This window comes from Artibeus jamaicensis, unplaced genomic scaffold (assembly GCF_021234435.1).
Source record: "Artibeus jamaicensis isolate MK-2021 breed Jamaican fruit bat unplaced genomic scaffold, CSHL_Jam_final scaffold_369, whole genome shotgun sequence".
NCBI lineage: Eukaryota > Metazoa > Chordata > Mammalia > Chiroptera > Phyllostomidae > Artibeus > Artibeus jamaicensis.
In genome coordinates, this window is record NW_026522042.1 from 6,512,785 (window position 1) to 6,583,035 (window position 70,251).

A 70,251-nucleotide genomic window follows, 5' to 3' on the forward strand; every position below is an offset into this window, starting at 1 on the left:
TCTCCCTCAATTTCTCATCCCATCAACCCATTTCATTGGGGCTAAACCCAAGGGATGACCCCATCAGAGAAGTCTGGAGCCATTTGAGGCATACGCTGGAGTAGATGAAAACTCTGGGATGTCCTAGAAACATCGCAGGCTCCCCCAGACTGGGAAACATCAGAACAAGCCTCGGGAACAGTGGGAGATCCCTGGAATGAGCTGCTCACCCTTTCTCACTCCACACGCTCTAGCCAGGGGCTGTCACCCCTGGTCTTGCTTACCATGCAGTCCAGGCCTGTGTCTGCAGCCTGGACCTCGCTGGTCAGCTCCACACTGGTGGCTGCTGGCAGGCCCTGGGGACGCCTCCCGGCTCCCTCTTCTGCACATCACGTCTGCTCCTCTCACTGAGATTGTCTTCTCCGTCACCAACACCCACATCTACTCAATCACCTGTCAGGAAAGAGGCACGTGTACCTGCTTTGGATCCTGCAGTGCCCTATGAACCAGCTCAAGCCCTCCTGGCTGTGGTCTTGCAGCCCCTGAAAAACCACCGTCTTAAGACCATCACCAAAGGACAAGAAACACCTTTGGGAAAATCTAGGTTTGCATTGGATTAAAAAGAGAGAGAGTGTGTCTTTGGATGCATTGAGGAAAGAAAGAAACAGCTTGAATTTCCGTGCATGATGCCTGCTCCGAAGGCAGCACAGCTGAGAGTCAGGAGAGACCTTTCCTGCCTGTGGTTTCTCACGGGGGTGGAGGTGGGGTGCGGCAGGCGGGAGGCACGGGAGTATGTGCGTGAGCACCGCTCCCCCAGCTGTGCAGACGCTGACGATGAGGCACTTCCAGGCTCCTCCTTATACTGAGCACATCTGAAAGCTGGCTGGGATCTGCCAGCTAGAGGAAAACCGCGAACTTGAGCTTGAGCGCCACCTTTGGGAAAACTAAAGAGGCTGTCAGCACTAGGCCTGGTTGGTTCATTGCAAGAGGAGAGAAGGCAGGCAAGCTCCCGAGTTCCGCCACAAGAGGGCGCAGGAAGCCGGGAGCAGGTGTACACCCAGGTCTGAGAGAAATGACCTGAGTGCTCTTGCCTTTCTCTGCCCGAGTCAGCGGGCGCTGCAGGAGGTGACTGCTGTTTCCAACGCAAAGACAGAAATGTAAACCTTCAAGGAACATGAGAAATCCAGGGCACATGACACTACCGATGGGTCCCCATAATCTTCCAGTATTCAAGGAGATCAGGACAATATCGGGTCAAAGGATACCTAAAGGGCAACAACGACTTCTTCAAACAAACAAGAAAGGAAACAGCAAGCCAGACCTGGGATGTAGCTGAAGCGGTTTCCAGTCTTCCTCCTTTCAGCAAGTTGGCCCACTGGGCAAACCACTCCCGCTGCCTGGAAACACGATATGGTATTTATACAATGTATATGTTCTTAAGACCTTCAGGTCACTCACCTTTCAAAAAACTCAGGATCAAGTACACTTCTATCAGCTCTGCCCAGTCAGCAGGTTTCTCCTCACCACTGTCCTTGTTCCGTCCTGTCCTGACCCATAAACTGGTAACAGTTGAGTACTGGAGCAGCTCATCCCTGAACAGGTCCAAATGCAGGCCTCCTTCATCACCTGTCCCCAGCAAACAGGCACAGCTGTGACCTGAATTCCTGCAACACAGGAGGATGGCATTGGGCTCTGGGTGTCCTGCTTGGTGTCCTGATGAGTCCTGGACACTCCTGGGCTCCTTTCTGACTGCACCATGCCTCGGAAGCTGCAGCGCCCGCCCGAGTGTGTGGCTCAGTGAGTGTGACCAGCTGGATAGTCAGGGGCATTTCCAGCTCCATGGTCAGGTTCCCAGGCCGTGTGTTGGTGACATTGGGTCGTGTGGCCCGAAGTGCACGTTAGCTTCTTCAGCAGCTTTGTCCTGCTGTGGACAAGGTCCCTTTCCCCCTCTGGGCCCCACTGAACACCCAGGGCGTCCCTGACTAAATGGTGGAGTGCTGTTGTCAACAGCATCCACACTGTCTTCAGATCTGAAATTGGCCCTGGTCCATGTGGCTCAGTGGGTCAGACATTGATCTCAAACAGAAGGTTCGCTGGTTCCATTCCCTGGCAGGGCACATGCCTGGCTCTGGGTTCGGACCCCTGTCAGGAACTGGGCAGCAGACAACTGAGCCGTGTTTCTCTCTCACGTAGACGTTTCTCTCCTTCTCTTCCTCCCTCTATCCCCCTTTCTCCAGAATCAATGAAAAAAATTAGGAATAAAAACTGAAAGAGGCCCCAAGTTTTATGCTTATCTGTGGTAAGGAGTTCAAGACACAATGAAATTTCCTTCAGTTGGTGTGCCCTGGGCCACTGGTACCCTAAAAATGGTAGCAAAGTGGTGTGCCCCAAATTTCTGTAGGATTTACAGTATCTACTGGAATCCAGACCAGTGGCTCTGTGGAAAATCATCATTTTCAAGGAATATGCCTTTTATCTAAACCTTCAAATTTGTTGATATAAAGTTACTTATACTATCACGATTATCTCTTTATTGTTTACAGATTGTGGGGTGATGTTCTTTTTTATTCCCAGTCTTATGATACTATTAATTTGTATCATTATTTCTATTTCTCCTCTTCATTTCTATCTCTTAGTAGTTTAGCTTATTAGGGGCTATCTGTTTTGGTCTTGTTAGTCATATGTAATCTCTGTTTAATATCTACATCATTAATGTTTATCCTTATAATTATTTTCTTGTAATTTCCTTGGACTTAATTTCCATTAGTTTTCTAATTTCTTGAAGTAGATCCTTAATTAATAGTATTGGTATTCATTTTCTAAATATAGTTGAGTTTTTTTAATAATTAAAAAAAATTTTAAAGATTTTATTTATTTATCCCTAGACGGGAAAGGAAGAAGAGAGAGAGAGAAATATCAATGTATGGTTGCTTCTTATGTGTCCCCTGCTGAGAACTGGCCTACAACCCAGGTATGTGCCCTGACTGGGAATGCAACCGCAATAGTTTGGTTTGCAGGCCCGCACTCAATCTTCTGAGCTACACCAGCCAGGGCTCTAAATATAGTTTTTTAAAGGTGAATATTTATCTCTCCACATGATTTTAGGGGTATCCTTCAAGGTTGATATTGAATATTCATTAAAAATCAATTAAAATATTTAGTACTTTCCACTCTGATTTTTTCTGTGACTCATGGGTATTTAGATGTTTATTGCTGTTTTGTTTCCAAATATGTGGCATACTGTGGTTACTTTGTGTTAATGATTCTAAATTAAATTTAATGTGACATCTGTTGAAATCACTTTAAGAGCACATTGGAATTTAGTAGACAATAGTGATAATTCTTCTCTAAATATGTCCAACACCAACTGGCTACCACTAGAGATGAACAGGGGTGACTCCCTCCCCCCTCTTTATTCCAAAGTCAAGTTCCAGTGAACTGAATGTTTAATGTGCTTATTAATGGAAGATTTGAAAGAAAATATTTAATTTTATGTGAATAAGTGATTTAAAGATTTATATGGAAGAATAAACACATTAGAAGTAGTTATTGGATGATATTTTGAAAACTCACCTTTTTATTATTGTTTACATGACAGATGCCAAATTCTTAGCAATTATCATACTTCATTCTTGGAAAAACATGCAGTTTTATTGATTTCATTCCATTCTGTTATATTCACTTATCTCCAACCACTTCTTCTCTGGCCTCATTCTAATTTTTCAATACTTTAAAAATTACATATGCATCCATGTAAATGAGTAGGATTTTAATGTGACTGTGATTTTGATGGATATAAATGGTATTCCCAGATGCCTACTTCTGTTTTCATTCTTCACGCGTCACTGTGACTTTAGAGTCAGCGTTTCTACACTGCGCGTGTCTGCCTCCTGCGGCTGCTGCACATGCTTCGTAGTGAGAACCCACCGCGTCTCACGTCCACACTCACCTGCTGGTGGACATCGCGGGGGCTCCCAGCCCCTGTGTGTCGCGCTGTGGCCCGATGTACGTCATCACATGTCCACTCCCTGGGCCTGAAAGGGGTGTTTGTTCTGTGACACAGTCCCGGGGTGCGGGGTGGGGGGCCAGGGGGAGGGGGACAAAGCCCCCCTGCATACGCCCCCACTGCTGTTCTGCATTCACGCCAACCCCAGGCCGACAGAAGGTCTGTTCCCAAGTCCTCGCCGAGTCTTTGAATCATTGGCCTTTCTCACCTTCCCCTTTTGACAGCTTCGTGGTTTCAACACTTACTCACCTGGGATGCTTTTGGGCCGCTCTTCACACGGTCTTCAGCCCGCAGGTGTTCCATACAGGTTTCCTAGCTGCCTGCAAGCACAGTGCTCCTGTGCGGCTCTCTTCAACTGAAGCGGCAGAGAGCAAAGGAATTAACCTGAATGTACAGGAAGAAATTCTGAAGATATTATTTCGTCTTAGAGAGGGGGAAGGGAGAAAGAGTAACATCAGTGTGTGGCAGCCTCCTGTGCGCCCCCTGCTGGGGAAGCTTGCTCACAACTCCAGCCTCGGCTCTGACTGGGAATCCAGCCTGAGACCCTTTGGTTCACAGGCTGGCACTCAACCCACTGAGCCACACCAGCCAGGACTGGATGAAAAATTATGAGCAGTCCCAGACTCCAAATACCCTACCTAATGATACCAAAGAATACATGAAACCTAAAATGACACTGTTACGTAGTAAAAGCAGCATGACATCATTTGCCAAAGAACTTCCACAGACAAAAGTACCATAAAAGAAAGGGCTCAGGGAAGCCAGATGCGAGTCTGAAAAGGCCCAGGTCCTGGGGATGACCCAGGTCTACCTGCAAAATGCAAGTCCGCGTCCTGGAGTCCATGGGCTCTTCTGTGGAAACAGTTTGGGGAGGAAAGACATAAGTTGTGTTGAAAGAATTGGCATTGGCTGTAGATGAGGGGGTGGGTGAAGGTGCAACGGGGCTGGTTTTGGCAGAGACTGAGTCCTTCAGAAGAAGGGTTTGGTGCTCTGGCTTGGTGGCAGCAGGCACCTGAAAAGCGCCTGGGTGAGCCCGGAGCAGAGGCTCCCTACGACCCAGGGCACCTGGCTTTCCCCTTAGATGATCAGAGAGACGGGCACCTGGAAGGTGATCTGTGTTTACGAAACTCAGGGATGGAAGCCGTGTCTTTCTGGTTTTCTCCCTGCAGCTGGTCAGCTCTCCTGCCCCTCCTGTGATGCCCAGAGATGCTGCTGTGTGGTCCCTGGGGAAGGAGCCAGCCCGGCCACTCTCGCTGCTGCGGGTGCCTGCCGCCTCCCTAACAGCTGGACAAAGAGACGCCGAATTCTGCTTGTCCTTCTCACCTGTTTTCATTACAGCAAAAATCCTTTTCAGGTTTCTCTCCAATAGTGAAAACAGGTACCTATGCAGAGCTTTCAGAAAAGCTAGGGGTGTAAAGTGAATTTTTGAAAAGCAGAGTTCACCTGTGGGGTGCTATTCTTCTGTGAATTACCTCCTCAGGTCCCTTGAAAGTTTCCTTCGGATTTGCTGCCTCATCACCACTTTGATTACACAGCTGCATGTGCTGTGTCCACAGCTGTGACTTACTGTGAGTCTGAGACTCTGGACTTATCTTCCCTCCATTGTCATCTAACAGTTTTCCCACCTATGATACCTTCAAGATGTGGAAATATTTCTTTCTAGACACTATCTTTCTAACCCTATTTTCAATAGTGTATTATGTTATTATTTCCAGGGCATATAACTTACACAGTACCTTTGGCAAGTGAGGTTCTATTGTTTAACTTTAGTTCTGCATCATTGTTCTCATATCTGAGATTTCGTTGGTTGTTTTCAGGATAAGTTCACACATATTTAAATTGTACTAAAATCTCAATATATGGACCCAAATCCTCAAAACTCAGGTAGTTGTGGTTCTTTTGTAAACACTCATTCCAGTGACCTTCCAGGTTAAAATTCGGAGGTGAATTTCCCCTAAGAGAACATCGAGCACCAAGTCCTCACACCCAGGCTCATTCCGAAGGGCGGTTCTTACCTGAAGCTCTGGGATCATGTCCTTGTTGTCTGTCTCCTGAGTCCTTCTGTGCTCAAAACTCTCTGTTACAGGGACATTGGGAGGTTGTTAAAATTCCTGACTCAGGGTTTTTTCTCAAAAATGTTTGTCTTAGCTCAGTCTGCTTCAGAGGACCGGGTGCAATTGTCAACGAAATCCTTTTGAGCACATCAACGAAAAAATCATGTGGTTTCTACAACCCTTCCCCAATTAATGGAACTAAATCTCCTGGGAAAAGGGACTAATTGCAGGTCAGGGGCCAGAAAAGTGGAAGCTGCCCCTGGGCAGTCGGTTATTGTATCAGAAATCCAGGAAACTGTGCAAGACCAGGACCACCCCGAAAATAGGGGACAAGTGAGGTTGATGGGCCCTCACCCACCTAAGTTAACAAAAGCTGACTATCAAATTAAACAGCAAGTACAATGCACGTACACACTGCCTGGTTCCGGGGGAGGCGGGGATGGAATCAGGCCCACCATTGTTTCTACCAGTGAAGCTCAATACCTATGGAGGAAACAGGAAAGGAGACTGGGATGAGAACCCCTGGCAGACCGCAGTGCAGACCCAACACCTTCCCTGCCAGGCCCAGGGGCGGAGGCTGAAGCAAAGGTTACTCACTAGAGGCAATGGTTCCAGGCCTGGCTGGGTCACCTGCTGGTGGCTGCCTGGGAACACCAGTGTCCCAGAACCAGCAGCTGAGGCAGGCTCTCCAGGGACTGGGAGCTGGAGGTTGTCAGAGAGTTAATTCTCCGAGGAGGGGTGGGGGAGACTGGGTTCCTGAAGGGGCGGGGCAGGGCGGGGCAGGGCGGGGCAGGGGATCTGAGCTGATAAGAGTCAAACTACTCAAATGCACTAAAACCCAGTGTTCCCTTTGTCACCACCCTGAAACGATCCACCCTCGTTAGCTACCGTTGGATGTGGCTGGGGCTTATCTTTTCTTCTGCAGATTGACAAAGCGAAATTGAAATTATTATTTATGCAGCCATTGCTGTATGAATTGCATTGTATTCTAAAAAAAAATTATTGAAATTCGAAAAGATTTCAGCACTCTGGAGTTCATTGCAGCCCATTTGGGATAGCTGAGGTATGGAAGCTACTCACGTGCCTATCACTAGATGATTAGATAAGGAAGTTGTGGTACTGATGTATAAAGGAATATTACTTGACCATAGAGCAGAATAAAATCTTACCATTTGTGAGAACATGGACGGGCCGAGACTGAAATAAATGAAATAAGTGAGCAAAAGACAAATACCATATGATGTCACTTAGATGTGGAAAATAAACAACAAAATAAACAAACAAAACACAAAGAGACTCACAGATACAGAGAACAAACCAGTGGGAGCCAGAGGGGAGGGGCTTTGAGGGGAGGGTGAAACAGGTGAAAATATCCAGAAGTACAAATTCGTGGTTACGAAACAGTCACCGGATGAAAAGTCCACACAGGGAATGCAGCCAATCATATTGTACAAACTGTGGAAGGTGCCAGGGGCTACTTCACTTTGGGGTTACTCTCGCTTCGTAAACTGTAGAGAAGTCCAAGCGCTGTGCTGTGCACCTACACCACAGTCACATAAAAATGTTGAATGTCCACTGGGATGGACAGAAACCCACATCCTGTTGCACACCTTACACATGTACAATTTCAAAATGAAAATGAATATATTTTGAAATGAAAAATAAAAAGCAATCAATTAGTGAGATAAAGAACATTTTTTTTATATTTTATTTATTTGTCTTTAGAGGGGAAGGGAAGAGGGAGAGAAACATCAATGTATGGTTGCCTTTCGTGCATCCCCTGCTGGGAACTAGCCTGCAGGAAACTGGTCTGCAACCTAGGCATGTGCCCTGACTGGGAATCGAACCGTGATTGTCTGGTTCGCAGAGAAAGAACATTTTTATAGCAGACACGCAAGTAATAAATGAAGATGAATGATAGGGTGAAATACTCCTCATTTCCACCCTTAACTAATATAAGGGTGGAATTAATTAATATAATTAATCTAGGGAATGATCACTAACAGATGTTAAGCCATCGACGGGGACATTATCTGGGACGCTTGTACCAGAGGGATCCAGCCCACGTCACCAAAATCCAGTTACAGTTCTAACCTCACTGTCAAGTAAGCTGTGCCTCCTGATGAATAGGAAGACACAACATCACTCGTGAAGTGTGTTTGCCCATAAACTTCAAACTAAATGGAATAAATGTGAGGATCTTCGGTTCCCGAGGACTATGTGGAATAAAAGAACATTAAACATACCTCGGGTGCAGTCGGCCAAATTCAGGAAGTGGACAATTCTTCGGGACAAATTTCCTACATTTTTAAACAATAAAAGGCAAGGAGAAGAGGGGATGATCGATGTGGACCCCGGCTCGTGGGGTCCACCACATTATGGATGAGGCAGGGGAAATTCACATGGACGACCACTGAGTCCTGTTCAGTAAGAGGGGCAACATGGCTTTTCTCTCAAGGGGGGAAAAAGCCGCAGCCTGTGCCATGACAGGCCTTTATTTCTTTTTCTGAGCACATAACATGAAGGTCCTCATTTACTATGCACAGGTTTGCTTTAAGTGATTACCTCTAACAGAAAACACAGAAACCATTGCTGCCTAATCACATGTCAGAAGAAGGATATTTGCAAAGGAAAAGGGAAAAGTGGTTCAACTGGTTACACTCATCCTTGGAAGGTTTAGCGTGGACTGTAGGAAGTCACTTTGCAGTAAATGTTTGCTGCCTCAATTCAGGGTGAGGGAGTTTTAGCCAAAGCAAGTCTCAAAGCAGTCTAGATACAGTGCAGGCCTGATTCCCCACGGGAGAACCTATCCGTGGGCGTGGGTCCTGTGCACTTCCCAGTGGGAGCTGCGCCCACACCACGCAGAATGGTCTCCTACATTTCCCCCCTTGTTTTCAGTGAGGACCGCTATAGATCCCACAAAGCTTGCTGCTTGCTGGTCTCTCACACGACCCTGGCAAAATAATTGCAAATGTGTCAAAGCCCACAGAACCTCAGAACATTATTTCGATCAGTCAGCAACCAGTGGTTCCAAAGACCCACATTCTCAGATTAAGCTCATCAATCATTGTCCTACAGTAATGATCAAACAATAGATAAAATACAAAGAGCACTGAGGATCGATTTTGAGTCAGGGTCACATAACTAAAGGGCCATAAAACTTTGGGGAAACAAAGTCATTTCAGGCTTGGACCCTTCAGACTTCAATTGAGGGAACCAGCAAAGCAGTTTTCACAGGATTTTGTGCTTTCTCCCTTACGCCCGATTGCCCCGGGGAAGCCGCCCTTTCCAGCACAGGGCCGCACCCACCTGCAGCATTGTTTGAGGCTTAGGTCAAGCAGGGGAAATAAGTCTGCTAAGAGAAGAGGAAACTTCTCTCAGACAGAATGAGGACTCAGGCTATGTCAAAACTGAAGGGCGAGAGTCCCTCACCCCCTTTTTCTATAGCCCCCCAAGTCCTTCCCTCAGGGCCTCCGTGTGATCATGCCTGTCTTGGGTCATGCCTCCCTTGAGGAATCGTACCTGTCATTGGCAAACCGATCAAGCACTGGGGGGCCAGAAGGGTGAGTGAAGTGGTCAGACTGGCACTCTTCGCAGGGAGATAAGCTTTGTCTCCTCAGAGCCTTAAGGTCCCAAGGTCTCTCACTCAGCCCTGGCCATGTGGGGTTACAGCTTCTGAAACCAGGAAGGGCAGTTCCCAACAGATGACAAATAACTACAAATCAGAAATATTTCTGTGAGACAAGGAAGCCTGTGCAATCTGTGTGTCTTCTTTCAAGTCTGGTGTAAAGACGTCAACTAAAGAGGCATTTCAAAGGCGGGACAGTTTGAACACCGACTGCTGACTAGGTAACGATAAATTGTCGTTAAACCCTTGACCATTAGGCTCCGTGGGCTGGGCATCACCTTGGGAACAGAAAGGTCTCGGGTGAGTTCACCAGTCAGGACTCAGGCCTGGTTCCATCCAGGTTCCTGGTTAGGGGCCCGTGAGAGGCAACCATCCATGTTTCTCTCCCTCTCTCTCTCTCCCTCCCTTCCTTTCTCTCTAAAAACATAAAAGAAAATCTTGTGAAAAATTATTGCTAAAACAAGAAAGTATAAAAGACATCGTGATTGTAAAAGAGGCGGGTCCTCTGGGGACAGTCCCCAGCACTGACACAGAGACCCACCCCACGCACGTGGTGGACGTGACCACAGTCCGGAGAAAACAGAAACACAGAACCGCCACGAGGGTGGGGAGTCAAGGTGGGCAAATGCGAACACTGTGAAGCCTGGTGACGGATCCACGGGGTCCATGAAGCTGCTTCTGATCTGTGGGGATGCTGATATTTTCACAGTAACTTAAAATAAAATAAAACTGTACCAAAAGTACCCAAGAGGCAGGACTACTAGTCATTCAGAACGTAAGGGACCGCTCTAGGCCCCAGTGGCTGCTGTGGAAATGGGCAAGTCTAGGACCCGGGATGCGGCGCTGGCCCTGGCGAGACGCTACTGCAGACCCACAGTGCTCATCATGAGGAACGTTGGTGACGGCCTGTCCGACCTCCTCTGCAGCCGTGCTCTGGGGGCCGCATCGACTGCTGTCCCCACAACGGGACAGCAGCCACGGGCAAGAAGAAAGTCGCCAAGAGGTCTAAGATCAAGTCTTCTGTGGAAGTTTATCACTACCATCATCTTACACCCACGAGCGACTCTGTGGGTGTCCCCTCTGACAAAACCTTCCTGAACTAGGACATCTTCAGAGACCCTGCTGTGAAATGCAAGGGCAGTAGGGAGGCCAAGGTCAAGTCTGAAGACAGATACAAGACCAATGAAAACAAATGGTTCTTCCAGGAGCTGCAGTTGAAGATCTTTGCCCTGTCAGTCATCAAAAATCCAAACAACAACAAAACTTAAAGGCAGTTATGTTCATGGGTGTAACATAAATAAAATATGTTGTGTTCATGTGTAAAATGCGTACACATAAAACATGTTAAAAGTCTGCTGAGCTTCCAGTGTCCAAGTCAGGAAGCACTCAGGTTTCTAGGCACCGCAGTCCTTTCTGAACTTAAGAGCCTTACCAAGTCCAGAGGGAGCTGTGGTGAACATTTACACCTGAGTAGGAGCGCCCGGGGACCCTCCTGTTCCTGCCCATCCTCAAGGTTTCGGCACTTCCCCTTCTTGGTGATGGATACTGAGTGTGCGCAGACCCAACCTGGGCCCGGCCACGGCTCTTCTAGAGGAGCCAGCCAGCGGCACCCAGTCCTGGACTGCGGGTCCCTTCCCAGCACCGTCGCCCTGGGACAGTCACTGCCCCACGTCCCAGGCAGCGGATGTGAAGTGCTGGGGCCCGAGCGACTCTGGCCAGCAGGAACACCTGGGATTTCCACGGAGTCCCCTCCCTGCACCACCCTCCCCCTGCCAATTGTCTTCAGAGTTCTCAGAAAAGTGTCTTTCACTCCATCACAAAGACAAAAACAATGCCGGCCTTTTATTTCTCTGTGTGTTGCTCTCGCGTCTGTAGGGAAGGACCAAGCAGGGAGGGGCTGCTTGGCTTTCCTGGGTTTCCGGGGAGAGGACGCAGGTGAAATGCGCCTGGCAGGGTTCGTCACAGGTTAATTTGCCCGCCTGGGAAGCCACCGTTAAAATACACTTGTCAGGACCTTAGACACTTGCAAAGGAATGCAAAGGAACAAACTAAAGGAAGCACGTATGCTGATCACTTTCCTGAGTTGAAGATAGAGGAGTGTCACGTATTACAAGACTGACAGAAAAGCACGCGGTAGAACATTGTCCTGATGGGCAGAACTCAGTGGGAGGAAGGAAATCAGAGAAAGAGGATCATTAATAACAGAACCCACATAATTCCTTAAAACTCAATAGGGGTTTTGAAACTGAAAAATGAGGCGTGAACTCGATGAATTTGTGCAGTACGTATGAAAACCACAGCACATTTAAAGTCTTATCTGATTCTGAAAATTCCAGGGTGGACACACACAGAAAGTTACAACTTTGAGGACCATATGGGACTCTCCTTACGGACCCGAATGGATCACTCGGGGACTCCGTTCCCGACTCCCGGTGCCGGCGCGCGGGAGGGAACCACACTGAAGCCCCGGAGGTAAGGAGCTGTGATCTCGCCAGCAGATGAGCTCTGGGACTCTCGGCTCCGAAAGTAGACCGTCCTCACGGGGGCAGAGAGGACGCACGGAGAAGCGGGGTTCCCTCTGCGTGTGCCGGAGTGGCGGAGAGGCTTTCAGCGGTGAGGGCGAAGGGTCGGACCCCACCTTCCTCCCCAGGGACCTACCTGCTCCTCCCTCCCCTCCTCCCCCTCAGTTCCACCAGGGAACCAAGCCCTCAGACTCCCCTTGGCCCCTCCCACAGTCTGAGATAATCTCCTTCTGGGCCCCGGGCTCTAAATAATTTGCAATGCAAATGAGGGTCTTACATTCCGACTAATCTGCTTTCCCACTGGGGTCCCGCCCGCCAGTATAAAAGCCACACTCTGTACCTGTCTGCGATCATTCGCCTCTTGTGCACTTCTCCTCCCGCTCTGCAGGCTGAAGCGATGGAAGCGCATCCAACTGCCTGGGACGACTTGTCGTGGTTGTGGGGGCATCCGGAGCCCTCCATGCCTCCCGGCCTGAACGGAGAGGAGGCTTGGGCCTGGGCGATGGAGAACTTCCCCGCGCTCTGCCGCCCCTCCTGCGCACCCAGTCCCGAAGCAAGAGAAGCCGGTCCACCCACCTCGGAGGACCTGCGGTGCATGTGCCAGGGTTCGGAGCCCACCATGCCTCCGGGCCTGAACCAAGAGGAGGCCTGGGTCTGGGCCATGGACAACTTCCCCGCGCTCTGCCGCCCCTCCTGCGCACCCAGTCCCGAAGCAAGAGAAGCCGGTCCACCCACCTCGGAGGACCTGCGGTGCATGTGCCAGGGTCCGGAGCCCACCATGCCTCCGGGCCTGAACCAAGAGGAGGCCTGGGCGATGGAGAACTTCCCCGCGCTCTGCCGCCCCTCCTGCGCACCCCATCCCGAAGCAAGGGAAGCCCGTCCACCCACCTCGGAGGACCTGCGGTGCATGTGCCAGGGTCCGGAGCCCACCATGCCTCCGGGCCTGAACCAAGAGGAGGCCTGGGCCTGGGCCATGGACAACTTCCCCGCGCTCTGCCGCCCCTCCTGCGCACCCCATCCCGAAGCAAGGGAAGCCGGTCCACCCACCTCGGAGGACCTGCGGTGCATGTGCCAGGGTCCGGAGCCCACCATGCCTCCGGGCCTGAACCAAGAGGAGGCCTGGGCCTGGGCCATGGACAACTTCCCCGCGCTCTGCCGCCCCTCCTGCGCACCCAGTCCCGCGATCGGAGAACGCAGCCGCGGTGCCCAGGAGCTACTCCGCTGCGCTGGCGCCTGGTCCCTGGGTGTTCCCGGGCCCGAAAGGGGCAAGAAACCTTGTGGAGACCCGCGAGACCTCGACCCGCAGCCAACTCAAGGAGATGCCAGCGCCAGAAATGAGAGACACACAGAAGCTCCTGGTGCCCCACTTGCTCTGGGAGATCCCAAGCCCACCCCACAAGCGGCTGAAAACCCAGGCTTAACCCGGGATGAACCCCGACAGAAGGCCACCCAGCAGGCTCCACGGAGGAGCAGAGCACGCACATCGCGCAAGGAGCCCACACAGCCCACTGAGGGGTCCTTGCACCGCCCTACGGAGCGGCCCTGGTCGCTCCTTTCTCTTCTGAGGAAGGTTTATGTTTTCTGTGGGTTTTCACGCATAACTTCCCTGTGTCAACAGAATCAATAAAATGCCAGGAAACTGGGCTTTGGCATCTACTTCTCCTTGTCTGTGTTCCCTTCTTGACTAGTGTAGGGGGATGAACCCATTGAACCCTTTTCCTCTCCTCCCCTGGGCAACTGATAACTCACCAGGGGTATCAGGATTGCAGGAGGCAGCGGGGGTCCTGGACGGGGAGGGGCCAGGACTGGGGGTGGACTGGAAGACCCTCAGGGAAGTCCTGGGTGTCATTCAGGGGGTGGGGAGGATCACGGCCAGGGGACACGGGGTTCTCAGAGTGTGGCTCCCCAGAAGCTGAGAGCAGAGAGCACGCGTAAGTAAATGTTCCTTGAACGTTTGAGGGGTCCATTAGGAGATGAAAAAGGGGTGCTGATCAAGGCCAAGGGGGCCAAGGGGAAGACCTTGCCTCCGTGCCATTTGACTGGTTCCCCAGAAGCAGCCCAGGTCACACTCTCCCTGGCAGCTACAGAAGGCTGCCCTGAGGGGCTGGACAGTGCCAGCACCCAGGCGGTGCAGTGGAAGGGGGGGAGCCTGGATGAGAGAACCGCAGTCTCTGAGCCTGGAATGTGTGCCCTGAGGCTGGGATTCCGGACCTGGCCTGGTGACTGACAACCCCTGTTCCAACCCGCTGCCCAGTCCAAGATGCTGCCTCTCCATAACCTGGGGAGTGAGTTACAGTCCACTCTGGATGAGCCCTGGGAGGGGGCGCTGGGCGAGTAAGATTCCCAAGTCACCACCTGGAGGGTTGTCCAAGCAGAGAAACCAGTCAGTCCCCCTCCAGGGCAACCTCTGTGCACCTGGGCCACACACAGCTGGACCCAGAGTTCTCAGGGCAGGGACGCTTTGGGGCACCTGGTTCTCCAGTTCCAGTCACAAGGAGAGGTGGCTGAGACCTCTGCATCTGCTTGGAGTGGGCAGACTCCTGTCTGACCTCCCTGTTGGGGGCACAAGAGGCCATCGGCCATCTGACACTCAGAAACTGAGAGAATTCAGCTTGGGGATCTTCACTGCACCTTCTTCACAAAGGTTCTCCAGGAGAACCTCTCCCGGTTCCCACTGGGTCTTCCTCAACAGACAGTGTGGTTGAGTAAAGCCTCTATATTTGCTCCACAATAATGGAAGAAGTTGTGGGTCTGTTGTCCTTTATACCAATGTTGTCACCTTTTCAATAAAAGTGTGCATAAATGCCAATGAGTTTTTGTGTCAGTGTGAGTGTGTGAGGTGGGGAGGGAAGGGAATGGACGTGTCTCGGGAAGGGCGTGAGTTTGAGCTGCTGTGCAGCTGGATGTGGGTGTCAGCTGCGTTTGGGCAGCAGGAGAAACCAGAGATGGCCTTCAGGCAGGGCAGTTAGTGATGCAACCCAGTCATTCAGCAGAACACTGGCCCCTGCAGGCCGGCCAGTCAGCCTTGGAGCTGGCAGGTAGGGCAGCAGGGGGAGAGGGTGGATTAGAAAAACACAACTGAGAGAGAGCGTCTCCCCGCAGGCCTGTGATAAGCTTTCCCCAGCGCTACCTGAGGGCCCTCCAAGCATCTTCAGGGTGCTCTGCCATGTCCACCAGCGCTCCCTGGACAGGCCTCTCCACCAGGGAGTACACATTTCAGCTCCTTGTTCACTGTCACCTGATCTTACAGGAAGTCCAAGGAAGAGCTGCCTTTGGTTCAAGGGGATCCACTTTGGGAAGGGGGTGATTCCGGGTACAATGGTGCCCCACACACGGTGACACCTGCCACCGGGACTAGCAGGCCTGGCATTGAAGCCCTGGCCCCTGGCATGGTGTCTCGGTTGGAATGTTTCCTGCCTCTGTCTTTCAGAAGTTGGTAGATCACGCCAGCCTCATTGTCCTCGTTAAGAAGACAAAGTGCAATGATCCCATGGACCACATCAGTGTCTTCAACGCACGCCGTTTCCCAGGCTCAAACCAGGCTCAGTGGAAACTCAAAGCAGTTCACCAGGACTTCCTTCTAGACAGATTGGGGGACAAGATTTTTCTGTGCAACTAGCTCTGAGTTCCTTGAAAGCTCATGCTCTTCTCCCTGCAACATGTTCCCAAACCCTCGCTCCTATCTCTTTATCTCCTAAGGGACCCCTCCACCTCTACATTTTTCCCTGTGGCAGGGTCCTCTGTGCCATCTGCAGTGACCTGATGATGCGAGACATCAGCAGTGGCCTTTTCTTGGAAAACGGCAAAAGCATTGTTTGCGTCCGCCTGCTGCACCACAAGGATGACTGTCTGTCTTGTTATTTCAGTCAACTCCATGCCATGCAGCTAAGGCTTGCAGGCTGGATCCCTGGTCGGGGCACATAGCGAGGCTGGGGGTTCTGTCCCCGGTCCTGAAGCACAAGGGAGGCCACTGATCCAGGCTTCTCTGTCACATCAGTGATTCTCTCTCTACCCCCCAGACTGCCCGACTTTCTCACCCAGGAAAGCCCATCTCTGCCTACACATGTTCTTGTTCCCTCTGCTAACAAATCCACATTCTGTCCTGCTACCGCTATCCCTACCAATAGAACAATGTCACCCATTGTGTGGGTGACAGAGACTGACCACCTGCGGTCTGACTACGCTGCTGGTTCTCACTCTAGGGCCTTCTCTCCAGTGGCATCTGCCACAGTGGCCATGTGGCCTCAACTTCACACCACAATGGTCCCACACCACAGTGTTAAGCCTCCAAAGAAAGCCCAGCTGTTGCACCCATGTCTGGCCCACAACCCAACCTACCCAGCAGGGCCTTCTGGCGTGAATGTCCTCATCACATGCCCCGAGTCAGAGGGAAAGGTTGCACGTTGCTTGTGTGAGCCCCTTCGACTCTCCACCGCGGGCTTCCTTGATCGGAGCTTCCAACCCTCTGCCTCTTGTGTCATCCGAAACTTTCATCTCCTTTTATTATTATTTTTTAGGTTTTGTTCAGATATTGCTTTCTCTATTTTCTGTTTTGTATTGTCATCTTTACTCCTACCATTATCTTTTCCCCTAAACTCACAAAAAAAGACTGGTTTGGACACCAGACGTCCCAAACATTGAAAGTGTTGTTTCCGGGCGTTCAACCAACCACCACAGGGGACAAGAGTGGGCAGTGTCCTCACAGTGAGTCACTCTCCCCAGAAAGCGTGAGCTCTGCCAAGCAGGCGCCAGGGCTGCTCTGCACGGGGAGCGCCCATCACAGCACCTTGGTCATGGAGGGGAGGGAAGCATGCTTGCTGCCCTGACCAGTGTGGCTCAGTGGGTTGGACGTTGTCCCGCAGAGGGAAGGTCGCTGGTTCGGTTCCAGTCATGGCACTTGTCTAGGCTGCAGTCCCACTGGGCACGTGACAGGCGATGCCTCCGTGCTGCTCTCTCGTGTCTGTTCCTGTCCTTCCCCGCCTCCCTCTCTTCCCCTCTCACACACACACACACGCACACACACAGGAAATCATGCTTGCAAACTCTTGGAATTACTGGACTTTCTTACACTGAAGATTCCTGTTTGACCACTGAAACCGGACTGCACGGCCCTGGCACGGTGCCCACAGACTGTCTGGGTGTGTGAAGAGCATGTCAGAAAGCAGAACTGCACTATGGCTTTCACTCAGGAAGGGAGTCAATTCACGAAGTGGAAACACACACAAGAGAAAAGTCTGCCTTTGTTACTCATTGATCTTACCTTTCTATCCATGATCATAGGACTACCTTTGAAATGAAGATGATAATCAATAGAATCATGTTTGTAATTACAATTTACATTCCCTAAGGAAATATCTGATTACTTGGCCTTTGTGTTCCAATGTCATCACAAAAGCTACCTCATCAGATGTTGTGTTTCAGCTCTAACCCTCGGGTCAAAATAGAGGGACAGCAGAGACGAGGTAACGAGCTGAGTGTCACCTGTGTGCCAATGATGGACCACACTTGTGCCCAAACAGTTGGCATCTGGACCCCAGGACTGGAATCCCTCCCCGGCACACATGCCGACTGAAATCCCGAAGACACTGCACATAGAAACCAGAAGGCGGAAAAGCAGCCTGTGAGCCTGCCCCCTGTCCCTGAGCAGCAGGGCGGCTCCCTGTGAAGAAGGCCTCCCCTGCCTCTGGCCACCGGGCTGAATGCCCGTGGCAGGTGCCAAGCAGAAGGGCTGTGAGGGGCCATGAACACAAGGCCACCTGGAAGTGTCAGGCACAAAGCATGTTTCTTTGACAGAAGATAACCTTCCCAAACGCACATCTGGACCCATCCCCTCCAACGGGGGATTCTTTTAAAACATAGAAACAATCTTTCATCCTGTCAACAAACAAAGTCAAATCCAATTGGGATAACTCCATCCAGGATGATTGGATTTCCCTTAATCTCCTTAGGTCATGTCTTCTGAAGGCATTTGCACCACCTTAAGCGGCCCCCACCCAGGCTTAATCCCCTCTGGCAGGAGGATATAAGAACCCAGGACAGAGGTGTTCCAGGAAGGGTCAGCTGGAAACCTCCCTGCTGTCATGGCCGGGTCCCAGGGGCAGAGCCTTCCCCTCTGTGTGCGCCAGGCCTGGGATTCCCTGGACGAGTCGCTGCATCAAGAACCGTTTCTGGTCTGGAGCCTGGAGTAGGAGGAAGGCAAGCCCTGGCCACTCCCTCTCTACCCTGAACTGGACCACCTCACCTGGGGCGACCAGGGAGTGGACCAGGAAGTGCATTCAAGTCCCTGCGGGCTCCTGCAGCCGTTCTGCCCGCGACACGGACCCAGGGGAGAGAGCACCTGCAGGCAGGACGCTGGGCGGCCTGATCCGGACCTCACACCAGAGATGGAGGAGTCAGAGATGCCCCCAGCTATGGAGGCCCCTGCCGAGACCCCAGACCTCACACCCGAGATGGAGGAGTCAGAGATGCCCCCAGTGGTGGAGGCCGCCGCCGGATCCCGGACCACGACTGCCCTGAAGACTCTCTTGGCCTGTCCCCTGGCAGCTGCAACAGACACCTGGAACCAGAGACTTCTGAGGATCCAACCCTTCCCCTGACGTCCTGGAGCTGCTGGCTGCCGGTCTGCCCAACAGTGGTCAGGGGCCTGGAGGACAACGGGCTGCCTCTGCTGCCTTTTGGTCCCTGCTGGTCCTTCGACTTCTCCTGAGACCTCCCTGGGACTGACCTCTGCCTCAGACAGATGTTCTTCTAATAACGCTTCTCAATTTCTTAGTCTTGTAAGATGTTTACCTTCACAGACATTTGTGAGATTTTCTTTGGCATACCTAATAAATTCCACAAAAATTCCAACATCTTTCTCCTGTGTGTTTCTGCTTATGTTGTTAGGGGCAGACCTGTCAAGGGTCCTCCTAAGTGACCTGACTTTGGCTGCTGGGAGGCGCTGGGGTGTCCTGTACACATCAGGTGCCGGGTCCGGAGGCTCGCGGCTGTTCACACTGGGACTGGCTTTCTAGGTGCACAAGAGTTGTGCAGAGAGGCAGTGTCGGTCCCTGAGGACTCTGCTTACCCACAATGCTTTTGTTCCCTGGCCTATTCCCTGTGCAGTCCATCTCAGTGGCCTTCCAGTCCCCTTCCTGTGACCCTGCTGCCTTCCCTGCTGCAGCCCCTCCAAATGCACCTACAACTACTTGCCTCCTATGGCCCAGAGCCTCTCCCTCCAGAACGCACTTTCCTGAACACAGCCCTCATTCCTGACTCTCCATAAATCTAACTTCCAGCACATACAACCAGGTGGCCTGCTGCAAGCCTGCTGGGGTGCAGTGGGAAGGTCTTGGGGCCAAGGACGCTAAAAATCAGCCACTAGTCTTTTGTATTTCGGGCTTTCTGGGTCCAGATTCTGGAGCATACATGTTACTCTCCCATAACAACTCCAAACTTCTCACTTATCAAGGCTCGAACTCATTGTTGATAAAGAAATTCCACTAGTGAATTTAAAGATTTTATTGGCTTTGTAAAACGTTTTACAAATCAGGCAGCACCCCATCCAGCAATGAGAAAGGCACTCCCAGGGTTTGTCCAAAATGAAAGGTTTCCTAGGAAGAGGGTGTCACAGGGGAGTTATTAGCCCAAGGAAAGAAAGGATCATATCTAGTCCAGGATGTCTTCTTTGGAGGGGAGGGGGGAGGACAGAAACGTGGTTTCTATGCAGATCCATCTTCCTGGGGGGAGGGGGCAGAGATGAAGAGGTTCCCTGTGACAGGTTACCTGCCTGGTACTCACCAGGGAAATCCAAACTGGTGATTAAGATTGGATTTCTCAGAGAGGTTGAAATTGCAGTTAAATGAGGCACTAAGGGGAGGCTCGGTGTCATGGGCTTTCAGCATAAGTGACAGCACTTGTGGCCTGAGGTGTCTCTGTAACATCATCAAGCACAGCTGAACTCTGGTAGCCAGCACATCAGGTTAGAAACTGGCCCTGACGTCATCGGAGTCCAGCAAAGTGCAAATGCTCAGTGAATGTCCACTACGATGATTCTCATGATGAACCAACTGCCGTGGTTCCTCTGGGTCAAAGCAACTCACTGAGACTGAACTGCCAGGTGTCTCACAGTTTAGCATTTCTCCCTCAGGGCCTCCCCTACAATCCCGTGGTCTAGCTTCTGGCTTCCCAGCCAGCCGTCCCTCTCCCTAGAGGAGAAAGCCCCCCACCCAGCCCACCCCAGTCCACCCCGGAGGTCCTCTGTGGCATCTGTGCGGTCCTGGCTCACCCGTTATTGTACCTTCAGTGGCACCAAACTGCTCCTTACACCTACTTGCAATTCCTGCAGCGGCCATTAGAGGACGCCTTTTCTGTCAGAACCCGCGTACACAGAGAAGTTACTGCAAGATGACAGGGTCCACTCTTCTGCTGAAAGAACACACGGACTGCTGGACTTGATACGAATATACCTGCAGGGAGAAACAACCTGACCTTGAACCCGGGTGTTTCGAAGCCTCGGAAGTCTAGTGTGAAGCCCGAGAGCGCGAAGTTCCAGGACGGCTCCTAAAGGGAGCATTCTAGTAAGCTGATTAACCAACCCTGAGATGATTACTACTGACAATGGAGGCTTCCAGACGCATTAATCTGCTTAAAAGTGCTTGTCCTTTATGGTTATGAATTTCTTTTATGATTCTCAGAAGCTTTTCAAGGAAAAAACCCTGTTTCTGCAGTGTTCATGAAATAAAAATAAGGTAGATTTCGTTTTCCTACTGAAGCTTCTATGTTTGGTCAGTTGGGTTTGTCCTGGCTCTGTTTGTTTCACTTAACTTCAAGGTTAGTTCTTTATTATTCTACGTGTGAACATTGCAGATATTTATTTTTTAAATATTTTACCAATATATTGAATGCGTAAAATTTCTTTTACCTTTTAAAATACCTTGAAATGTATAACATCTTATCATTGTTTTACTTTTCATTTGTATTATTACATTTTCTTTTATTTGCCTATTTTGTTTCATTTACGATTCAATTTTTCAAAAATGTGATTTTATTAATTATTTATTAATAAAAATTTGATGAACAACAAGGAAATAAAATAACCTAAAATGAATGCTTTGCTAATATAATATAGTAAAATTTCAAAAATATTTAGCAACAACATTGACACTTTATTTTTTATTGTTGTTTAAAGATTTTCACTTCTTTGTTTTTAGAGAATTTGTAGGTCAAAGACTGGTAGAGAAACATTAATGTGTGGTTGCCTCTCATGGGACCCCAGTTGGGGACCTGTCCCACCACCCAGGAATATGCCCTGACTGAGTTTCAAACTGGTGACACTTTGGTTCAAAGGCTGGTGCTTAATCTACTGAGCCACAGCAGCCAGGGTTATTTATTTTAAAATTTAGAAAAAAAGTATGTGTTTAATTTTAGAGAGCAGGAAGAGGAGGGAGAAAGAAAGGGAGTAAAACATGGGTATGAAAGAGAAACATCAATCGGCAACATCAATATTGTATCAGTAATATTCATACAAATAATTAAATTTAACACTAAGTGATATAGAAATAAAATATGTAACAATCAATGAGAGAATAATTTTATAAAATATACAATAAACAATATAAATAATGAATAAAAGAAAGAAACACCCAACAAAATTATAGATTTTATAATTTTAAGATCTTTATACTCTTAATAAGTTCATTATTACAATTATAATTTTATAACTTTAATAATTTTATTATTAAAATATAATTTTATAATTTTAAGATCTTTATAATTAAAATTATACATTACAAATCTGATTAGTCAAAAGGAAAAGACCTCAGGTTAGAATGATACATTGCATTACACAGTAGATTAATTATACATTACTATAGTATTAAATAACTTGTGGTGCTTTTTATGTGGTATAGAGATAATGTTTTTCTTTTATCTCCATGGAGATAAGGAGAGAGAAAGAGGGAGACAACCATGGATATGGGAGAGAAAAATTAATCTGCTGCCTCTTGTGACACCCCAGTCCAAGACTGAACTGAAACCCAGGCATGTGCTCTGACCCGGAATGCAGTTAAGATCCTTTGATTTTTCAGGAGATCACTTCACCAACAGAGTCACAAGGGTCAGTGCTAAACTTTTAAATTTATATAAATATACATTAAATTTAGATACTCATGAAATGTTCTAAGTAGAGTGTCATACTAAAAGCACTTGGTAAATAACATTAAGTAAACGTTTGTAAATTTAAAAAGTAAGTAAAAGTTAGGAAATTTCAAAATGCACAAAATTTAATGAAAAAAATAAAACATTTATTTTAGCCCTGGCTGGTGTGATCCAGTCAAAGTGTGAGCAGATTGATTCCCAGTCAGGGCACATGCCTGGGTTGCAGGGCAGATCCCCAGTAGGGGGCGTGTGAGAGGCAACCACACACTGTTGTTTCTCTCCCTCTTTCTCCTTCCCTTCCCCTCTCTCTAAAAATAAATAAAATCTTAAAAAAGAAAATAATTTATTTTTAAACGATTTATTAAGTTAAAATTTGAATAAACATCTTCAGTTGAAACATAATATAATCTTTAAAATTTTATTTTAATAAAAATTTCAGTTATTTAAAATTTAAACTTCTAAATAGAGAAAGAAATATGGATTCCTGGTTCCACTTTTTATGTATTCATTTGTTGGTTCTTCTCTTTTTTAATCCTCACCCAAAAATAAATTTTTAATGGATTTTAGAGACAGGGAGTGAGGAAGAGGTAGGGAGAGAGAGGGGGGAAGAGAGAGGCAGATGTGGAAGAGAAACGTCCATCATTTGCTTCCTGCGTGCGCCCAGGGCAATGGGGGGAAGATCCAACCCAGCGCCTAGGTGTGTGCCTGCAGGGGAAGGCAACACCCAGTCTTCAGGTGCACGGAGACACTCCAACCGACTGAGCCATCGGACCAAGGCCACTCCTTGATGCTTGTAGTATGAGCTCTGACTGCGGATGGATCCCGCAAACTTGACCTATCAGGACTGCACGCTAACCGAGCGAGCTGGCAGTCCAGGTTTCAAAAGAACTGTACTGCATTTCATTAAAAATAGCAAAATGGACTAGAATTAAAACAATAAATAAAATGGTAATAATACAATTACTGGAAATAAAAATAAGTATATTTAAATTAAAATATTTTTACATTAAAAATTATAAAAATGCGATAGTCATTTCAAATGCTTTCTTTTTATATTTAAAATAAAAATTAAATAAAAACAAAGAAAAAGTCAGTTTTTAAGTACAAAACAATAAACATAAAGTATGTAAATTTTAATGTTTAAAAATACAATAAAAAACGTAAAATTCTAAGGTAACCAGTGTTATAATTTTAAAATGTTGTACCTAAAATTTTTTAAAATAAAACCTTAATAAGAAGTATGTTACTTAAAGTTATCATTATAATCTTTTATATCATTATATTGAGTATTAAACTTACCATAAAATTATATTATTATAAGTTATTATAAAAACATAAAAGTAAAATGATTTGATTAAAAACAAAATACATGTCAGTAACTAAAAAACAAATACTTAACATTATTTAGTATTTAAAGGCTTTAAATTTAAAATATTTGAAAAGTGCCCTAGCTGGTGTAGTTCAGTGGATTGACCATGGGCCTATGAAGCAAGGGGTCGACAGTTCAATTCCCAGTCAGGGCACATGCCTGGGTTGCAGGCTAGTTCCCAGCAGGGGACACACGAGAGGCAACCACACATTGATATTTCTCTCCCTCTCTCCTTCCCTTCCCCTCTAAAGATAAATAAAATCTTTAAAATATATATATTAAACTAAATACTTTAAATTGAATAATAGTTATATTATTATAAAGTGATATAAAAGTAAAAAGAAAATGTTAAAAAATCTAAAAGTATACAATAATTATACCACAATTTATCAAAAAATGTTAACTTAAAAATAGAGTAAGTAAAGGTAAATCTTCTAAAGTTAGATATATTAAAATATATCTAAATATATCTAAAAATAGAATTTTAAAATATTTATATTAACAAGTAAAATACAAATTATTTAAATATTGTGATTATAAATTAAATAACTCATTTGTGTAACATAAATATTAAAAATACAATATATAATTGATATGACAAATAAAAATAAATATGTGAAAAATAACAGTCATACAAATAATTGAATTAAATGTTAAAAAGTAATATGGGTATAAAATATGTAATAATAAGAAAATAGGTTTCTAAAAAATATAACAAACAATATAAAAATGAATAAAAAGAGGGGAAGAAATCTTCAAGAAAAATTATGAATTAAAAATGTGATTATTCAAAAATAAAATACCTTAGGTTAGCATGATGTGTTCCACTGCACTGTAGTTTCATTCTATATTACTGTAGCATTCAATAACTCATGGTGCTTTCCCTGTGGTATGAAGTTGTAGCCACGGAACAGCGGTCCTTCCGCTCGCCCAGCTGTTTGACAAGGCAGCTCACTGCGCTCCTCTTTGCAAGCCCACCCCTTGGCCCCTGCCAGGGTCCTGGTCTTTGGCGACTGCCCGTCCTTGGCTCTCTGCCACCGCTCTCAGGGTTCCAGCGCGGCTCATTTCTCGGCTCTCTCCCCAGCAGCGTGGCCACGGGCGCAGAGCCCCAGGGGGCGGCGGCTGCGCGCTGACTTCCTGGAGACCTGTGGTTTCCTCGCTGTGCCTGCGCCGCTGGCTGCTGTCTGCTCTGTGCAGGGTTAGTTCTCTGCAGGGTCTGGGAAAGCTCCTCCTCCTTCTATCCTTCTGTGTATCGTTCTCTCTGTAACGAATATCCACCTGTCTGCTCTGTAGATCATTCTGTCTGTTCGGAAATTTGTTCTGACAGAATGATTGTTCCGTGGCCTGTGCTCATTTTTTCGTATTTCATTTGGGTATAACAATTTCATTGACTTTGTTAGTGGTGGGCAACAGGATTTTGTATTACTAGTTTTTTCCATTTCTCGCTGGTATCTGCCCACCGCCTGGGAGAGCATAAATACCCTGGCTGCTCTCTGCAGGTTAGTTCTCTGTAGGGTTTACTCGCTACGTCATTCTGTTAAGGTTCCAATGTTTGTCTCCAGCAAAGGAGCTCACAGACCAAAATTTAGAGAGCGCTGGGTGCAGGGTGATTTCGCACACTTTACATCTGCTCCCCTCTGCCACCTTTGCCTGGGATTTATAAGGATACTGTTACTTCAAGAAGATTTGACCCTGCTTCTATCTCCACCGTTTTCCCCTATGAATCTATGCTGCTCTGAGCTTAGAGGCGGCTGTACCTTTTCAACGTTTCCACTACTGCTTGCTCAGACCCTGATATGATGGTTTAGATTTTTTCTCTCCAGCACCCTACTACTTGGACAGCACTCAGTGCAGGTTGATTTCAGAGGCACGTGGTTTCTTCTCCTCATCGCCTTGTTCCCATCAGGGCAGCGTTACTTCTCTGAGTTTAGCAGTTCTTCCATTTCCGGTGTTTTCTCACAATGAAGGCTTGCTGCTCTCAGATCAGAGACTGCAGTGTCTGACCCTGTGTGCACAGAACAAGGTGTGAGGTTTCTAATTTCTCCCTTCAGCAGGGGGCTCTCAACCTAAAAATTTACAGAGAGGTGAGTGCAGGCTGACTTCAGACACAGGATATTTTTCCCCTTCTCTGCCTCTTTGCCTGGGCTTCATGAGGATAATGTTAATTCCCAAGTTTTGGTGCTGCTTCTATCTTCGCTGTTTTCTTCTAATGGATATATGGTGGTCTGAGCTTAGAGGTGGCTGGACTGAAATAACGTTTCTGCAAATGTTTGCTCAGACACAGCTGTGAGTTTCCATATTTTCTCCCCAGAAGAGGGCTCCTGGCACAATACTTGGACTGCACTCAGTGCAGGCTCATTTCAGAGGCACGTGTTTTCTGCTCCTCTCTGCCCTGTTGCTGTTCTTCAGTCAGGGCAGGGTTTAGAGCGGGTTGACTCCGTTCTGAAGGACATGCTTTTGCTTGAGGGGAAACTGCCCGTCTGTTGCCTCTCTTGCCCAATTCCAGGGAGCTGATGTCTCCAGTCCCCAGAGCTCCAGACTGGGGGCTGTGTGCCTATTCGTGGAGACCCTTGGTGGCCTGGCCTCCCTGCTCCGCCAGCCGCTTTCCAGGCTCTGCAGGGCTGGTTCTCTGACCTGTGAGCTAATGGGTGGGGCTGCCTTGTTCGGACCCAGTGGTATCCCCTGCTCCGTGCTCCATTAATGCCAACAAAATTGTGTCTACCGCTTTGGAGATGTTGATGTTGTCAATGCAGATTAACTCTACTTTCAACTTCGAGTTTTTGGACCTCAGCAACGCTGTGGCCGGGTCATTGCTCCCCCCTTGCAGCCGGTGTGATTTCTGTGGTTTTTCTCCAGCAAAGTCCCAGGGACTCACCGTCCTATGGGGCCCCGGCTGCCTGCTGGTTCAGGGAGCCCAGTGGTTTCCTTTCCACCCTGCATGGATCCTTTTCCTGTGTCCACGCCTGGCTGCTTTCTGCCATCTGCACAGTGAGTTCAGTGTACGGTTTGCTAATAGAGCCTGTTACGACGTTCTTACCCACTGAGTGTTCCACGCACTGTGTCCCTTTCTTTGTATTTCATTGGGTGCGTGGATTTTGTACTGGGGACATTGCAAGTGCTGATGAACTCCATTTTCAATTACGAGATTTTGGACCTCAGCAACGCTGGGGGCTTTGCTGTCGCTAGCCCCGTTGCAGCCTGTACCACATGTGGGGGCTCCTCCAGCAATGTCCCTAGGGGCTCAGAGCCCTAGAGGGGTGCAGGTGGGTGATGATTTCAGGAACAACTTTGTTTCCTTGCCTCCTGCCCAGCTTGCCACCTCCAACGCAAACCATGTCGTCTGACAAAGTCACAGCATGGGGACTACGACTTCACAGAAGCATGTTCCAGCCAGGTGGATGTGGCATAAGTGGATATATGGTGTTTATTCTGTTCTTGCTGTCTCTTGGTATTCTGACATTTACTTCTCTGATAATGTGGAATCTCCTAGAAATGATGGCCATTCTCAGAGCTGATCAACAACTAGGTCAGACTGAGAAAAATGCCACCTTGGCCTTTCCCCAAAATAATACCCTCTCTGAGGGCCCAGAAGAGGAAAGACCCACAACGTCCAGTGAGTCCAAGGGGAAGAATATTTCCTTCCCTAACCCAGTTAAGCAGATGCAGAACGAGTTAATATCAGGTAGCAGGGAGCCAGAATTACCCAGAGCACTCCCCCAAGTTAATCCCCTCTAATGAAATAGCCCCTGAATATCTAAAAGTTATTGGAGTAATAGCCCCTCCTTTACCTTGAACAGGAATATATATTAATTAGAATTTAGTAGGCAAAGAAACAGGAGAAGCTTGTTAGATACTATAAACTAAGCACGTAGATACAATTACCAAGGAGTTAGAGTCCATAGTACATAGAGAAACGTTTTGGACAGAAAGATAGATAGCTAAGTTAGACATCGCAAAGGCCTTATGATAAATTTCCTAACCTCTGCTCGGTCTAGCGTACCTTTTGCCCCATGCCAAATTCTAGACCTTTAATAAACAATAAGACATTCAAACTCTGTACATAGAGCTATTTCAAATAGTCTGATTAATGGTTCTCCTGGTCAAAACAATTTTTGTTTAATATAACTGAAACTATGGAAATTCTTGTACTTTGCCTGGTTACCTCTGTATTGATTTTTTCTGATTAACTAATCATGCTATACACCAGCAAATGTTAATCACTACCTAAAATGAAAATGTAAAAATCTGCTTGTACTTGCAATAAACGGAACAGAGCTTCACTGTCCTTTGAGGCGTGTTGTCATCCGTTACCCATCGCCCACGCCTTACCCACCTTTGGGAATCCCTGGCCTTTGCTGCGGCTGGACCGTGGCACTGGCTAACTGCTGTCACCCCTGCTGCAGGGACACTTTTCTGTCCGTTTTGCTAACAGTTCCACCCATATAGGTCTGACATGTAGGTTGTTCCATTTCTTTTTTCGTATTTCCTTTGGTATACGGATGTTTTCTCCGAGACATTGTTAGTACGGATTACCAGCATTTTCAATTGTGAGATCTCGGACCAGCAATGTCGTCGCTAGCCCTGTTGCAGCCTGTACCATATGTGGGGGCTCCTCCAGCAATGTCCCTAGGGGCTCAGATGCCTAGAGGGGTGTGCCTGGACTGTAATTTCAGGGAAAACCTTGCTTCTCAGCCACCTGCACAGTTAACTCCTGTCCTTATGCTGAAGGGAGATTTCTCTCTACGTTTTGCGTGTAGTTCCTGCCATATAGCTGTGAAGGGTAGGTTGCTCCATGCACTGTGCTCCTTTTTTGTATTTCATTTGCTGTATGGAATTTTTCTCCAAGATGTGGTCAGTACCAATTACCTGTGTTTACAATTACGAGATTTTGGGCCACACTGACGCTGTGACCTGGGCCATTGCTCCCCCCCCTGCAGCCGGTGTGATTTCTCTGGTTTCTCTCCAGAAAAGTCCCCAGGGACTCACCGTCCTATGGGGTCCAGGCTGCCTGCTGGTTCAGGGAGCCCAGTGGTTTCCTTTCCACCCTGCATGGACCCTTTTCCTGTGTCCATGCCTGGCTGCTTTCTGCCATCTGCACAGTGAGTTCGGTGTACGGATTGCTAATAGATCCTGCTACTACGGTCTTACCCACTGAGTGTTCCGGGCAAAATGGTCCTCTTTTCGTATTTTATTTGGCGTACGAATTTTTGAACTGCAACATTGTTAGTGCACATTTACTACTTTTTCGATTCTGGGATTTTGGAGCCCAGCAATGCTGTGTGCTGGGCCACTGCACTGTGCTCTTTTTTCATATTTAATTGGGTGTACGAATTTATTGCCTGCTGTGTTTTGAGTGCATTCACTCCATTTTCAATTCCGAGATTTTGGAGCACACCAACACTGTTGGCTGTGCCTCGCTCACGCCATTGCAGCGCCTATGGTTTCTCCAGTTTCTCTCCAGCAATGTCCTGAGGCAAGAAACATTAGAGTCGATGCCTGGCCGCTGATTTCAGGGAGGAACCTGGGTTCATCCTCTCCCTGCAGTCTAAGTGGTCTCTCTCCCTGCCCCATGGTTTCCCCTACATGTGCTTTGCTACTGGGTCTCCCTACCTGTCCTGTCCTAATGACCGCTCCTTGTTCGGCCCCATCGATCCATTTTTCTTTCTGTGAGTTCCTTAGCTGTGGCTAATTCCCTTTTAGAAAGAGCGGGCTCCTTTTTTTTTTTTTTTTTTTTTTAATCTCAAGCCTGCATCCGCCTACCACCTAGGAGAGCATAAATATACAAGCTGCAGGCTTTCTCTACTGCATCAGCTCAGAGGCTTGTCGTACTCCTGGTACGAAGTCTCGATCTTAGAGCGGGTTCACTCCGTTTTCAACTACACTCCCTTTTCCTTATTTCCTTGGGGGAGCAGAGCTTTTGACAGGGCCGTTCCTATTGCCTCAGGTTCCCAGTACCTTTGATAGCGCCTTCCTTACGTCTTTGACTGACAGGTACCTTGTACAGCGCGGATGGTATAGCATTTGGCGAGCGCTGCTTTTAACAGCGTCGTCCGTAGGTCCCTTGGGACCTGGAATTTTTACAGCGCCCTTCGAATTTCCTTTGGTGAGCGACCGGCGTTTTTTATATAGTGCGGTCCGCATAGCATTTCGTGAACTGTGCTTTGTACAGTGCCGTCCGTTTTGCACTTGGTGACCGCTGCTTGTAACGTCGCCGTCCGTATGTCCTTAGGTGACCGGGAATTTTTACAGCGCCGTTGGTATTTTCATTGGCGACCCACGTTTTTTTATACTGTGGTCCGTATTGCATTTGGTGACCGCTACTTGTAACAGCGACTCAGCTATACTGACTTAACAGCGCCTTCGGTGTAGCATTTGATTACCGCCGGTTTTACAGCCGTCCTTTCCTTTTCGGATTTTACAGCGCCATCGGTTCTTTGACCGGACCGGGCCCCCCCCAAGCATCCGACATCACTTCTTCTTCCTTCATACCCACTTTTACAGCATTGTCGGTTAGGCTTTGGGGACCGCTGCTTTTCACAGCGCTGTCCCTATGTCCTTTGGTGACCGGGGATTTTTACAGCGCCGTCGGATTTTCCCTTTTTGACCGGGGATTTTTACAGCGCCATTGGTATTGTCTTTGGCGACCCGCGTTTTTTTATACTGCGGTCCGTATTGCAAGTGGTAACGGCTGCTTGTAAGAGCGCCGTCCGTACGTCCTTAGGTGACCGGGGATTTTTACAGCGCCATTCGTATTTCCTTTGGTGAACTGTGTTTTTTATAACGCGGTCCGCATTGCACTTGGGGAACGGTGCTCTTTACAGCGCCGTCGGTATAGCATTTGGTGAACTGCTGCTTTTAACTGCGCTGTCCCTATGTCCTCTGGTGACCAGGGATTTATTTTTACAGTGCGGTCGGTATTTTCTTTGAGGACCGGACCGGGCATTCTAAAACACCGTCTGCGTTGCCTTCGGTGCTCAGAGCTTTTGGCAGTGCCATCTGCGTTTTGTTTGGTGGCCTGTGGTTTTTACACCAGTGTCTGTCTTGCCTTTGGTGACCCGTCTTTTTACAGTGTCGTTGGTATAGCATTTGGGGACCGCTGCTTTTAACTGTGCCGTCTCTAAGCCCTTTGGTGACAGGGGATTTTCAAGGCTCCGTCCATGTATCCTTAGGTGACCGGGAATTTTTACGGCGCCATTCGGATTTCTTTTGGCGATTGGTGGTGTTTATAGTGCGGTCCGTATCGCAGTGGGTGAAGGGTTCTTTTCCTATCGCCGCCGTCGATTATTTCTCCAGTTTCTCTCCAGCAATGTCTCGTTCTGAGGGCAGCCCTGGAGTCCGTGCCCGGGCTCCGATTTCAGGGAGAAACGTGGGTTGGTCCTCTCCCTGCAGCCTCCGTGGTCTCTCTCTCCGCACCACACGTTCCTCCTCCGTGGTCGTTGCTACTGGCTGTCCCTCCGCGTCCTGTCCTAACGACCGCTCCTTGTTCTGTCCCCATTGTTCCGTATTTCTTTCGGTTCTACACATCAACTTGAGTTTCTTAGCTGTGGGTAAGTCCGGTTTAAAAAACACGGGTTTCTTTCCTTTTTTTTTTTTTTTTTTTTGATGTCCGCCTTGCATCCGCCTTGCATCCGCTCACCAGCCAGGAGAGCATAAATATCGAGGCTGCGGACAACGCCGCAGGCTTCGTCTCCTGCATCAGCTCAGACGCTGGTTGTCCTCGTGGTCCGAAGTCTCGGCCGAGATGGAGCAGCACTTTCTCGACGTCGGGAAGTCGGCTTGGGACGCCGCTGACGGGGCGCCGCAGCCCCAGCCTCCGTGCTTGCCGGTCTCCGAAGACCGGGGGCCGTGGCCGCTGCCCTTCTACCCGGTACTGGGAGAGTCCGCGGGCCACTACGACGCTTACCAGGGGCGACTGCTCTTCAGTCCTTGTTGGCAGCTGCCCTCGGTCTACGGCACGTACAAGGACTTGACCGCGGCCCAGAGCTCCTGGGAGGGAAGCCCAGGGCAGCCCGGTCTGGGTCCCTCGCCAGAGACGCCAGAGACGCCGGAGACGCCGGAGACGCCGGAGACGCCGGAGACGCCGGAGACGCCCGAGTCGCCAGAGAGCCCAGCGGAACCCTCCCGAGAGCCTGTGCCCGCGAAGGAAACTGCCTTGGAGCTGCTTTCCGAGACCCTGTGTCCCAGCGCCAGAGACCAAGTGCAAGGCGCCCAGAGCTGCGAAGGCGCGCGCCCCGCAGAGCGCCGCCCACCGCGGGCTCGGGTTGGACGGTGTGGTCGCGCGGACTTGTCGGGCTGCCTGCGGTGGATCCGTCGCGCCGTCTGCTCCCTGAGCCGCGCGGCTGCGGGCTGCTGCGGGATCTTCGTGGACGTTAAAGAGCCCCGAGACTGCGGCGGGAGGGAGCCCTGGGTTGGGGGGCGCCCGGGGTGAAAAGATCTCGGTTTCCAATAAAACTGCATGACCTTCCTTCGGTGTCCCGTGTCAGTTAGCGCCCCTTTCCCTCTGCAGCCCTGGTCGCTGCCCTTTCCTCCTTCCCTCCTGCCTCTGCACTTCTTGCTTTTACTTGTCATTTTTCACTTCCACCGTTTCTTACCGGCTTTCAGTGGCCGGCAGTTCCTTGCGCTAAATCACAGTGCTGTGCACAAATTTTTAATCCTGGACGTGATTCGTCACAGAAACGGCCTTAGAGCGGGTTCACTCCGTTTTCAACTACACTCCCTTTTCCTTATTTCCTTGGGGGAGCAGAGCTTTTGACAGGGCCGTTCCTATTGCCTCAGGTTCCCAGTACCTTTGATAGCGCCTTCCTTACGTCTTTGACTGACAGGTACCTTGTACAGCGCGGATGGTATAGCATTTGGCGAGCGCTGCTTTTAACAGCGTCGTCCGTAGGTCCCTTGGGACCTGGAATTTTTACAGCGCCCTTCGAATTTCCTTTGGTGACCGACCGGCGTTTTTTATATAGTGCGGTCCGCATAGCATTTCGTGAACTGTGCTTTGTACAGTGCCGTCCGTTTTGCACTCGGTGACCGCTGCTTGTAACGTCGCCGTCTGTATGTCCTTAGGTGACCGGGAATTTTTACAGCCCCGTTGGTATTTTCATTGGCGACCCACGTTTTTTTATACTGTGGTCCGTATTGCATTTGGTGACCGCTGCTTGTAACAGCGACCTCTATCATTTTCTCCTGTAACAGCGCCTTCGGTGTAGCATTTGATTACCGCCGGTTTTACAGCGCCTTTCCAGCGCCATCGTCTTTGACCAACTATCACATCACTGTCTTCTCTTCAGCGACCCGACTTTTTACAGCATTGTCGGTATAGGCTTTGGGGACCGCTGCTTTTCACAGCGCTGTCCCTATGTCCTTTGGTGACCGGGGATTTTTACAGCGCCGTCGGATTTTCCCTTTTTGACCGGGGATTTTTACAGCGCCATTGGTATTGTCTTTGGCGACCCGCGTTTTTTTATACTGCGGTCCGTATTGCAAGTGGTAACGGCTGCTTGTGAGAGCGCGGTCCGTACGTCCTTAGGTGACCGGGGATTTTTACAGCGCCATTCGTATTTCCTTTGGTGAACTGTGTTTTTTATAACGCGGTCCGCATTGCACTTGGGGAACGGTGCTCTTTACAGCGCCGTCGGTATAGCATTTGGTGAACTGCTGCTTTTAACTGCGCTGTCCCTATGTCCTCTGGTGACCAGGGATTTATTTTTACAGTGCCGTCGGTATTTTCTTTGAGGACCGGACCGGGCATTCTAAAACACCGTCTGCGTTGCCTTCGGTGCTCAGAGCTTTTGGCAGTGCCATCTGCGTTTTGTTTGGTGGCCTGTGGTTTTTACACCAGTGTCTGTCTTGCCTTTGGTGACCCGTCTTTTTACAGTGTCGTTGGTATAGCATTTGGGGACCGCTGCTTTTAACTGTGCCGTCTCTAAGCCCTTTGGTGACAGGGGATTTTCAAGGCTCCGTCCATATATCCTTAGGTGACCGGGAATTTTTACGGCGCCATTCGGATTTCTTTTGGCGATTGGTGGTGTTTATAGTGCGGTCCGTATCGCAGTGGGTGAAGGGTTCTTTTCCTATCGCCGCCGTCGATTATTTCTCCAGTTTCTCTCCAGCAATGTCTCGTTCTGAGGGCAGCCCTGGAGTCCGTGCCCGGGCTCCGATTTCAGGGAGAAACGTGGGTTGGTCCTCTCCCTGCAGCCTCCGTGGTCTCTCTCTCCGCACCACACGTTCCTCCTCCGTGGTCGTTGCTACTGGCTGTCCCTCCGCGTCCTGTCCTAACGACCGCTCCTTGTTCTGTCCCCATTGTTCCGTATTTCTTTCGGTTCTACACATCAACTTGAGTTTCTTAGCTGTGGGTAAGTCCGGTTTAAAAAACACGGGTTTCTTTCCTTCCTTCCTTTTTTTTTTTTTTTGATGTCCGCCTTGCATCCGCCTTGCATCCGCTCACCAGCCAGGAGAGCATAAATATCGAGGCTGCGGACAACGCCGCAGGCTTCGTCTCCTGCATCAGCTCAGACGCTGGTTGTCCTCGTGGTCCGAAGTCTCGGCCGAGATGGAGCAGCACTTTCTCGACGTCGGGAAGTCGGCTTGGGACGCCGCTGACGGGGCGCCGCAGCCCCAGCCTCCGTGCTTGCCGGTCTCCGAAGACCGGGGGCCGTGGCCGCTGCCCTTCTACCCGGTACTGGGAGAGTCCGCGGGCGACTACGACGCTTACCAGGGGCGACTGCTCTTCAGTCCTTGTTGGCAGCTGCCCTCGGTCTACGGCACGTACAAGGACTTGACCGCGGCCCAGAGCTCCTGGGAGGGAAGCCCAGGGCAGCCGGGTCTGGGTCCCTCGCCAGAGACGCCAGAGACGCCGGAGACGCCGGAGACGCCGGAGACGCCGGAGACGCCCGAGTCGCCAGAGAGCCCAGCGGAACCCTCCCGAGAGCCTGTGCCCGCGAAGGAAACTGCCTTGGAGCTGCTTTCCGAGACCCTGTGTCCCAGCGCCAGAGACCAAGTGCAAGGCGCCCAGAGCTGCGAAGGCGCGCGCCCCGCAGAGCGCCGCCCACCGCGGGCTCGGGTTGGACGGTGTGGTCGCGCGGACTTGTCGGGCTGCCTGCGGTGGATCCGTCGCGCCGTCTGCTCCCTGAGCCGCGCGGCTGCGGGCTGCTGCGGGATCTTCGTGGACGTTAAAGAGCCCCGAGACTGCGGCGGGAGGGAGCCCTGGGTTGGGGGGCGCCCGGGGTGAAAAGATCTCGGTTTCCAATAAAACTGCATGACCTTCCTTCGGTGTCCCGTGTCAGTTAGCGCCCCTTTCCCTCTGCAGCCCTGGTCGCTGCCCTTTCCTCCTTCCCTCCTGCCTCTGCACTTCTTGCTTTTACTTGTCATTTTTCACTTCCACCGTTTCTTACCGGCTTTCAGTGGCCGGCAGTTCCTTGCGCTAAATCACAGTGCTGTGCACAAATTTTTAATCCTGGACGTGATTCGTCACAGAAACGGCCTTAGAGCGGGTTCACTCCGTTTTCAACTACACTCCCTTTTCCTTATTTCCTTGGGGGAGCAGAGCTTTTGACAGGGCCGTTCCTATTGCCTCAGGTTCCCAGTACCTTTGATAGCGCCTTCCTTACGTCTTTGACTGACAGGTACCTTGTACAGCGCGGATGGTATAGCATTTGGTGAGCGCTGCTTTTAACAGCGTCGTCCGTAGGTCCCTTGGGACCTGGAATTTTTACAGCGCCCTTCGAATTTCCTTTGGTGACCGACCGGCGTTTTTTATATAGTGCGGTCCGCATAGCATTTCGTGAACTGTGCTTTGTACAGTGCCGTCCGTTTTGCACTTGGTGACCGCTGCTTGTAACGTCGCCGTCTGTATGTCCTTAGGTGACCGGGAATTTTTACAGCCCCGTTGGTATTTTCATTGGCGACCCACGTTTTTTTATACTGTGGTCCGTATTGCATTTGGTGACCGCTGCTTGTAACAGTGCCTTCGGTGTAGCATTTGATTACCGCCGGTTTTAACAGCGCTGTCCCTATGTCCTTTGGTGACCGGGGATTTTTACAGCGCCGTCGGATTTTCCCTTTTTGACCGGGGATTTTTACAGCGCCATTGGTATTGTCTTTGGCGACCCGCGTTTTTTTATACTGCGGTCCGTATTGCAAGTGGTAACGGCTGCTTGTAAGAGCGCCGTCCGTACGTCCTTAGGTGACCGGGGATTTTTACAGCGCCATTCGTATTTCCTTTGGTGAACTGTGTTTTTTATAACGCGGTCCGCATTGCACTTGGGGAACGGTGCTCTTTACAGCGCCGTCGGTATAGCATAAGGTGAACTGCTGCTTTTAACTGCGCTGTCCCTATGTCCTCTGGTGACCAGGGATTTATTTTTACAGTGAGGTCAGTATTTTCCTTGAGGACCGGACCGGGCATTCTAAAACACCGTCTGCGTTGCCTTCGGTGCTCAGAGCTTTTGGCAGTGCCATCTGCGTTTTGTTTGGTGGCCTGTGGTTTTTACACCAGTGTCTGTCTTGCCTTTGGTGACCCGTCTTTTTACAGTGTCGTTGGTATAGCATTTGGGGACCGCTGCTTTTAACTGTGCCGTCTCTAAGCCCTTTGGTGACCGGGGATTTTTAAAGCTCCGTCCATATATCCTTAGGTGACCGGGAATTTTTACGGCGCCATTCCATTTCTTTTGGCGATTGGTGGTGTTTATAGTGCGGTCCGTATCGCAGTGGGTGAAGGGTTCTTTTCCTATCGCCGCCGTCGATTATTTCTCCAGTTTCTCTCCAGCAATGTCTCGTTCTGAGGGCAGCCCTGGAGTCCGTGCCCGGGCTCCGATTTCAGGGAGAAACGTGGGTTGGTCCTCTCCCTGCAGCCTCCGTGGTCTCTCTCCGCACCACACGTTCCTCCTCCGTGGTCGGCGCTACTGGCTGTCCCTCCGCGTCCTGTCCTAACGACCGCTCCTTGTTCTGTCCCCATTGTTCCGTATTTCTTTCGGTTCTACACATCAACTTGAGTTTGTTAGCTGTGGGTAAGTCCGTTTTAAAAAACACGGGTTTCTTTCCTTTTTTTTTTTTTTTTTTTTGCAGTCCGCCTTGCATCCGCTCACCAGCCAGGAGAGCATAAATATCGAGGCTGCGGACAACGCCGCAGGCTTCGTCTCCTGCATCAGCTCAGACGCTGGTTGTCCTCGTGGTCCGAAGTCTCGGCCGAGATGGAGCAGCACTTTCTCGACGTCGGGAAGTCGGCTTGGGACGCCGCTGACGGGGCGCCGCAGCCCCAGCCTCCGTGCTTGCCGGTCTCCGAAGACCGGGGGCCGTGGCCGCTGCCCTTCTACCCGGTACTGGGAGAGTCCGCGGGCCACTACGACGCTTACCAGGGGCGACTGCTCTTCAGTCCTTGTTGGCAGCTGCCCTCGGTCTACGGCACGTACAAGGACTTGACCGCGGCCCAGAGCTCCTGGGAGGGAAGCCCAGGGCAGCCGGGTCTGGGTCCCTCGCCAGAGACGCCAGAGACGCCGGAGACGCCGGAGACGCCGGAGACGCCCGAGTCGCCAGAGAGCCCAGCGGAACCCTCCCGAGAGCCTGTGCCCGCGAAGGAAACTGCCTTGGAGCTGCTTTCCGAGACCCTGTGTCCCAGCGCCAGAGACCAAGTGCAAGGCGCCCAGAGCTGCGAAGGCGCGCGCCCCGCAGAGCGCCGCCCACCGCGGGCTCGGGTTGGACGGTGTGGTCGCGCGGACTTGTCGGGCTGCCTGCGGTGGATCCGTCGCGCCGTCTGCTCCCTGAGCCGCGCGGCTGCGGGCTGCTGCGGGATCTTCGTGGACGTTAAAGAGCCCCGAGACTGCGGCGGGAGGGAGCCCTGGGTTGGGGGGCGCCCGGGGTGAAAAGATCTCGGTTTCCAATAAAACTGCATGACCTTCCTTCGGTGTCCCGTGTCAGTTAGCGCCCCTTTCCCTCTGCAGCCCTGGTCGCTGCCCTTTCCTCCTTCCCTCCTGCCTCTGCACTTCTTGCTTTTACTTGTCATTTTTCACTTCCACCGTTTCTTACTGGCTTTCAGTGGCCGGCAGTTCCTTGCGCTAAATCACAGTGCTGTGCACAAATTTTTAATCCTGGACGTGATTCGTCACAGAAACGACCTTAGAGCGGGTTCACTCCGTTTTCAACTACACTCCCTTTTCCTTATTTCCTTGGGGGAGCAGAGCTTTTGACAGGGCCGTTCCTATTGCCTCAGGTTCCCAGTACCTTTGATAGCGCCTTCCTTACGTCTTTGACTGACAGGTACCTTGTACAGCGCGGATGGTATAGCATTTGGCGAGCGCTGCTTTTAACAGCGTCGTCCGTAGGTCCCTTGGGACCTGGAATTTTTACAGCGCCCTTCGAATTTCCTTTGGTGAGCGACCGGCGTTTTTTATATAGTGCGGTCCCCATAGCATTTCGTGAACTGTGCTTTGTACAGTGCCGTCCGTTTTGCATTTGGTGACCGCTGCTTGTAACGTCGCCGTCCGTATGTCCTTAGGTGACCGGGAATTTTTACAGCGCCGATGGTATTTTCATTGGCGACCCACGTTTTTTTATACTGTGGTCCGTATTGCATTTGGTGACCGCTGCTTGTAACAGCGTGTCCCTACCCCGGGGATTTTTCCAGCGCCAATCGTATCCTTTATCGTGACCGCTGTTTTTCATAATGCGTTTCGTATTGCATTTGGTGACCGCTGCTTGTAACAGCGCCTTCGGTGTAGAATTTGATTACCGCCGGTTTTAACAACGCCGTCCCTGTGTCCTTTGGTGACTGGGAAGTTTTACAGCGCCATCGGTATTTTCTTTGAGGACCGGACCGGGGATTTTAAGACACCGTCCGTGTTGCCTTCGGTGCTCAGAGCTCTCGAAAGTGCCATCTGCGTTTCGTTTGCTGATCTGTGGTTTTTACATCACTGTCTGTCTTGCCTTCAGTGACCCGACTTTTTACAGCATTGTCGGTATAGGCTTTGGGGACCGCTGCTTTTCACAGCGCTGTCCCTATGTCCTTTGGTGACCGGGGATTTTTTACAGCGCCGTCGGATTTTCCCTTTTTGACCGGGGATTTTTACAGCGCCATTGGTATTGTCTTTGGCGACCCGCGTTTTTTTATACTGCGGTCCGTATTGCATGTGGTAACGGCTGCTTGTGAGAGCGCGGTCCGTACGTCCTTAGGTGACCGGGGATTTTTACAGCGCCATTCGTATTTCCTTTGGTGAACTGTGTTTTTTATAACGCGGTCCGCATTGCACTTGGGGAACGGTGCTCTTTACAGCGCCGTCGGTATAGCATTTGGTGAACTGCTGCTTTTAACTGCGCTGTCCCTATGTCCTCTGGTGACCAGGGATTTATTTTTACAGTGAGGTCAGTATTTTCCTTGAGGACCGGACCGGGCATTCTAAAACACCGTCTGCGTTGCCTTCGGTGCTCAGAGCTTTTGGCAGTGCCATCTGCGTTTTGTTTGGTGGCCTGTGGTTTTTACACCAGTGTCTGTCTTGCCTTTGGTGACCCGTCTTTTTACAGTGTCGTTGGTATAGCATTTGGGGACCGCTGCTTTTAACTGTGCCGTCTCTAAGCCCTTTGGTGACCGGGGATTTTTAAAGCTCCGTCCATATATCCTTAGGTGACCGGGAATTTTTACGGCGCCATTCCGGATTTCTTTTGGCGATTGGTGGTGTTTATAGTGCGGTCCGTATCGCAGTGGGTGAAGGGTTCTTTTCCTATCGCCGCCGTCGATTATTTCTCCAGTTTCTCTCCAGCAATGTCTCGTTCTGAGGGCAGCCCTGGAGTCCGTGCCCGGGCTCCGATTTCAGGGAGAAACGTGGGTTGGTCCTCTCCCTGCAGCCTCCGTGGTCTCTCTCTCCGCACCACACGTTCCTCCTCCGTGGTCGGCGCTACTGGCTGTCCCTCCGCGTCCTGTCCTAACGACCGCTCCTTGTTCTGTCCCCATTGTTCCGTATTTCTTTCGGTTCTACACATCAACTTGAGTTTGTTAGCTGTGGGTAAGTCCGTTTTAAAAAACACGGGTTTCTTTCCTTCATTTTTTTTTTTTTGAAGTCCGCCTTGCATCCGCCTTGCATCCGCTCACCAGCCAGGAGAGCATAAATATCGAGGCTGCGGACAACGCCGCAGGCTTCGTCTCCTGCATCAGCTCAGACGCTGGTTGTCCTCGTGGTCCGAAGTCTCGGCCGAGATGGAGCAGCACTTTCTCGACGTCGGGAAGTCGGCTTGGGACGCCGCTGACGGGGCGCCGCAGCCCCAGCCTCCGTGCTTGCCGGTCTCCGAAGACCGGGGGCCGTGGCCGCTGCCCTTCTACCCGGTACTGGGAGAGTCCGCGGGCGACTACGACGCTTACCAGGGGCGACTGCTCTTCAGTCCTTGTTGGCAGCTGCCCTCGGTCTACGGCACGTACAAGGACTTGACCGCGGCCCAGAGCTCCTGGGAGGGAAGCCCAGGGCAGCCGGGTCTGGGTCCCTCGCCAGAGACGCCAGAGACCCCGGAGACGCCAGAGACGCCAGAGACGCCGGAGTCGCCAGAGAGCCCAGCGGAACCCTCCCGAGAGCCTGTGCCCGCGAAGGAAACTGCCTTGGAGCTGCTTTCCGAGACCCTGTGTCCCAGCGCCAGAGACCAAGTGCAAGGCGCCCAGAGCTGCGAAGGCGCGCGCCCCGCAGAGCGCCGCCCACCGCGGGCTCGGGTTGGACGGTGTGGTCGCGCGGACTTGTCGGGCTGCCTGCGGTGGATCCGTCGCGCCATCTGCTCCCTGAGCCGCGCGGTTGCGGGCTGCTGCGGGATCTTCGTGGACGTTAAAGAGCCCCGAGACTGCGGCGGGAGGGAGCCCTGGGTTGGGGGGCGCCCGGGGTGAAAAGATCTCGGTTTCCAATAAAACTGCATGACCTTCCTTCGGTGTCCCGTGTCAGTTAGCGCCCCTTTCCCTCTGCAGCCCTGGTCGCTGCCCTTTCCTCCTTCCCCCCTGCCTCTGCACTTCTTGCTTTTACTTGTCATTTTTCACTTCCACCGTTTCTTACTGGCTTTCAGTGGCCGGCAGTTCCTTGCGCTAAATCACAGTGCTGTGCACAAATTTTTAATCCTGGACGTGATTCGTCACAGAAACGACCTTAGAGCGGGTTCACTCCGTTTTCAACTACACTCCCTTTTCCTTATTTCCTTGGGGGAGCAGAGCTTTTGACAGGGCCGTTCCTATTGCCTCAGGTTCCCAGTACCTTTGATAGCGCCTTCCTTACGTCTTTGACTGACAGGTACCTTGTACAGCGCGGATGGTATAGCATTTGGCGAGCGCTGCTTTTAACAGCGTCGTCCGTAGGTCCCTTGGGACCTGGAATTTTTACAGCGCCCTTCGAATTTCCTTTGGTGAGCGACCGGCGTTTTTTATATAGTGCGGTCCGCATAGCATTTCGTGAACTGTGCTTTGTACAGTGCCGTCCGTTTTGCACTTGGTGACCGCTGCTTGTAACGTCGCCGTCTGTATGTCCTTAGGTGACCGGGAATTTTTACAGCCCCGTTGGTATTTTCATTGGCGACCCACGTTTTTTTATACTGTGGTCCGTATTGCATTTGGTGACCGCTGCTTGTAACAGCGCTGTCCCTACGTCCTTTGGTGACGGGGATTTTTCCAGCGCCAATCGTATCCCTTATCTACCTTTTTCAATCGTTTCGTATTGCATTTGGTGACCGCTGCTTGTAACAGCGACTTCGGTGTAGCATTTGATTACCGCCGGTTTTAACAGCGCCGTCCCTGTGTCCTTTGGTGACTGGGAAGTTTTTCAGCGCCATCGGTCTTTTCTTTGAGGACCGGACCGGGGATTTTAAGACACCGTCCGTGTTGCCTTCGGTGCTCAGAGCTCTCGAAAGTGCCATCTGCGTTTCGTTTGCTGATCTGTGGTTTTTACATCACTGTCTGTCTTGCCTTCAGTGACCCGACTTTTTACAGCATTGTCGGTATAGGCTTTGGGGACCGCTGCTTTTCACAGCGCTGTCCCTATGTCCTTTGGTGACCGGGGATTTTTACAGCGCCATTGGTATTTTCCCTTTTTGACCGGCATTTTTTACAGCGCCTGGCCTATCATCTGTTGGCGCTTTTTATGCTGCGGTCCGTATTGCATGTGGTGACGGCTGCTTGTGAGAGCGCTGTCCGTACGTCCTTAGGTGACCGGGGATTTTTACAGCGCCATTCGTATTTCCCTTGGTGAACTGTGTTTTTTATAACGCGGTCGCTGCACTTGGGAGTGCATCACTCTTTACAGCGCCGTCGGTATCTGTGTTTTACGCTGGTGACCAGGGATTTATTTTTACAGTGCGGTCAGTAGTTTTTTTGAGGACCGGACCGGGCATTCTAAAACACAATCTGTGTTGCCTTCGGTGCTCAGAGCTTTTGGCAGCGCCATCTGCGTTTTGTTTGGTGGCCTGTGGTTTTTACACCAGTGTCTGTCTTGCCTTTGGTGACCCATCTTTTTACAGTGCCGTTGGTATAGCATTTGGGGACCGCTGCTTTTAACTGTGCCGTCCCTAAGAGCCCTTTAGTGTCCTTTTCTTTTGAAGGCGGTTTCATTATTACTTTTGTGACCGGAGCTTTTTAGAGTGCCATCCAAGGTTCCTTTCATGAATGGAGCTTTTGACAGCCCCTGTTTTCAGGCTTGAGAAATGACCCCATTTCAGTTGTAGAAATGTAAACAAAATAGAAATCCTGTTTCTAAAACTAACCTCGAGGAGGCCTCCCAAAGGGAGGAGATAATGCCCCTTAGCTCAGCTATGACCAGGCTGGAACTCCTCGAGACATGCTGTCTGGGCCAGTTCTAAGTCTGCTCCTAGGTGCTCACTCAGGCTAGGTGCTGTGTGGTACCTGTGTCCTGGGGGGAGGGCAGACCCTGTGGATTGGGATAGGTCATCCAACCCCCAAGGGGAAGAGAACAGGCGAGGGGGACCAACCCCCCTCCCTGCCGCTGTCCTTGGCAGAAAGACTGGGTCCCGCTGCACTGGGAGCAGAGTGGGCACCCACTGCGGCCCCAGCCACGCTGTAAGTGCCCACGCCCCCGCGCCCCAGGCTGGGCTACCTGGGCAGGGCTGGACATTCCCTGCAGCTGGGGGGACCTTTGGGAAGGCCCTGGCTGACCTAAGGTGGAGGCTTTGGTTTTCGTCTAAGCTTTCCTGACCATGAGGGCTTGTCTGCCCTGCTTTTTCCCATAGTTCCAAATCTAAAGATCCCTTCTCTGGGAGACGTCCACCAGCCTTAAAGAGCTGCTGAGTTAGACAACAACAGTGCTCTGGTTCCTTAGAGCCCGTTCCCCACGGTAGGGGATTCGTAGAAACCTTTCAAGGAAACTTTTGAAGAAATAAAAGAAACTTTTTGGAAATTCCTCCTGCCGCAAGCACGGCGATGACAAAACCAGTTGGAGTTTTGCTTTCTCTCCGCCTGCACCTTTCAATCCTACTTCTTCCTAGTGAGGTGAGTGTAGTGGGTCGAAATGTGCTGTTGGTGGAAGACCGTCAGGGAGAGGTGTACCGGAGTACCCTCACCCCGCTTATGGGTCTCAGGTTCTCCCCCAAGCGTCTGACACTGCAAGGGGGGGGCTCGAAGCGCTAGGTGACCAACCTTTATATCGCGCTTCCCTGGATGAGCCCAGCGTTAAATGACTGTGATTGGAATTCCCTGTGAGGCCCCTGCACGTCGCGGGGATTGACCCCAGACACCTCCGCAAGGCCCCCACTCACGTAGGGACGCCTGAGATCTCAAGCCGGAGGGAGGAATGCCTCTTATCTTCGGTGCTCAGCAGGAAGCCGAGACACTCATGAAGAACCCTGGAACTAACTCTGAGTTCTACAAGCCATCTTCGGAGTCCGGTCAAAACCGAAACACTCATTCACTATCTGCTTTTCTGTTTACAGGCAGCAGGCGGAGGGAAAAGGCAAAATCAAAAGGGCTGCAAAAAGCAGCTTGTAAAGAAAGAATGCGCTGAGGCGCTTGTATCATTTGAGCCAAGTGAAAGGGAAATTCATCGCTCTCTCTCCCAAGCCTAAAGCCTGACTGGGGGTTGTGCGGGGGGGCGGGGGGGGATGGGCTTGTGCCTGCTGTTACAGGGTGCCTCTCGATTCGGGGGCTTTAGCTTGCAGCTGGCGGGCAACCTGGTGTTCTGTCCCGGTGCACGTTCCAGCTTCTCCTCTCACAAGCACCTTTATTGTGGCGAGCACCCTTGTGGCTCTTAACTGCTCGACCCCTGCCCGCGTGAAATGCAGCAGTTGCTTGGGAGGGACAGCAAGGCTCCTGCTTACTACAGAGGGCACACATAAAAAGTGGCCTCAAGACAGGGCAGCTGTGGAAGGAGTCTCTTTCTCTGAAATCCAACACCCCCTGCAACCTTACCAAAAAGCACTCGGTGTCATCTGACCTCACCAGAGCTGATGCACACACTCCAGTCAAGTTGGTGTGTTGTCCACAATGGCGGCTCGTACCCTGGGTCCCTGTTCCTGGGCCCCAGATGATGCAACTCTGGCCAGCAGAGTGGGTGTTGTGGAAGCGGTGAACAAATTCACACGGACTGCAGAGGTCCTGTGGAGGAAAGGGGACAGCGTGGTCACTCTCTGAGAGAGAGCATATCTTGGCCACTCTCTCAAGGGGAGAGCGCCTCAACCCTCCCTTGGACAGCCCTTTATTGCTTTCCAGGTGCCTCACATCAAAAAAGGTTCTCATTCATTTTCCTCGCATTTACTTTAAGTGACTACTTCTTATAGATAACAAAGGAAAAATGTTGCAAATGCAAGGGAAGCATAAAAATGATCGACCTGGTGGCATTTCATCCTTGGGACAGCTTAGCACAGACATTAGGGAGTTTCTTCAGAGATATACATAAAAGATCTGCAGTCTTAACTCAGGGTGAGGGAGTTTTAGCAAAAGCAAGCCTTAGAGCAGCCTAGGCACAATGCCAGCTGGTTCCCCATGACCAAGCCCAGCTGCACGCCTGGGTCCTGTGTGCTGCCTCACATTCCCTCGGTTTTCCCGTTCAATGCTGGCCTACATCCCCACCGCCATGCTGATTGGTTCCCTACACTGGACCCCATTACAAATTCCCCTGCCTCCTCCCCCCCCCCCATTCCCACAGCCCTTGGCTGCACCCTGTTCCAAGGCCACCAGGGCACTTGCTCCTGGCCACTGTTTCCAGTCATTGATGGCGGATGCCCTCCGTCCACCAGCTGTGCTGACCCTTAATGGGAGCCCAGAGCTCCTGGGAGGCAAGCCCAGCGCAGCCCAGTCTGGGTCCCTTGCCAGAGACGCTAAGGACCCCAGCAGCACCTGCCTGGGAGCCTGAGCCCACAGAGAAAACCGTGTCCCAGAGGATTTCCCAGGTGCTGTCACTTAACTCTGGTGACAGACTGTATGTCCCCAGGTGTTTGAAGGCAAGGGCCCTGCAGAGCACCGCCCCCACCCCGGGGCCCAGTTGGGTGGTGGGGCCCCTGCCGTGGGGGGCACTCTGAACCTTTCACATGGTCACAGGTCTGGGGGGCAGGGGGCTGCTCCGGTCCATCCCTGGCATCAGGCGGCAGGGCCAGGGGAAGCTGCTGGGATGCAGTTTCCTTTGCAGGCTCAGGAGCTCTGGCAGGTGCTGGGGGCTCGTCCTCTGTGACCCAGTTCAGAGACCAAGACTGGGCAGTGCTTCCCTTGGATTGCAGGGGCTTTGGGCTCCATTTAAGACTCTGTGCCTCCCCTAGACCGAGATCAGCCACCAACAAAGACTGGAAGGCTTGTCCTAAGTGCTGCGGTGGCCGGCGGGCTCTCTCCCTACCAGGTAGTCGGAGCAGCAGCCAAGCCCCCAAGTCTTCAGAGGCCAGCATCCACCGAGGCTGGGGCTATGGCGCCCCCGGGACTCCCAAGCTGGCTTCACAGCCTCCAGAAAGTGCTGCTCCATCTCGGAGACCTCTGAGCCGGGGGACACAAGCCTCGGAGCTTCTGCAGGAGACAAGGCCTGTGGCAGTACCAGCAGCCTGGGACTTTATCCTCTCCTGGATAGTGGGTGGGTGCAGGACAGATAAAAAAAAACATACAAGGAATTCATAACAGACCCAGCCGCCACTAATAAAGTCAAGGCAATCAATAGACTAAAGAAATACGAAAAAATATACTGAAGAGTGTAGAGCAGACCACGAGCACAGGGACAAAAAGCACAGCCAGCCCCGGGGAAGGAACCCAGACTGCAAACCCTCTGGGACGAGGACTGCAGGCAACTGCGGGGAAAGGGGAGGCAACAGCGCTCCCTGAACTCAGCCCGCACTCACCACCGTCCTGGCTGAGGAGCCCAAAGCAAACCGGCTGATGAGAAATGGAGACACGCGGGGCTCATCAGGGCGCACGGCGTCCCAGAAATTACAGGCGGGCGTTTGCTCCAAAAGTCGTCCAACCCCACACAACCATTCCGCCCGAAACAACGTAGCAGAAGCAACAGCAAAGCTCGGAGAACCAAGCAGTGCCCCTGGAGAGCAGGCCGTGTGCCCGCCGGCGAAGAACAGGGGGTCTCCGGGTCATCCTGCAGTCAGGCCTGGCGAGTCTCAGGTCCTGGGGGCTCCGGGGCACCAGGAGCGGTACCCACGGACTGGGGTTCAACCGGACTCTTCTCTGCTGCCCACGGCCTGGAAAGGCTATTTAGACCCTGCTTGATAGGAAGAGGATCTGGGGAGCTGCAGGACGCGCGGCTTATGAAGAGGACAAACAGGAAGCCGCTGACCTTTCCAGCGATTGGCTATCACAGCCGGGGTTTCCAGAATTCGGAGGATTGGTTAGCAGCCACCGCCTCAGACCATATTAGGAAGATGACTGAATTTTTTTCCCCAATATTCCAAGTCATTTGTACGAAATCAGTTTGGGTGATGTTATGAAACAAGTGCTCCGGGGATTTCCGAGGCTGGTCCACATTTTATTTCACTGTTACCCCTGGGAGCCCGGGCTTTGGCGATAGCGCCGCACTAACTGGGGGGCAGCACCCGCGTGCGCGTCCAGGCGGGTTTTGCTTTGGCCGCCACCCAGCTGCTTGCTCCTTGCTGGGCCCGGGCACCATCCTTGCGCCCCCTGCTCAGCCTCTCTCCTTCCCCACCGACCAGCGCTTTATCAGACCCGGTTTGGAGCACAGCCCACCTGGCTCCCGATTTCTCCGAGGGTTTCTCCTTGTAGCCCGGGGGTGGCTGCCAGCCGGGTGGGTTTCCATTGCTTCCCTTCTTCCCAAGTCCCCGCAGTCTGGGGCCCTTTGGGAGGCCCGGGCAGGAGCCGGCTCCGGCGGGCAGGCTGCGCTCCAGCCCTGCTGCTCCTCCCACTGCAGGGCCGCCCGGGCCCGCGGGGCGGCGCTGTGAGCGCATCAGAGGCAGCTCAGCGCTGGGAGAGCGTTCTCCTCGCGGGGAGTCCGGGGTAGGCGGCCACGGGCCCTGGTTTCCTCGGGGCAGCGAGGCCCTGGGAGTTCAAAGGGGTTTCTGTTTATTCTCCTAGAGGTCTTTTCTCTCCAATGATTTGCTCCTCAGAGGCCAAGTCAGGCCGCTGAGGTTCAGGGGTTTTCCTGAGCTAAGGAATGGCAGGTGCTGGAATGGCAGGGCTTCAAGAGGAGGTGCCGAGTTCCCGGGACAATAAGGGGTTTCCCTGCCACACAGATGGGCTGTTCAGAGAGAAAGGCGGACCTGGTAAGTATCCTGAAACAGGCCCTTTAATGCTTTCAGGTAGCTGAGCGAGGGGTCAGAGTTTTCCTGGAATCTGCTGGACTTTGATCGCTTTCAGCTCCAAACAGTCCAACGTGGCACTTTTGGGAGAGGCTAGTTCTGAACTTCCTCACTACCAGGAGAGAAGACAAATGTGATCCAGTTAAACAGTTATGAAAATTAACCCTGTCTGGTGTGGCTCACTGCATTTACTGCCTGCCTGCGAACCAAAGGGTCTCCAGTTCGATTCCCAATCATGGCACATAACTGGGTTGCAGGCCAGGCCCCCACTAGGGGCCTGTGAGAGGCAACCACAGACTGATGTTTCTCTCCTCTCTTTCTCCTTCTCTTGCCCTGTCTCTAGAAATCAATAAATAAAATATTTTAAAAATAGTTAACAAAATTACGTGTAAACTCTGTGCTATTTTCAAGAGGTAAACAAACAGAAAGACATTAAAGGGCTCAAAAGAAGGAGTGGGCAAGACATACCTACATTTACTTAATTCGAAGAGCTATCTCCTTTCCTCAAGCCCACATCCTTGACACACACATAGGTGGCTTCTCAGCACTGCTGCGTGATTTTAGGAGCAGCCTTTTTCTCTTACTGGTCTGTAAAGTCATTATACAACTTAACGGTGGTTGGCTTCTTACATTCGAGGAACTAGGACTCCAAACCACTGTGGGGCAAAAGCTGGGCAGCGTAGCTGTAGTTGGTCATTGGGCTTAACTGCTGTCTACACTATTGAGAATAATTGTAGAGGGAACAACTCATTTATGTGAAAGGTAAAAGATATGCCTGATCATCATAACCACGAAGAAACGAATTCAAATAAAAAGGTTTACATTTTAAAAACGAATACAAAATATTTACAAAATAAAGAATAGGGCCAATATAAGTTTCATGCTTCCTTGTAAACCTCAGGCTCTGAGCTGATAGGTTGTTAGAAATACAAGTGTCTGGCCCTCCCAGCCAGACTGCACACAGCCGGTGGGGGAGGGGCGCTGACTCTGCCCTGTAACCAGCTGCAAGCACTTCCTCAGTCAAGGGAAGGGGTGCTCAGGGCTCCACCCTGTCTCCCTGAGACCAGACAGGAAAATAATGCAGAGATGATAAAGGATTTGGAATTACTATATTTTAATCATAACATTTTATTGCAGTTTAGAAAAGTTGAGTGAATAACTTTCTCTGAAAAACTTACTATTGACTCTCTGTGGTCTGCAGTTATTTGGGGAGGAGGAATAAATGAAATAACCCCATTTTCTATTCTGAGAAACAGAACAAGTCACATTTGCAGTTTGGCTACAGAGATGCACACACCCAAAACGGCTCAGTGCGACTGGAGGGACACCCCACAGAGGTGGCTCTGTGGGCTGTGTGTTTTCCTGGGAGCTGAAGGGTCTGTGGCTCCATTCCCTTTGGGACACATGCCCAGGGTGCAGGGCAGCCTTGTTTCAGGGCATGCCAGAAGCAACAAATCGAACCTTCTCTCTCTCTTTGTCTCCTTATGTTACCCTCTCTCTAAAAGTTAATGAATAAATCCTTAAAAAATACCCTCCGCAAAAAAGCCCCCCAAACCACTAGGGTATACTATTGGCTCTAAGAGAAAGGCTCAGAAACACCCCAAGTGGCTACAAAAAAGACATTTGGCTGGATTTTGGAGTTCCTCTCAGTCACCTTTCCTGTTTGCTCTGTGCTGAAGGAGGCGCTTGAGGTCAGTGTGATTGGAACTGCTCTCTGACAGCAGGTGCTTCTCTGAACAGCTCACGCACTTCCTGGTCTGTCCGCCCATCCCCCCTGCTGGCAGCAGCTCTGCCGGGTCATCCTCCTGAAGCCTGCCCCTTGCTTCTTCATCAGAGCATTTCTGATGACATATTCTGGCCTGTGCCCTCTAACCTTTCACCAAACATCGGGAGGAGTGTGGTGACATGTATGGGGCCTGGAGCCTCATTCCTCATAACATCCAGACACTCATGGGTTGGACTTTCCCCCACATCATGTACATCTTCCTTGCCACTGACACCACCTCTGTTCTGGTCCATCGTCTTCAGGCTGCTTTGGTTCAAACATGGTGACTACACTGGATGTTGGCCCCCGGGTGCGGTTCTTGGTGGTCCTGGTCTTTGCCCTTTTGCCCAATAAGGTGGCAGTAGGATCCCCGCACAGCTGCGAGGACCCTGACTCTTCAGTGGCCCTTCTCCCTGCCCAGGATGCCTCGATCAGCACCCTTCTGCACCCAGTGAGATGTGGAATCACAACTGAGAAGGACCCAGGAGAACATAGTGGGAGGGGACGTGGAGATGAAAACATTAGGGTGTGAACAGGGCAGAAAAGGAGGGAAACCCGGCACAGGAACTTGTGGTTTCCTGGGTCAGATCCTCCTGTGGGGCTTTGTCAGACAGAGGGTGTGGGAGCTCTTCCCACAGCCGTCCGCCTTCTGTGTGGGTTGAGGTCTGTGCTGCAAGTTTTCTCAGGGTAATGGGACTTGGGGCAGTCTGGTTCACAGGGCCCAGCTGGAGAACCTGAGCAGGGCCGGGAAGAGATTCTTTTCTTCCATCACTAAGGGTTTGAAAGCTGTAATGTACACACGTGTGAGTTTGTGTCTGAGGTGTGTCTGCTTGTGACAGACAATGGCCACCTACACAAGTGTTCTCACAGAGATGTAGATTACCCAGTACATGTAAGGATGTCTCCCAACCTGAAAATTTCCATGTTAAAGAGCAAAAGTCAACCAGGTAAATTTAAAGACTTTGCAATGGTGTCACTCAACTTCCAATACATAGATTCCCCTGATGTTTTTCTGCAATAATTAAGCATTCCTTTAAAATTTATGTTTTATTGGTTATGCTATTACAGCTGTCCTGAATTTTCCCCCTATGCACCTCTCCACCCAGCACCCCCACTCCCTCAGGCAATCCCCCCCATTGTTCATGTCATGGGTCATGTGTATAAGTTCTTTGTCTACTCCACTTCCTCCAGTGAACTTCACGTCCCCACGGCTATTCTTTAACTACTGACCTGTTCTTCTTAATCCCCTCATTTCTTCACCACTTCTCTCCTTTCCCCTCCCATCTGGCAATATTCTGACGCTAACTTCTTTTCTCTCCAAGAATTAAGCATGCTTATACAGAAAAGTCTATGTCAAACTCAATGAATATATGTGTGTGTGAATGGGGAGGGGAGGAAATAAACACAAAAAATCTCTCCCTCAATTTCTGATCCCATCGACCCATTTCATTGGGGCTAAACCCAAGGGATGACCCCATCAGAGAAGTCTGGAGCCATCTGAGGCATATGCTGGAGTAGATGAAAACTCTGGAATGTCCTAGAAACATCGCAGGCTCCCCCAGATTGAGAAACATCAGTATGAGCCTCAGGAACATTGGGAGATCCCTGGAATGAGCTGCTCACCCTTTCTCACTCCACACACTCTAGCTCGGGGCTGTCACCCCTGGTCTTGCTTCCTGTGCAGTCCAGGCCTGTGTCTGCAGCCTGGACCTCGCTGGTCGGCTCCACACTGGTGGCTGCTGGCAGGCCCTGGGGACGCCTCCCGGCTCCCTCTTCTGCACATCACGTCTGCTCCTCTCACTGAAATCGTCTTCTTGGTCACCGACACCCACATCTACTCAGTGGTAGAGTGAGTCATGCACGGGAAAAGGATTCCTGCTGGTTTCCTCCTCCACTTTTCTCTCTGTCACACACAGGCATCTAATCAGTATATTACAAAGCCTTGGTGAATTCCAGCCCCTCATCATTCTCAAAGTATTTCTAGAACTCCACTGAGCACTTTTCATGAAGAAGGTTTGACAGTTTCAAATTCTTTCACACATGCTATAGCTCTATGTACATCAAGGGTACAATTGAACCCAAACTTTAGATGATATTGATGTGTGAGCACAGGTATAGCAAGAAGTGAAGAAAAAAGGCAACAGAATGTTAACACTGGCTGCCTTCCGATGCTGGGATGAGATTGCAGGTTTTCTTCCTTACAAGGTTCACTATTATTTCAATGCTTCACACCACACATGTGCCATCTTTGAACATGGGCTCCATGAAGACAGATACGTGTTTTGTTCTCTTATGTATTTGAAATGCCCACAGCAGTGCATTACACATAGTAGGTGCCTAATAAATATGTGTTGAGTGAATAAATCGTTATAATGTAAAAAATAGTATGAAAAGGAATAAACGTACTGAAATTTTTTTTCTTCCTCTACCTGGGTTGTGTCTTATTTTGAGGCAATTGCCCTCCCTCCCCTTGACACCCTGTGGCTGAGCTGTTCAGCCCTGGCCCTGCCTGCAGGCATCACCGCTGCCCTTGACCCTTTCCTGCCTGCCCTGGCCAAGACCTGCCTGCTAGTCTGTCCTTCCCCCTCAGCAACACTGCCAGGCACACAGGCCCCAAACCAGTTTTCCCAGGACTGACGAGAGCATCATGGTGGGATAATATGTCTATGTCTGGCTCTCAGCAATGTTAAACTCTCCTCCCGGCCCCCCTCCCACACAGAAGTTCATTGTTAGGACCCAAGGGACCCAGCACCCACGGACCCAGGAGGAGCCTCAACCACCTGTCAGGGAAGAGGCACGTGCACCTGCTGTGGATCCTGCAGTGCCCTGTGAACCAGCTCAAGCCCTCCTGGCTGTGGTCTTGCAGCCCCTGAAAAAGCACCGTCTTAAGACCATCACCAAAGGACAAGAAAAACCTTTGGGAAAATCTAGGTTTGCATTGGATTAAAAAGAGAGAGAGAGTGTCTTTGGATGCATCAAGGGAAAGAAAGAAACAGCTCGAATTTCCGTGCATGATGCCTGCTCCGAAGGCAGCACAGCTGAGAGTCAGGAGAGACCTTCCCTGCCTGTGGTTTCTCACGGGGGTGGAGGTGGGGTGGGGGCGGCAGGAGGCGCGGGAGTGTGTGCCTGAGCACCGCTCCCCCAGCTGTGCAGACGCTCACGATGAGGCACTTCCAGGCTCCTTATACTGAGCACATCTGAAAGCTGGCTGGGATCTGCCAGCTAGAGGAAAACCGCGAACTTGAGCTTGAGCGCCACCGTTGGGGAAACTAAAGAGGCTGTCAGCACTAGGCCTGGTTGGTTCATTGCAAGAGGAGAGAAGGCAGGCAAGCTCCCGAGTTCCGCCACAAGAGGGCGCAGGAAGCCGGGAGCAGGTGTACACCCAGGTCTGAGAGAAATGACCTGAGTGCTCTTGCCTTTCTCTGCCCGAGTCAGCGGGCGCTGCAGGAGGTGACTGCTGTTTCCAACGCAAAGACAGAAATGTAAACCTTCAAGGAACATGAGAAATCCAGGGCACATGACACTACCGATGAGTCCCCATAATCTTCCAGTAACCAACACAAAAGCTGTGAGGTTCTGCTAATTTCTTGATGAAGAGTTCAAAAGCTCAGTGAGCTACCAGGAGCCACAGAAAGGAAATTCAAGGAGATCAGGACAATATTGGGTCAAAGGATATCTAAAGGGCAACAACGACTTCTTCAAACAAACGAGAAAGGAAACAGCACACCAGACCTGGGATGTAGCTGAAGCGGTTTCCAGTCTTCCTCCTCTCAGCAAGTTGGCCCACTGGGCAAACCACTCCCGCTGCCTGGAAACACGATATGGTATTTATACAATGTATATGTACTTAAGACCTTCAGGTCACTCACCTTTCAAAAAACTCAGGATCAAGTACACTTCTATCAGCTCTGCCCAGGCAGCAGGTTTCTCCTCACCACTGTCCTTGTTACTGTCCTGTCCTGACCCATAAACTGGTAACAGTTGAGTACTGGAGCAGCTCATCCCTGAACAGGTCCAAATGCAGGCCTCCTTCATCACCTGTCCCAGGCAAACAGGCACAGCTGTGACCTGAATTCCTGCAACACAGGAAGATGGCATTGGGCTCTGGGTGTCCTGCTTGGTGTCCTGATGAGTCCTGGACACTCCTGGGCTCGTTTCTGACTGCACCATGCCTCGGACGCTGCAGCGCCCGCCAGAGTGTGTGGCTCAGTGAGTGTGACCAGCTGGATAGTCAGGGGCATTTCCAGCTCCATGGTCAGGTGCCCAGGCCGTGTGTTGGTAGCATTGGGTTGTGTGGCCCAAAGTGCACGTTAGCTTCTTCAGCAGCTCTGTCCTGCTCTGGACAAGGTCCCTCTCCCCCTCTGGGCCCCACTGGACACCCAGGGAGTCCCTGACTAAATGGGTGGAGTGCTGTTGTCAATAGCATCCGCACTGTCTTCAAATCTGAAATTGGCCCTGGTCCGTGTGGCTCAGCGGGTCGGACATCGATCTGCAAACAGAAGGGTCGCTGGTTCCATTCCCTGGCAGGGCACATGCCTGGCTCTGGGTTCGGACCCCTGTCAGGAACTGGGCAGCAGACAACTGAGCCGTGTTTCTCTCTCACGTAGACGTTTCTCCCCTTCTCTTCCTCCCTCCATCCCCCTTTCTCCAGAATCAATGAAAAACATTAGGAATAAAAAGTGAAAGAGGCCCCAAGTTCTATGCTTATCTGTGGTGAGGAGTTCAAGACACAATGAAATTTCCTTCAGTTGGTGTGCCCTGGGCCACTGGTACCCTAAAAATGGTAGCAAAGTGGTGTGCCCCAAATTTCTGTAGGATTTACAGTATCTACTGGAATCCAGACCAGTGGCTCTGTGGAAAATCATCATTTTCAAGGAATATGCCTTTTATCGAAACCTTCAAATTTGTTGATATAAGGTAATTTATACTATCATGATTATCTCTTTATTGTTTACAGATTGTGGGGTGATGTTCTTTTTTATACCCAGTCTTATGATACTATTAATTTGTATCATTATTTCTATTTCTCCTCTTCATTTCTATCTCTTAGTAGCTTAGCTTATTAGGGGCTATCTGTTTTGGTCTTGTTAGTCATTCGTAATGTCTATTTAATATCTACATCATTATGTTTATCCTTATAATTATTTTCTTCTAATTTCCTTGGACTTAATTTCCATTAGTTTTCTAATTTCTTGAAGTAGATCCTTAATTAATAGTATTGGTATTCATTTTCTAAATATACTATTTTAAAGGTGAATATTTATCTCTCCACATTATTTTAGGGGTATCCTTCAAGATTGATGTTCAATATGCATTAAAAATCAATGAAAATATTTCATACTTTCCACTGTGATTTTTTTCTGTGACTCATGGGTATTTAGATGTTTATTGCTGTTTTATTTCCAAATATATGGCATACTGCAGTAACTTTTGTTCGTGATTTCTCAATTAACTTTAATGTGATATTTGTTGAAATCCCTTTAAGAGCACTTTGGGATTTAGTAGACAATGTTGACAATTATTCATTAAACATGTGTAAACCCACCAGCTACTACTAAAGATGAACAGGGGTGACTCCCTCTCCCCTCTTTATTCCAAAGTCAAGTTCCAGTAAACTGAATGTTTAATGTGTTTATTAATGGAAGATTTGAAAGAAAATATTTAATTTTATGTGAATAAGTGATTTAAAGATTTATATAGAAGAATATACACATTAGAAGTAGTTATTGGATGATATTTTAGAAAACTCACCTTTTTATTATTGTTTATAGGACAGATGCCAAATTCTTAGCAATTATCATACTTCATCCTTGGAAAAACATGCAGTTTTATTGATTTCATTTCATTCTGTTATATTCACTTATCTCCAACCACTTCTTATCTGGCCTCATTATAATTTTTCAATATTTTAAAAATGATGTATGCATCCATGAAAATGAGTAGGATTTTAATGTGACTGTGATTTTGATGGATATAAATGGTATTCCCAGATGCCTACTTCTGTTTTCATTCTTCACGCGTCACTGTGACTTTAGAGTCAGCGTTTCTACACTGCACGTGTCTGCCTCCTGCGGCTGCTGCACATGCTTCGTAGTGAGAACCCACCGCGTCTCACGTCCACACTCACCTGCTGGTGGACATCACGGGGGCTCCCAGCCCCTGTGTGTCGCGCTGTGGCCCGATGAACGTCATCACGTGTCCACTCCCTGGGCCCGAAGGGGACATTTGTTCTGTGACACAGTCCCGGGGTGCGGGGTGGGGGGCCAGGGGGAGGGGGACAAAGCCCCCCTGCATACGCCCCCACTGCTGTTCTGCATTCACGCCAACCCCAGGCCGACAGAAGGTCTGTTCCCAAGTCCTCAGCGCCGAGTCTTTGAATCATTGGCCTTTCTCACCTTCCCCTTTTGACAGCTTCGTGGTTTCAACACTTACTCACCTGGGATGCTTTTGGGCCGCTCTCGACACGGTCTTCAGCCCGCAGGTGTTCCATGCAGGTTTCCTAGCTGCCTGCAAGCACAGTGCTCCTGTGCGGCTCTCTTCAACTGAAGCGGCAGAGAGCAAAGGAATTAACGTGAATGTACAGGAAGAAATTCTGAAGATATTATTTCGTTTTAGAGAGGGGGGAAGGGAGAAAGAGAAACATCAGTGTGCGGCAGCCTCCTGTGCGCCCCCTGCTGGGGAAGCTTGCTCACAACTCCAGCCTCGGCTCTGACTGGGAATCCAGCCTGAGACCCTTTGGTTCACAGGCTGGCACTCAACCCACTGAGCCACACCAGCCAGGACTGGATGAAAAATTATGAGCAGTCCCAGACTCCAAATACCCTACCAAATGATACCAAAGAATACATGAAACCTAAAATGACACTGTTATGTAGTAAAAGCAGCATGACATCGTTTGCCAAAGAACTTCCACAGACAAAAGTACCATAAAAGAAAGGGCTCAGGGAAGCCAGATGCGAGTCTGAAAAGGCCCAGGTCCTGGGGATGACCCAGGTCTACCTGCAAAATGCAAGTCCGCATCCTGGAGTCCATGGGCTCTTCTGTGGAAACAGTTTGGGGAGGAAAGAAATAAGTTGTGTTGAAAGAATTGGCATTGGCTGTAGATAAGGGGGTGGGTGAAGGTGCAACGGGGCTGGTTTTGGCAGAGACTGAGTCCTTCAGAAGAAGGGTTGGGTGCTCTGGCTTGGTGGCAGCAGGCACCTGAAAAGCGCCTGGGTGAGCCCGGAGCAGAGGCTCCCTACGACCCAGGGCACCTGCCTTTCCCCTTAGATGATCAGAGAGACGGGCACCTGGAAGGTGATCTGTGTTTACGAAACTCAGGGATGGAAGCCGTGTCTTTCTGGTTTTCTCCCTGCAGCTGGTCAGCTCTCCTGCCCCTCCTGTGATGCCCAGAGATGCTGCTGTGTGGTCCCTGGGGAAGGAGCCAGCCCGGCCACTCTCGCTGCTGCGGGTGCCTGCCGCCTCCTTAACAGCTGGACAAAGAGACGCCGAATTCTGCTTTTCCTTCTCGCCTGTTTTCATTACAGCAAAAATCCTTTTCAGGTTTCTCTCCAATAGTGAAAAGAGGTACCTATGCAGAGCTTTCAGAAAAGCTAGGGGTGTAAAGTGAATTTTTGAAAAGCAGAGTTCACCTGTGGGGTGCTGTTCTTCTGTGAATTACCTCCTCACGTCCCTTGAAAGTTTCCTTCAGATTTCCTGCCTCATCACCACTTTGATTACACAGCTGCATGTGCTGTGTCCACAGCTGTGACTTACTGTGAATCTGAGACTCTGGACTTATCTTCCCTCCATTGTCATCCTACAGTTTTCCCACCTACGATACCTTCAAGATGTGGAAATATTTCTTTCTAGAGACTATCTTTCTAACCCTATTTTCAATAGTGTATTATGTTATTATTTCCAGGGCATTAACTTACACAGTACCTTTGGCAAGTGAGGTTCTATTGTTTAACTTTACTTCTGCATCATTGTTCTCATATCTGAGATTTCGTTGGTTGTTTTCAGGATAAGTTCACACACATTTAAATTGTACTAAAATCTCAATATATGGACCCACATCCTCAAAACTCAGGTAGTTGTGGTTCTTTTGTAAACACTCATTCCAGTGACCTTCCAGGTTAAAATTGGGAGGTGAATTTCCCCTAAGAGAATATCCAGCGCCCAGTCCTCACACCCAGGCTCATTCCGAAGGGCAGTTTTTACCTGAAGCTCTGGGATCATGTCCTTGCTGTTTGTACCCTGAGTCCTTCTGTGCTCAAAACTCTCTGTAACACTGACATTGGGAGGTTGTTACAAATTCATCCCTCAGGGTTTTTTCTCAAAAAGGTTTTTCTTTGCTCAGTCTGCTTCAGAGGACCAGGTGCAATTGTCAACGAGATCCTTTTGAGCACATCAGTGAAAAACCATGTGGTTTCTACAAACCTTCCCCAATTAATGGAACTAAGTCTCCTGGGAAAAGGGACTAATTGCAGGTCAGGGGCCAGAAAAATGGAAGCTGCCCCTGGGCAATCGGTTATTGTATCAGAAATCCAGGAAACTGTGGAAGACCAGAGCCACCCCGAAAATAGGGGACAAGTGAGGTTGATGGGCCCTCCGCACCCACCTAAGTTAACAAAAGCTGACTATCAAATTAAACAGCAAGTACAATGCACGTACACACTGCCTGGTTCCAGGGGAGGCGGGGATGGAATCAGGCCCACCATTGTTTCTAACAGTGAAGCTCAATACCTACGGAGGAAACAGGAAAGGAGACTGGGATGAGAACCCCTGGCAGACCGCAGTGCAGACCCCACACCTTCCCCGCCAGGCCCAGGGGCGGAGGCTGAAGCAAAGGTTACTCACTAGAGGCAATGGTTCCAGGCCTGGCTGGGTCACCCGCTGGTGGCTGCCTTGCTAAGCCTTGACCATTAGGCTCCGTGGGCTGGGCATCACCTTGGGAACAGAAAGGTCTCGGGTGAGTTCACCAGTCAGGACTCAGGCCTAGTAACATCCAGGTTCCTGGTTAGGGGCTCGTGAGAGGCAACCATCCATGTTTCTCTCCCTCTCTCTCTCTCCCTCCCTTCCTTTCTCTCTAAAAACATAAAAGAAAATCTTGTGAAAAATTATTGCTAAAACAAGAAAGTATAAAAGACATCGTGATTGTAAAAGAGGCGGGTCCTCTGGGGACAGTCCCCAGCACTGACACAGAGACCCACCCCACGCACGTGGTGGACGTGACCACAGTCCGGAGAAAACAGAAACACAGAACCGCCACGAGGGTGGGGAGTCAAGGTGGGCAAATGCGGACACTGTGAAGCCTGGTGATGGATCCACGGGCTCCATGAAGCTGCTTCTGATCTGTGGGGATGCTGATATTTTCACAGTAACTTAAAATAAAATAAAACTGTACCAAAAGTACCCAAGAGGCAGGACTACTAGTCATTCAGAACGTAAGGGACCGCTCTAGGCCCCAGTGGCTGCTGTGCAAATGGGCAAGTCTAGGACCCGGGATGCGGCGCTGGCCCTGGCGAGACGCTACTGCAGACCCACAGTGCTCATCATGAGGAACGTTGGCGATGGCCTGTCCGACCTCCTCTGCAGCCGTGCTCTGGGGGCCGCATCGACTGCTGTCCCCACAACGTGACAGCAGCCACGGGCAAGAAGAAAGTCGCCAAGAGGTCTAAGATCAAGTCTTCTGTGGAAGTTTATCACTACCGTCATCTTACACCCACGAGGGACTCTGTGGGTGTCTCCTCTGACAAAACCTTCCTGAACTAGGACATCTTCAGAGACCCTGCTGTGAAATGCAAGGGCAGGAGGGAGGCCAAGGTCAAGTCTGAAGACAGATACAAGACCAATGAAAACAATTGGTTCTTCCAGGAGCTGCAGTTGAAGATCTTTTCCCTGTCAGTCATCAAAAATCCAAACAACAACAAAACTTAAAGGCAGTTATGTTCATGGGTGTAACATAAATAAAATATGTTGTGTTCATGTGTAAAATGCATACACATAAAACATGTTAAAAGTCTGCTGAGCTTCCAGTGTCCAAGTCAGGAACCACTCAGGTTTCTAGGCACCGCAGTCCTTTCTGAACTTAAGAGCCTTACCAAGTCCAGAGGGAGCTGTGAACATTTACACCTGAGTAGGAGCGCCCGGGGACCCTCCTGTTCCTGCCCATCCTCAAGGTTTCTGCACTTCCCCTTCTTGGTGATGGATACTGAGTGTGCGCAGACCCAACCCGGGCCCGGCCACGGCTCTTCCAGAGGAGCCAGCCAGCGGCACCCAGTCCTGGACTGCGGGACCCTTCCCAGCACCGTCACCCTGGGACAGTCACTGCCCCACGTCCCAGGCAGCGGATGTGAAGTGCTGGGGCCCGAGCGACTCTGGCCAGCAGGAACACCTGGGATTTCCACGGAGTCCCCTCCCTGCACCACCCTCCCCCTGCCAATTGTCTTCAGAGTTCTCAGAAAAGTGTCTTTCACTCCATCACAAAGACAAAAACAATGCCGGCCTTTTATTTCTCTGTGTGTTGCTCTCGCGTCTGTAGGGAAGGACCAAGCAGGGAGGGGCTGCTTGGCTTTCCTGGGTTTCCGGGGAGAGGACGCAGGTCAAATGCGCCTGGCAGGGTTCGTCACAGGTTAATTTGCCCGCCTGGGAAGCCACCGTTAAAATACACTTGTCAGGACCTTAGACACTTGCAAAGGAATGCAAAGGAACAAACTAAAGGAAGCACGTATGTTGATCACTTTCCTGAGTTGAAGATAGAAGAGTGTCACGTATTACAAGACTGACAGAAAAGCACGCGGTAGAACATTGTCCTGATGGGCAGAACTCAGTGGGAGGAAGGAAATCAGAGAAAGAGGAATCATTAATAACAGAACCCACATAATTCCTTAAAACGCAATAGGGGTTTTGAAACTGAAAAATGATGGGAGAACTCGATGAATTTGTGCAGTACGTATGAAAACCAGAGCACATTTGAACTCTTATCTGATTCTGAAAATTCCAGGGTGGACACACACAGAAAGTTACAACTTTGAGGACCATATGGGACTCTCCTTACGGACCCGAATGGATCATTCGGGGACTCCGTTCCCGACTCCCGGTGCCGGCGAGCGGGAGGGAACCACACTGAAGCCCCAGAGGTAAGGAGCTGTGATCTCGCCAGCAGATGAGCTCTGGGACTCGGCTCCGAAAGTAGACCGTCCTCACGGGGGCAGAGAGGACGCACGGAGAAGTGGGGTTCCCTCTGGGTGTGCCCGAGTGGCGGAGAGGCTTTCTACCGTGAGGGCGAAGGGTCGGACCCCACCTTCCTCCGCAGGGACCTACCTGCTCCTCCCTCCGCTCCTCCCCCTCAGTTCCACCAGGGAACCAAGCCCTCAGACTCCCCTTGGCCCCTCCCACAGTCTGAGACAATCTCCTTCTGCGCCCCGGGCTCTGAATAATTTGCAATGCAAATGAGGGTCTTACATTCAGACTAATCTGCTTTCCCACTGGCGTCCCGCCTGACAGTATAAAAGCCACACTCTGTAGCTGCCTGGGATCATTCTCCTCTTGTGGACCCACTGCACCTCTCCTCCGGCTCTGTTGGCTGAAGGATGGGAGCGCATCCAACTGCCTGGGACGACTTGTCGTGGATGTGGGGGAGTCCGGAGCCCGTCGTATCTTCCGACCTGAACCCGGAGCAGGCCTGGGCCTGGGCGATGGAGAACTTCCCGCGTTGCGCCGCCTCTACCGCGCACCCCGTCCGGCAGCGAGTCTACCCACCCCGGAGGACCTGTGGTGCATGTTCCAGCGTCCGGAGCCCACCATGCCTCCGGGCCTGAACCGAGAGGAGGTCTGGGTCTGGGCGATGGACAACTTCCCCGCGTTGCGCCGCCGCTACCGCGCACCCGGTCCGGACCCGAGTCTACCCACCGCGGAGGACATGTGTTGCATGTGCCAGCGTCCGGAGCCCACTATGCCTCCCGGACTGAACCGAGAGGAGGCTTGGGCCTGGGCGATGGACAACTTCCCCGCGTTCTGCCGCCTCTACCGCGCAGCCCATCCGGAAGCGAGCATACCCACCGCGGAGGACCTGTGTTGCATGTGCCAGCGCCCAGAGCCCACCATGCCTCCCGGACTGAACCGAGAGGAGGCTTGGTCCTGGGCGATGGACAACTTCCCCGCGTTCTGCCGCCTCTACCGCGCACCCGGTCCGGACGCGAGTCTACCCAACCCGGAGGACCTGTGTTGCATGTGCCAGCGTCCGGAGCCCACCATGCCTCCGGGCCTGAACCGAGAGGAGGTCTGGGGCTGGGCGACAGACAACTACCCCGCGTTGTGCCGCTTCTACCGCGCACCCGGTCCGGACCCGAGTCTACCCACCCCGGAGGACATGTGTTGCATGTGCCAGGGTCCGGAGCCCACCATTCCTCCCAGCCTGAACGGAGAGGAGGCTTGGGTTTCGGCGATGGACAACTTCCCCGCGTTCTGCCGCTTCTACCGCGCACCCGGTCCGGACGCGAGTCTACCCACCCCGGAGGACCTGTGTTGCATGTGCCAGCGTCCGGAGCCCTCCTTGCCTCCCGGACTGAACCGAGAGGACGCTTGGTCCTGGGCGATGGACAACTTCCCCGCGTTCTGCCGCCTCTACCGCGCAGCCCATCCGGAAGCGAGTCTACCCACCGCGGAGGACATGTGGTGCGAGTGCCAGCGTCCGGAGCCCACCCTGCCTCCGGGCCTGAACCGAGAGGAGGTCTGGGGCTGGGCGATAGACAACTACCCCGCGTTGTGCCGCTTCTACCGCGCACCCGGTCCGGACCCGAGTCTACCCACCCCGGAGGACCTGTGTTGCTTGTGCCAGCGTCCGGAGCCCTCCATGCCTCCGGGCCTGAACCGAGGGGAGGTCTCGGGCTGGGCGATAGACAACCACCCCGCGTTGTGCCGCCTCTACCGCCACCCGGTCCGGACGCAAGTCTACCCTCCCCGAAGGACCTGTGGTGCGTGTGCCAGCGTCCGGAGCCCACCATTCCTCCCAGCCTGAACGGAGAGGAGGCTTGGGTTTCGGCGATGGACAACTTCCCAGCGTTCTGCCACCTCTACCTCGCACCCGGTCCGGACGCGAGTCTACCCACCCCGGAGGACCTGTGTTGCTTGTGCCAGCGTCCGGAGCCCTCCATGCCTCCCGGACTGAACCGAGAGGACGCTTGGTCCTGGGCGATGGACAACTTCCCCGCGTTCTGCCGCCTCTACCGCGCAGCCCATCCGGAAGCGAGTCTACCGACCCCGGAGGACCTGTGTTGCATGTGCCAGCGTCCGGAGCCCACCCTTCCCCCCATCCTGAACGGAGAGGCGGCTTGGGTTTCGGCGATGGACAACTTCCCCGCGTTCTGCCGCCTCTACCGCGCACCCGGTCCGGACGCGAGTCTACCCACCCCGGAGGACCTGTGGTGCATTTGCTCGGGTCCGGAGCCCACCATTCCTCCCGGCCTGAACCAGAGCAGTCTTGGGCCTGGGCCATAGACAACTTCCCCGCGCTCTGCTTCCCCTTCCTGCGCACCTGGGCCTGCGATCCGAGAACGCAGCCGCGGTCCCCACCAGCTCCTCTGCCGCGCTGGCGCCTGGCCCGTGGATGTTCCCGGACCCGAGAGGGGCAAGAAACCTTGTGGAGACCCGCGTTACCTGGACCCGCAGGCACCTCAAGGAGATGCCAGCGCCAGAAGGGAGGGACACACAGAAGCTGCTGGTACCACACTTGCTCTGGGGGATCCCAAGCCCGCTCGCACCATAAGCGTCTGAAAACCCAGTCTTAACCCGGGATGAACCCCGACGAAAGGCCACCCACCAGGCTCCACGGAGGAGCAGACCACGCACACCGCGCAAGCAGCCCACACAGCCCACCAGGGGTCCCTGCACTGCCCTACAGTGGGGCCCTGGTGGCTCCTTTCTCTTCTGAGGAAGGTTTATGTTGTCTGGGTTTTCACGCACAACTTCCCTGTGTCAGGGGAATCAATAAAATGCCAGGAAACTGGGCTTTGGCATCTACTTCTCCTTGTCTGTGTTCCCTTCCGACTAGTGCGCAGGGATGACCCATTGAACCCCTTTCCTCTCCTCTCCTGGGCAAGTGATACTCACCAGGGGTATCAGGATTGCAGGAGGTAGAGGGGGTCCTGAAGGGACGGGCCAGGACTGGGGCTGGACTGGAAGATTCTCAGGGAAGTCCTGGGTGTCATTCAGGGGGTGGGGGGACATCAGGATCACACCCAGGAGACCTGGGGTTCTCCGAGCGTGGCTTCCCAGGGTCTGAGCCCAGACAGCAGGCGTCAGTAAAAGTTTCTTGAATGATTGAGGTGTCCATTAGCAGAATGGGGGAGGGGTGCTGACCAAGGCCAAGGGGGCCAAGGGGAAGACCTTGCATCCGTGCCATCTGACTGGTTCCCCAGAAGCAGCCCCAGGTCACACTCTCCCTGGCAGCTACAGAAGGCTGCCCTGATGGGCTGGACAGTGCCAGGACCCAGGTGGTGCAGTGGAAGGGGGGGAGCCTGGATGAGAGAACTGCAGTCTCTGAGCCTGGAATGTGTGCCCTGAGGCTGAGATTCCGGACCTGGCCTGCTGACTGACAACCTCTGTTCCAACCCGCTGCCCAATCCAAGATGCCCCCTCTCCATAGCACTGTGATGGAATTGCAGTCCACTCAGGATGGGTCGTGGGAGGGGGCCCTGGGTCACCAGGATTCCCAAGTCACCACCTGGAGGGTTGCCAAAGCACAGCAACCAGGCAGACCCCCTCCAGGGCGTCCTCGGTGCACCTGGGTCACACACAGCTGGACCCAGAGTCCTCGGGGCAGGGACCTTTTAGGGCATCTGGTTCTCCAGTTCCAGTCACAAGGAGAGGTGGCTGAGACCTCTGCATCTGCTTGCAGTGGGCAGACTCCTGTCTGACCTCCCTGTTGGGGGCACAAGAGGCCATCGTCCATCTGACACTCAGAAACTGAGAGAATTCAGCTTGGTGATCTTCACTGCACCTTCTTCACAAAGGTTCTCCAGGAGAACCTCTCCCGGTTCCCACTGGGTCTTCCTCAACAGACAGTGTGGTTTCGTAAAGACTCTATATTTGCTCCATAATGATGGAAGAAGTTCTGTGTCTGCTGTCCTTTATACCAATGTTGTCATCTTTTCAATAAAAGTGTGCATAAATGCCAATGAGTTTTTGTGTCAGTGTGAGTGTGGGGTGAGGAGGGAAAGGAATGGATGTGTCTCGGGAAGGATGTGAGTTCGAGCTGCTGTGCAGCTGGATGTGGGTGTCAGCTGGGTTTGGGCGGCAGGAGAAACCAGAGATGGCCTTCAGGCAGGGCAGTTAGTGATGGAACCCAGTCATTCAGCAGAACACTGGCCCCTGCAGGCCGGCCAGTCAGCCTTAGAGCTGGCAGGTAGCGCAGCGGGGCAGAGGGTGGATTAGAAAAACACAACTGAGCGAGAGCGTCTCCCCGCAGGCCTGTGATAAGCTTTCCCCAGCGCTACCTGAGGGCCCTCCAAGCATCTTCAGGGTGCTCTGCCATGTCCACCGGCGCTCACTGGACAGGACTCTCCACCAGGGAGTACACATTTCAGCCCCTTGTTCACTGTCACCTGATCTTCAAGGAAGTCCAAGGAAGAGCTGCCTTTGGTTCAAGGGCATCCACTTTGGGAAGGGGGTGATTCCGGGCACAATGGTGCCCCACACATGGTGACACCAGCCACCGGGCCTGGGAGACCTGGCCCTGAAGCCCTGGCCCCTGGCATGGTGTCTCGGTTGGAATATTTTGAGGCTTTTCCTCTCAGAAGTTCGTAGATCATGGCAGCCTCATTGTCATTCTAGAGAAGGCAGAGTGGAATCATCCCATGGAACAGGTCAGTGTCTTTAACGCAAGCTGTCTCCCAGGCTCACACCAGCCTCAATGGGAACACAAAACTGTTCACTGCGACTTTCTTCTAGACAGATTGGGGGACAAATTTTCTGTACAACTGGCTCTGCGGTCCTTGAAATCTCATTCTGGTCTCCCTGTAACATGTTCCCAAACACTCTCTTTTATCTCTTTATCTCCTAAGAGGCCCCAGCACCCGTACATCCTCACCTGTGCCAGGGTCCTCTGTGCCACCTGCAGTGACCTGACGATGTGGGACATCAGCTCTGGCCTGTCCATGGCAAACTGCAAAAGCGTTGTTCCCGCCCGCCTGCTGGACCACAGGGATGACTGTCTGTCTTATTATTTCAGTCAACTCCATGCCATGTCGCAAAGGCTTGCAGGCTGGATCCCTGGTCGGGGCACATAGCGAGACTGGGGGTTCCGTCCCGGTCCTGAAGCACACAGAAGGCCACTGACCCAGGCTTCTCTGTCACATCCGTGATTCTCCCTCTCTTCCCCAGACTGCCCCTGACTTTCTCACCCAGGAAAGCCCATCTCTGCCTACACACGTTCTTGTTCCCTCTGCTAACAAATCTACATTCTGTCCTGCCACCACCATCCCTACCAATAGAACAATGTCTCTTGCTGGGACAGCTCAATAAAGAGATGGAGGACTCCAAAATCCACCTACATTAATTTCACCTGAATTTTTAGTGGCCAATTGCACAATCTATAAACTCTTCTCATTGTCTTCCCTTCCTGAAACCATCCCATTTCTAGTCTCGAGAACACCTTCCCCTGAAGATTCTGTCTGGGCTCACGCCCGACATCGAAGGGTGAGCTTGCCCCACACTGGCACTGGAGGTCAGTCGAACGTCCTTCTTCTTGACGCTCTGAAAACTTGTTTGTCAATGACATTTTAAACTTCAGATGTGACATTGTAATGGGCATACCATTTTCATTGGAAAATAAAAGGGAAAACTATAAGAGGTGTGGACCGCTTATAGGTTAAAGTGGTTTTAGATTGTCCAGCTGCACAGGGTGGAATTTGTGTGAAGACAGGTTCCCACGTTCTCTTCCAACCATGTTGTCTGCCAAGGTCCGGGCATGCAGAATTTGAGTTCAAGGAATTCATCTCCCCGGAGGAGAACGTGACGTCCAAAATGAGTTAACAGTTGGCTGTTTTATTTTAATTATTTTACTCTTGCTACTGAGTATGGACATTGTACTGTACTAACTTATTCCTGTGAAAATCACCAAAGAGGAGGGAACAGTTCAGGGGAAAACATTAGTATTCCCCATGAAACTGCCTGAAAGGATGGAAAAATCTGCAGATTCCCCTCTCCCTTATACAGGGGTGTACGACAGCCGGGACTGGACGGCCCTGACACGGTGCCCACAGACTGTCTGGGTGTGTGAAGAGCATGTCAGAAAGCAGAACTGCACTATGGCTTTCACTCAGAAAGGGAGTCAATTCACGAAGAGGAAACACACTCGAGAGAAAATTCTGCCTTTGTTACTCATTGATCTTACCTTTCTATCCATGATCATAGGACTACCTTTGAAATGAAGATGATAATCAATGGAATCATGTTTGTAATTACAATTTACATTCCCTAAGGAAATATCTGATTACTTGGCCTTTTGTTCCAATGTCATCATAAAAGCTACCTCGTCAGATGTTGTGTTTCAGCTCTAACCCTCGGGTCAAAATAGAGGGACAGCAGAGACGAGGTAACGAGCTGAGTGTCACCTGTGTGCCAATGATGGACCACACTTGTGCCCAAACAGTTGGCATCTGGACCCAGGACTGGAATCCCTCCCCAGCACACATGCCGACTGAAATCCCGAAGACACTGCACATAGAAACCAGAAGGCGGAAAAGCAGCCTGTGAGCCTGCCCCCTGTCCCTGAGCAGCAGGGCGGCTCCCTGTGAAGATGGCCTCCCCTGCCTCTGGCCATCGGGCTGAATGCCCGTGGCAGGTGCCAAGCAGAAGGGCTGTGAGGGGCCATGAACGTAAGGCCACCTGGAAGTGTCAGGCACAAAGCATGTTTCTTTGACAGAAGATAACCTTCCCAAACGCACGTCTGGACCCATCCCCTCCAACGGGGGATTCTTTTAAAACATAGAAACAATCTTTCATCCTGTCAACAAACAAAGTCAAATCCAATTGGGATAACTCCATCCAGGATGATTGGATTTCCCTTAATCTCCTTAGGTCATGTCTTCTGAAGCCATTTGCACCACCAGAAGCGGTCCCCACCCAGGCTTAATCCCCTCTGGCAGGAGGAATAAGAACCCAGGACAGAGGTGTTCCAGGAAGGGTCAGCCGAGACCCCGGACCTCACAGCCGAGATGGAGGAGTCAGAGATGCCCCCAGTGGTGGAGGCCGCCGCCCGGATCCCGGACGACGACTGCCCTGAAGATTCTCTTGGCCTGTCTCCTGGCAGCTGGGACAGACACCTGGAACCAGAGACTTCTGAGGATCCAACCCTTCCCCTGACGTCCTGGAGCTGCTGGCTGCCGGTCTGCCCAACAGTGGTCAGGGGCCTGGAGGACAATGGGCTGCCTCTGCTGCCTTTTGGTCCCTGCTGGTCCTTCGACTTCTCCTGAGACCTCCCTGGGACTGACCTCTGCCTCAGACAGATGTTCTTCTAATAACGCTTCTCAATTTCTTAGTCTTGTAAGATGTTTACCTTCACAGACATTTGTGAGATTTTCTTTGGCATACCTAATAAATTCCACAAAAATTCCAGCATCTTTCTCCTGTGTGTCCGTGCTTATGTTGTTAGTGGCAGACCAGTCAAGGGTCCTCCTAAGTGACCTGACTTTGGCTGCTGGGAGGCACTGGGGTGTCCTGTACACACCAGGTGCCAGGTCCAGAGGATCGTAGCTGTTCACACTGGGACTGGCTTTCTAGGTGCACAAGAGTTGTGCAGAGAGGCAGTGTGGGTCCCTGAGGACTCTGCTTACCCACAATGCTTTTGTTCCCTGACCTATTCCCTGTGCAGTCCATCTCAGTGGCCTTCCAGTCACCTTCCTGTGACCCTGCTGCCTTCCCTGCTGTAGCCCCTCCAAATGCACTTACAACTACTTGCCTCCTATGGCCCAGAGCCTCTCCCTCCAGAAGTGGAGGCCGCTGCCGAGACCCCAGACCTCACAGCCGAGATGGAGGAGTCAGAGATGCCCCCAGCGGTGAAGGCGGCCGCCGAGAGCCCAGACCTCACAGCGGAGATGGAGGAGTCAGAGATGCCCCCAGCAGTGGAGGCTGCCACCGAGACCCCAGACCTCACACCCGAGATGGAGGAGTCAGAGATGCCCCCAGTGGTGAAGGCCGCCGCCCGGATCCCGGACGACGACTGCCCTGAAGACTCTCTTGGCCTGTCCCCTGGCAGCTGCAACAGACACCTGGAACCAGAGACTTCTGAGGATCCAACCCTTCCCCTGACGTCCTGGAGCTGCTGGCTGCCGGTCTGCCCAACAGTGGTCAGGGGCCTGGAGGACAACGGGCTGCCTCTGCTGCCTTTTGGTCCCTGCTGGTCCTTCGACTTCTCCTGAGACCTCCCTGGGACTGACCTCTGGCCTCAGACAGATGTTCTTCTAATAACGCTTCTCAGTTTCTTAGTCTTGTAAGATGTTTACCTTCACGGACATTTGTGAGATTTTCTTTAGCATACCTAATAAATTCCACAAAAATTCCAACATCTTTCTCCTGTGTGTCTCTGCTTATGTTGTTAGGGGCAGACCAGTCAAGGCTCCTCCTAAGTGACCTGACTTTGGCTGCTGGGAGGCGCTGGGGTGTCCTGTTCACACCAGGTGCGGGGTCCGGAGGCTCGTGGCTGTTCACACTGGGACTGGCCTTCTAGGTGCACAAGACTTGTGCAGAGAGGCAGCATGGGTCCCTGAGGACTCTGCTTACCCACAATGCTTCTGTTCCCTGACCTGTTCCCTGTGCAGTCCATCTCAGTGGCCTTCCAGTCACCTTCCTGTGACCCTGCTGCAGCCCCTCCAAATGCACCTACAACTACTTGCCTCCTATGGCCCAGAGCCTCTCCCTCCAGAACGCACTTTCCTGAACACAGCCCTCATTCCTGACTCTCCATAAATCTAACTTCCAGCACATACAACCTGGTGGCCTGCTGCAAGCCTGCTGGGGTGCAGTGGGAAGGTCTTGGGGCCAAGGACGCTGCAAAATCAGCCACTAGTACTTTGTATCTCGGGCTTTCTGGGTCCAGATTCTGGAGCAGACATGTTACTCTCCCATCCCAACTCCAAACTTCTCACTTATCAAGGCTTGAACTCATTGTTGATAAAGAAATTCCACTAGTGAATTTAAAGATTTTATTGGCTTTGTAAAATGTTTCACGAATCAGGCAGCACCCCATCCAGCAATGAGAAAGGTACTCCCAGGGTTTGTCCAAAATGAAAGGTTTCTCAGGAAGAGGGTGTCACAGGGGAGGTATTAGCCCAAGGAAAGAAAGGATCATATCTAGTCCAGGATGTCTTCTTTGGAGGGGAGGGGGGAGGACAGAAACGTGGTTTCTAGGCAGATCCATCTTCCTGGGGGGAGGGGCAGAGATGAAGAGGTTCCCTGTGACAGGTTACCTGCCTGGTGCTCACCAGGGAAATCCAAACTGGTGATTAAGATTGGATTTCTCAGAGAGGTTGAAATTGCAGTTAAATGAGGCACTAAGGGGAGGCTCGGTGTCATGGGCTTTCAGCATAAGTGACAGCACTTGTGGCCTGAGGTGTCTCTGTAACATCATCAAGCACAGCTGAACTCTGGTAGCCAGCACATCAGGTTAGAAACTGGCCCTGATATCATCGGCGCCCAGCAAAGTGCAAATGCTCAGTGAATGTCCACTACGATGATTCTCATGATGAACCAACTGCCATGGTTCGTCTGGGTCAAAGCAACTCACTGAAACCGAAGTGCCAGGTGTCTCACAGTTTAGCCTTTCTCCCTCAGGGCCTCCCCTACAACCCCGTGGTCTAGCTTCTGGCTTCCCAGCCAGCCCTCCCTCTCCTTAGAGGAGAAAGCCCCCCACCCCAGCCCACCCCAGTCCACCCCGGAGGTCCTCTGTGGCATCTGTGCGGTCCTGGCTCACCCGTTGTCGTACCTTTTGTGGCATGGAACTGCTCCTCACAACTACTTGCAATTCCCACAGCGGCCGTTAGAGGACGCCTTTTCCGTCAGAATCCGTGTACTCGGAGAAGTTTCTGCAAGATGACAGGGTCCACTCTTCTGCTGAAAGAAC

General features: G+C 51.2%; 4 protein-coding genes and 1 long non-coding RNA gene across 5 annotated transcripts; 4 read left to right on the forward strand and 1 right to left on the reverse strand.

Annotated features, from left to right (window-relative positions):
- The first annotated feature begins 31,436 nt into the window (after nt 1–31,436).
- Nucleotides 31,437–32,123, forward strand: LOC128626173 (annexin-2 receptor-like). Its single transcript, XM_053657352.1, has one exon. It carries the CDS (start codon nt 31,437–31,439, stop codon nt 32,121–32,123), a length of 687 nt encoding a protein of 228 aa, XP_053513327.1.
- A 2,118-nt stretch (nt 32,124–34,241) lies between these two features.
- Nucleotides 34,242–34,919, forward strand: LOC128626174 (annexin-2 receptor-like). The gene has a single exon (XM_053657353.1). It carries the CDS (start codon nt 34,242–34,244, stop codon nt 34,917–34,919), a length of 678 nt encoding a protein of 225 aa, XP_053513328.1.
- Nucleotides 34,920–36,879: 1,960 nt separating this feature from the next.
- Nucleotides 36,880–37,548, forward strand: LOC128626175 (annexin-2 receptor-like). Its single transcript, XM_053657354.1, has one exon. It carries the CDS (start codon nt 36,880–36,882, stop codon nt 37,546–37,548), a length of 669 nt encoding a protein of 222 aa, XP_053513329.1.
- A 2,324-nt stretch (nt 37,549–39,872) lies between these two features.
- LOC128626176 (annexin-2 receptor-like) lies at nt 39,873–40,541 on the forward strand. Its single transcript, XM_053657355.1, has one exon. It carries the CDS (start codon nt 39,873–39,875, stop codon nt 40,539–40,541), a length of 669 nt encoding a protein of 222 aa, XP_053513330.1.
- Nucleotides 40,542–42,216: 1,675 nt separating this feature from the next.
- Nucleotides 42,217–46,645, reverse strand: LOC128626159 (uncharacterized). The gene is made up of 3 exons (XR_008390086.1): nt 45,962–46,645; nt 45,472–45,688; nt 42,217–44,240 (listed from the first exon to the last, which is right to left on the reverse strand). It is a non-coding gene; the product is annotated as an uncharacterized LOC128626159 (long non-coding RNA).
- Nucleotides 46,646–70,251: the final 23,606 nt, after the last annotated feature.

Excerpts from the sequence above, each read along its gene's own strand:
- LOC128626173 (XM_053657352.1), top strand. The coding sequence starts at position 31,437 with ATGGAGCAGCACTTTCTCGACGTCGGGAAGTCGGCTTGGGACGCCGCT.
- LOC128626174 (XM_053657353.1), top strand. The coding sequence starts at position 34,242 with ATGGAGCAGCACTTTCTCGACGTCGGGAAGTCGGCTTGGGACGCCGCT.
- LOC128626175 (XM_053657354.1), top strand. The coding sequence starts at position 36,880 with ATGGAGCAGCACTTTCTCGACGTCGGGAAGTCGGCTTGGGACGCCGCT.
- LOC128626176 (XM_053657355.1), top strand. The coding sequence starts at position 39,873 with ATGGAGCAGCACTTTCTCGACGTCGGGAAGTCGGCTTGGGACGCCGCT.